The 72089-nt window shown below is 37.1% G+C and overlaps 4 protein-coding genes across 6 annotated transcripts in view; 1 reads left to right on the top strand and 3 right to left on the bottom strand.

Moving 5' to 3' along the window:
- Positions 1–3747, bottom strand: part of LOC110455754 (sodium- and chloride-dependent glycine transporter 2-like) — a 17699-nt gene extending 13952 nt beyond the window's left edge. The window contains exon 1 of the mRNA XM_021506110.1: positions 3537–3747. Coding sequence (XP_021361785.1) covers positions 3537–3666 — 130 coding nt within the window. The 5' untranslated portion in view covers positions 3667–3747. The remainder of the gene's footprint in view (positions 1–3536) is intronic.
- A 20705-nt stretch (positions 3748–24452) lies between these two features.
- Positions 24453–33908, bottom strand: LOC110455749 (tubulin delta chain-like). Its single transcript, XM_021506096.1, has 7 exons — positions 33821–33908; positions 31937–32109; positions 30501–30620; positions 29620–29933; positions 28556–28797; positions 26830–26994; positions 24453–26067 (listed from the first exon to the last, which is right to left on the bottom strand). The coding sequence occupies exons 2-7, from the start codon at positions 32039–32041 to the stop codon at positions 25664–25666; spliced, it is 1350 nt and encodes a 449-aa protein (XP_021361771.1). The 5' UTR covers positions 32042–32109; positions 33821–33908; the 3' UTR covers positions 24453–25663.
- A 14-nt stretch (positions 33909–33922) lies between these two features.
- On the top strand, positions 33923–42023 carry LOC110455742 (39S ribosomal protein L50, mitochondrial-like). The gene is made up of 4 exons (XM_021506082.1): positions 33923–34030; positions 36046–36206; positions 38098–38233; positions 39880–42023. The coding sequence occupies exons 1-4, from the start codon at positions 33950–33952 to the stop codon at positions 40174–40176; spliced, it is 675 nt and encodes a 224-aa protein (XP_021361757.1). The 5' UTR covers positions 33923–33949; the 3' UTR covers positions 40177–42023.
- Positions 42024–53071: 11048 nt separating this feature from the next.
- LOC110455727 (potassium voltage-gated channel protein egl-36-like) lies at positions 53072–71465 on the bottom strand. Of its 3 annotated transcripts, XM_021506062.1 has the most exons (5): positions 71399–71465; positions 70734–71073; positions 70108–70136; positions 57086–57601; positions 53072–54587 (listed from the first exon to the last, which is right to left on the bottom strand). In XM_021506062.1, the coding sequence occupies exons 4-5, from the start codon at positions 57542–57544 to the stop codon at positions 53754–53756; spliced, it is 1293 nt and encodes a 430-aa protein (XP_021361737.1). In that variant the 5' UTR covers positions 57545–57601; positions 70108–70136; positions 70734–71073; positions 71399–71465; the 3' UTR covers positions 53072–53753. The 3 variants fall into 3 exon arrangements, with proteins under 3 accessions (XP_021361737.1, XP_021361729.1, XP_021361746.1); XM_021506054.1 differs by lacking the exon at positions 70108–70136; XM_021506071.1 differs by lacking the exons at positions 70108–70136; positions 70734–71073; positions 71399–71465 and adding an exon at positions 66211–66532.
- Positions 71466–72089: the final 624 nt, after the last annotated feature.

The raw sequence follows: 72089 nt of genomic DNA, 5'->3' as shown, positions 1-72089 counted from the left end.
GGTGGCGATGAGACTGGTTTTGATGATACTTTTAATCACGATGCAGATGAAGAATTCGACAGTCCTAAAGTTATTGATGAAAATAACAAAGCTATTCGTAATTCGAATCGTGGCAAATCAATGGAATCGATGGAATTTTAGACGAATGGTTTTAAGCTGGTAAAAATTTATTGTTGCCTACCTTGTGAATACTATTTAATGAAATTTTGTACTCCGGGAGCTTCCCCTCGGAGTGGTCCGTGGCCGTCATAACTCCAGTCTATAAAATGGTGAAAAATGTGATCCTTATAATTTCAGAGCAATCAGTCTATCAGTTGTCTTGGGAAATTGTTCACGTCTATTTTAAATTCTATGTTAATAAATTGGTCCGAATCATACGATGTTATCACAGATGCATAGTTTGGATTTCGCACTGGACTTAGTATTGTTGATGCGATTTTGCTCTACATTCAATTATAACTAAATCTTTTAGCTTGGTTGATGTCTGCAAAGCGTTTGACTATGTATACAGAGGTAATTATTGGTATAAGCTATCAAAGTAAGGAGTCAGAGGCAAGCTTCTGCACATCATTAAATCAATATATAAACATGTTAGAACTTGTGTAAAAGTTAAAGGTTGTTTATCTGATTTCTTTGCCAATAATATCGGTTTAATGCAAGGCGAAATGTTGTCGCCGATACTTTTTGCTATGTACGTTAACGACTTTGAGTTCTGTTTATCTCAAATTGTAACCAACCATACGATTTTGAAGAATTAAGCCTATCCTTATGTCATATGCTGACGATTTAGTCTTGCTCTGAAAACTGTTGAAGGCTTGCAGGAATTACTGGATAATCTTCCCATTTATTGCGAGTAATAGAAATTAACTGTCAATAGTGAAATCACGAAAGTTGTGGTATTCCGTAAAGGCGGGAAAATCGAAATAATGAAACATGGACTTACCATGGAAAAAAGCTTGATCGTGTTTACCAATTTTCTTACCTCGGCGTAAGCTTAAGATACAATAACAAATTCAATAACATACCGAAACAATTGTCAGATCAAGGAAGTAAAGACACGTTTGCTTTATTTATTTTCTGTTTTCAAATATGAGTCTTTATTATAAAATCATGCTGTGTTGTTTGATACCTACGTTAGTAGCATACTGTGTGCGGTTCGACCAAAGGGCTTTACCTATAGTTAAACAGTTTACAAAAAATGTAATGGTATACTAGGAACTTGGTCGTTTCCCTTTAGAATATACACGAAGGTTTAGAATAATTAAATATTTGTTTAAACTGCTCGACACGAAAAATTGTATTTTGAATACTGCCTATGATTTTTTATCAAAGAAAAACACCGGTGGTTGATTCAATTGGGAACACTATGTAAAATAATTGCTATGTACTCTTGGCTTCTGTGAAGTATGGCTTAGCCAATCACCATCGAACGCTAAATCCATTTTTCCTTATACACGTCAAAGAATTTGACCACGCTCCACAATATTTTAGAGGTTTATTAGAGAATTCGGCGAAATGTTTTTTATATAAGCATATTGTAAACCATTTTTCCATCCAGTTTTATTTAACTCAGTAAATGCCTAAGAAACATAGAATATGTTATACAAAACCTCGTATGTTTGCACATTCTTTGGCAATTGAAACTGGTCGTTATAGAAATATCGAGCGGAATAGGAGATATTGTGCAATTTGTAAGTCGACTACTGAAGTAGAAGACGAATATCATCTTGTATTAATATGTAATATGTACAACGACTTAAGAAGTAAATATATCAAAAAATACTATTGGCAAAAACCTTCAATGTTTGAGTGTCAATAACAACAAGGACTGAAGCCGTCTTCGCAAGTTTATTTTTGAAGCAAATAAGATAAGAGCTGTATTTCTTTTACTCGTACTCCACTTTTGTCTTGCTGTTTCACATCCTTTTTATGTATTGTATACAATATATAATATGTACTCATGGGCCGTATGGCCTACAGTCAATACATTGAATTGAATTGAAAAATAACGAACGAGTAGTAAGTGGTCAATAGTTTTCGATGTTAATTACCTTAGAATATTAAAGGGAGCATATTGATAATTCGAATCTACAACTGTCACTGGTAATGCATGCTACACAGTTGTACAATATATTGATATACAGCATCAATAAATAAACATGATTCGCTACATTTCACATTTTCATAAAATTGTTGAGATAAAAAAAATAGTTTTTCTTAAAAGAATTAAGGGTCCTTGCCCCTTTGCAAAGTTTGGCCTATGCACAGTAATTTTCCTTTAACTTCAGTTGGGCTATAACTGTAGAACGATTGGGCCGGGACACGTGCGTTGATTAGGTAAGCAGTGGCTTGGAACGATAGTTTAGCAGTCAGCAGTATATAAGGGTTCGAATCTAGTCCGCGGTGTCTTTGTTACACTCAAACACTGTTGTTATTCATATTTCTTTTAAGTTATCCTTATATTTCTCGTAAAAGTCCTGCAAAGTATGTTTATCTTTTTAGAAATCATTTATCAAGGATATCATCATGACGGATAAAATAGAATCAAATACTTTGTTTTAGATTTTGGCAGTGGTGCGGTGGTCCTTAATGAAACAGGTTATTTAATTGGTTCCAAACTACATAGAAATACAATTTAAAAAGCTGTAAACCCATCATTGTTAGGTGGTAAACAAATGACTCTTGATTAGCAAATTAGATGGAAACAATATTCAATGTGATAAACTTACAAATGTAAAAGATATAAATGTTTAATTATAACTCTAAACTTTACATGAGTAATATTTTTATTCTGCATTTCGTAACATTCGTTTAGATATTACTTTGCTATCAAATTGTTGCACCTGCCTTTGCAAAAATTACAAAATTTTACACAACGTTCCTTGAAGAACTATTATACATGGTATTATACATGTCGTTTACATAGGCAGGGGAGGGAAATATGTGTCAAGGTCTCTTGCTGTCACGTTTATCAGGATGTTGTGTCCATAAACTTGCGTCATATCGCGACAGGTAAAATAGAGCTAAACTATTATTTACAGGTGAGATAATAGAAGATTTAAAAAGTTAACAATATTCTTGAAATATTAAAACAATAGAATTTTAGAATTTTAGCAACTGTATGTGTTAAAATACAACAATGTGTTTTATTTCATCATTTATAATANGGTGTTATAAAATCAGTAACTGTCGCGTATACAGCCTCTGTTTTTGTTTTCCAAATGACGTCTTATATTGATTTTACAATTTAAAACTCAAAATTATATATCTAAGACAAAAAATGGATTTCTGGAGACAAATGATTGGGCGATGGGGGTATGTGAAATAAATAAAGATTATCTGTCAATATGTCAATCTGTCTGACCGTCTGTTCGTCTACCTGTCTGAAAGGATATGTGTTATTTTGTTATCTATTGTAAAAAGTTCTACTCTTTAATAAAAGGAAGGCTATTAAGAAACGACAGAGGTTGAGCGAACCATGACAATTAATCGACATCTAACATTTTTGTACAATCAGATACATATATTACATTTACCTCCTCCGTTCCTGTAGGTAAGATATGGTACCCTCCAGAATTCCGGCATACCAATCGAATATCCAAGTAACGCTACAATGAACTCGACTCGGGAAGTCCATTTCACGTTTACAGCACTGGTGTTCGCCATTTGTAAATAATTAGAATATCCCCGAATTCCAACGGTTTCAAATTCAACTGACTTATAACTGATATACGTGTATGGAATCAACGTTGGCTGTTCTGGTCTACGTGTCGCCGTTAGATGAAGTATGCGAGGTTTAATGAGTACTAGTATACGCCGGTAACATGTGTACGAAAACTGACATTTTTATTACAGTTTTGTGTCATGCTTGGTTGACTTTTCTGTAAAGATGTTTCTTCAATGTTTAATGTGTTTTTACTTTTTAATAATGCATGACTATAATATGTTTCTGCCTCATTGAACTGTTTATGTTTGTTCATACAACGTATAGTGATCGTTTTAGATTTTACAGAAGCTTCACTATGCAAAGTTATAAGACATTCATAACTGCATATAGTTGGCATGTGATATCCGTGTATATATCGTAAATTTTAAGACGTCTGTGATAGAGGAGTTAAAACATTCACATTTCCGTCTCTTCTGACAATGCATATATGTAATTTGCTCAATTTACAAAACGTCACCAGTTATTTTGTTATAAATTGTTGCATGTTGATTTTCACAGTAATACTCATTATCATCCGTTGCACAAATTGAACACTTGCATCTTCATGGCTTTGAAATATTTATGTTAATTTCCCAGTAAAAAAGCAATATCTGTTCATCTGACATTTCAGATTGCACTTGAACATTGCACGAATATAATACATTGACATCTTAAAATCCAGTCCGATCCAACCAGTCCAGTCCAATACATCACAGTACATATGCAAGACCACACACTTGTGCAAGAAATATCAAAGTTTATAAATCTTTGATATTTTATGCAAATACCGGGAACTTTTCAGTTCGCCATGACGAGGTGATTCCCATAAAAAGTAGTTTCGACTAGTAGGTAAATACAACATTCCGTATTGCACATGGGCAATACAGAACGTTGTATTTCATGGTCTGGAAATTGCTTGTATTACTATAACAAGATTCAACAGGTATGTGATAACAGAAAATCTCACACCGGTAAAAGTGCGGATACACCTGTCCAGGGTACGAGAAAAAGGTGTCTCCAAGGTCGTGGTAGTTTATTATCATATTTATCTAGCACTCGTTAGTTAATTTTTAAACTGTAAAAGACACTAAGTAAACCCTTAGTCTTCGTGCAATTTGAAATTTAACTAAATCGTGCCCTAATTTAGATTGATCCAACAGATGGAGCTTTACTCTTTTGTAAATAGGGAACTGCAAGGTTTAATGTTTAACAAATGTTATTCATATATCTCAGAGAAGACATTTCCCTAACGGGTTTGTGTTTGAGAATGTGACGGCCAAGGCCATGGTCATCATAACTATCTGTAGAATGTAGTTTCCATTACTTTAAATGTTTGGTTTACTCAGCGAATTAGTCCAGTATGAAATTACCCTGAAATAGCTTGTGATGAAAGTTTCCAAAAACAAGGTCTCTTAAGCTATCTTTGAAAACATCTCTGTAGCTCTTACGACTAGTAATCTGAATGCTATTTACATGTACATAAGAGAATGAAATTCTAGGTTATTTCGTATTGCTGAATTAAGTTCTCTTGATGTGAATGCGAGGGGAGTGGTATTGTTATTGAGGTCTTGGTATCTAGTTTTCTTAAATATTAAATTTTTTCAAAGATGAAATGTTTCAAACATATTGAAGTGTATTGTAAACGATTGTTGTTCAGCTTCCTTTCTATATGCAATTGACTTTGTGTAACAATAGTTTTATTCAAATGATCTTAAAAAAAATAAAAAAAAATAATTACTCGACATTATACCATAGAAAAATGTCTAGAAGATGTGTTAGATTGTTCTGTATATGCGTGATGATTTTATGAAATATTTATCAATGTGTTGCTATAATGTTTGCCAAATTGCTATATGACATTGTTAAATATATGAGTGATATATGCATTTGTGATTAAAAGCAAATAAAATATCCTTATCTTTTTTTGTTCTTGTAATAATGACTGTAAACTGTGTTAACATTAATATATGTATAACAGTCGGACAAATTTGATGAATGATATCAACAAGAACATATACAAACTTGTAATGAAAGTGTTGCTACCAGCAAATATACTGAACGATGTTTTTAATATTAATGCCTATAGTATATGTTGATTAGTAATGTAACCCATTTGAAATCATACAAAAGCAGCAGTTTGTAAAATTCCGTTTAATAACTAATTTCAGTCTGCATATATAACTATATAACTAAAAGATATGGAATTCACAAATATATATGGCAATTAAATATCGCAAATATCAGTGCAAATAGCATTCCTTGGACAGCCGGAAATTTAAGACGCGTTTCTTCCAAGGATTTCAAGCACTATGGATATTCGGCATTCAACGCTTATTCTGTAGCAAATTCATATCAATTTAGTTGATTGGCAACACGGATATACAATTCCATAACCTGCAAATATACAATGAAAACCCACCTGAAAAGCCAGCACACAAGTTCACTTGCCTCCAGAGCTACACATGCATTATCTATAAATCAGGCAGCTTGATTAGCGAGGAAAATGGTGAATCCTCAATCGGTCAATATATTCTTTATAACTGTACTCTTAAATCTGTGAACATAATGTTTCGTCGGTTTGAAATTTCCATACAGCAGTTGAATTGATAGCACTGTAAGATAGATATCGTTCTATATCATCTCTGCACGCATTTACAAATTGTTTTTTCCAAGCCATAAAGGACTTCTGAATACATTTTCTTCCATCCAAGTTCAGATAATACATGAAGGAGAGTGTCGTCGACCTTTTGTACCTGGTGTGTAATGTACAAGACAATGTTTTCCACACAGCTGTCCAAACATGTCTTTAGATGTGCATTTATGTGATCTGAAATTATTTTCTTATTGTTAATATCTCCGAAAACATCCAGATAAATCACAGTACCGGCTTCGGATTGAACAGAGGTAACTGCGGAAATGGGTGAATACTTTGCATGAAGGGTAATCTGTTTGACATCGGCAGTTGCAATCATTTCAACACCTGAAAGCATGTGTTCTATATTCTGTGATAAAAGCATGTACGGTACACATTTAACAACGATCCTGTTTTCTGGAAACAGATGCCTTGTTGCGGATTGGTTGACAAATACCTCATTTAGATATTGAGCATCGACTTTTCCAAGAGAGTTAGAAACGTTTCTTGATGCAAGTGAAGACTGGAGAAACGTCTTAGTAGCTGTAAATACCAAGGCTTGCTGCAAAAAAGAGCAACAAACATAACATGAAATAATAAAACGATTATAAGAGTTAATCTTACGTAATAGAATTTTGTTTAACTTTTTTTTTATTTATCAGGGTTTAATTCTATTTTTTATTTTATTTTTAATGAAAGATAAAATATAACAGCATAGTATGACCTATACTATCTAATGATATGATTAATTAATAACAGTTTATTTCTAGTTTCAACAAACAGACAAAAATTAATAACTTGTAATATGGAAATAAATTACACTGTTTTTTTCAAGTGATAACAAACATATGGTCTGTTTTTTAAATATTACGAAAACCATATTTTCATATTTCTCAGCACGTTATGTATCGCAGATGTTTGATATCGAATTCATCAACGCATAATCATTGGAACATTCATACCCGCTTGACAATCAGTTTTGCAGATCTCTCTAGAAGTTTCCTGTATGCAGAGTTTGTGTGTACGACAAAGACACTTTTGTTGGGAGCAAGGCGGAGATTTTTCATACAAAACTCCCTCAATTGTGAATAAAATCCCTGACCTTCATATTCTTTCCGAACACGAATTGATTGTATGAAAACACTGTTGCCACCATTGATGACGGCTGCAAACATGAAACATACCTGCAAAAAGAATAATGGCTTTATTGACTATCTTTACGACCGATTGATTAACATGCCAAGAAATACACGTCATGAAAATAACTTCTGCTTCCTGAAATGTATAGCTAAAACTGATGAACAACATTCATATTTTGCCATGTGTCGTTGATGGAATTGTTATATTAATAATATTTAACAGTGTCTTCAGTAATACCAAATATGTTTCACTCGTGTGGCCAATATATAAGACTGTTTATCACTCCGTATGTTTGTTTATGATATGACTACTTTCCTAAAACATCATATACTGGTCCCGCTTTCTTTGAACTCTTTCTATAAATGTCGTCTTTTATACAGAAGAGATACATAAACATATTTCGTTTAACCATTATTAAAGACTTACTAAGATATTAAATACAACTTCCCATTACGCCATAATAAGAACTCACGCCTACAAGTTCACAGGTTAACGTAACATTCTAGTACTCATGCACTGATGGAAGATGGTAATGATACTTAACCTTAAGCAAGCAGGGCTTTACAAATGTTATATTACGTTCAAGAAACCGATGTATTTCAACAAAAGTCAATTTTCCAACTGAGTGTCAAACGTGCGATGGAATTGTTGATATATCCAGCAAATCCTGTGTTGTTTTCCAAAAGTTTGAGGTATCGACTGGGAATATAGTCCAAACCATCATACGAGTGCTTTCGTATCGATACCACGTCGTCATAATCATCAGCTGTTGTTTTTCGGAAGTGTAAGTCCGTCATATCTTTGTACTCTTTATAAGTGTCGGTAGCTTTGTGCAAAGTAGAAGGAAATGTTTGGTATGTGTATGTTTTATGTCGTAGACACTGACTCTATGACTTCTATTTATATTTAATCGACGCCCGCCTTTCCAGACATCAAAAATGTAAATACATGGTTTTACGTAATAGACCCAGTCTTAATCGTTGAATGTGCATGTTATTATCAATATTATATTAATTCCGTTTACACTAACTTAAACTAGAAATGTTTAACATCGAAAGTAAAGATTAAAGCGGGAATATAAATCATACAGCAAAAATGTTAAAGATATCATCTCATCCAGGAGAGATGGAATTCTTCAGAAATTGTACATAAAAATACTTATGCTAAATGTTTATTTGCGAAGAGATAATCGATAATTAATAAGTGTATAATTAAACTTAGCATTTAAGAAACTTAAAGAGGAAAATACAAAATAAAACGAAGGTCTTCGACTACAAAATGATAGTCAAAATACTTTCCAGGCGACTCAAATCAACCTTTTTTGAAACTAATCCATAAAAACAAGAAACGTTTTGTGCCTTGACACAATATTATGAATACATGATAAAACAAACAATCGCTTCGTTGACTTTTACCCTAACCATAGACCTAACATCCTGACATATCACATCTAGATTAGAGGCATGCTTTTGTAAGCTTGAAATATATAACGCGATATATCGTACTGACATGTTATACTCTGTCTATGAAAATAGTTCTTAAGTTTTCGTAAAGCTTACATTGATAATTGAAACTTGTATCACGATTTGTATCAGGCTTAAGCATACAGTAGTCCGTCTTCATGTGCCTCGTGTTCCTTTACCTTTTAAACCGCTGAATATCACACTGGTTGTAACGTAATTCAATTTTAATCTACTTCGATCTGTTGTATAAATTAGATCGTGCTTTGGCACATTTGAATTCAAAAATCAACACTGAACGACTTCTTCTAACAGTAGGGATTTTTTCAAGTTTAGTCATTGCCATATAGGGACGAATTCGACTGCAGTTCTCATGGTCAGATAGTATAGTAAGAGAAAACTTAAAAAGATATATTACCTGTAACTGAGCAACTTCGGGTTATCTCAGTCGAGGGCGTAGATTATGTAACATAATCCCAACCGAGGTGAAAGCCGATTTTGGGATGTTACAGAATCTGAGCCAGCGACTAAAAACGGATCTCGCTCAGTAACAGGTAATGTGTTTTTTTCTCGCACCTATTAGTTAAAGCAATATATTCACCTTTGCTACAGACTATAGGGGTCCCGTACAAGGGCATCAACTAAACACTTTTTAGTATTTACATTTAAATGCTTTTGCGTAAATCAATAAAGACCATCCTACCAAAGCAGAATACTATAATGCAGATTGTCAATTTCGAGCTGTTAACACGCGAGTAAACACGTCGTTGTGTAACAATTCCGCGACATGTCACATAAAGGTACCAAACAGACAGGACAATATATCTATCTAGAGGTACAGGAAAAAGTCCGATCACAAACAGTGATCAAAATTCATTATGACTGTAAGCACTCATATAAGGGGGATAAGGCTAGAAGACTTGCGTTCAAACCGAAAACTAAATATTGTACATTGTATATGGTTCTGATTTTGTACTTTCGGAGTATCCTTATTTTTTATAAAGAGCTTATATAAAACTGCTAATAACTATTATTTAAGGGAATAGTTTTGTCATATCCTTATGAATCGTTAACGCTATGTATCAAAATTTTCAAATATTTACAAACATAGATTTTTTGTCTTGAGTTGAATAATTGAAATCTAATAAGAAATCACTTCAATTAATAAGTTTGTTTTAAAACATGTAATACGTAAGATATGCTTGTTTCTATTGTTCAGCTACTAGGGATTGAAAAGCCGAATCATTGAAGTTCTTCAAGTTAACATTCGATTTTGTACGAGTAGGGACTGTATCATGTCTGAAGCTATACCCGGTCAGATGTATGCAATTTGATTTGCTATATTTGTGAGCCGTAAAGGAAGCTTATCACATTGTTATTCATTTTATATGCAGGTTACTTATTGAAAAGTATTGTATAAAAACATCGCGGTAACTGTATGCTTCCTTTTACTTGTTGATATTAACAAGTATTTTGTTGGCGGCCTCCAGCAACAATTTAGACTTAAGTTCGTTTTCACTGTTAAACGATAGCATAAACAACTGTTCATATAATTTGTCCATGAAGTTCTAATAATAAATATCGCTGTAGATCAAAATAATTTCTGTCTATAACAATAACTATGATTACATCAACTTAACAACCATGACATGCGAACGACAGTGGGGAAAAGTTTTATATAATTCACAAATTTTAATATCTTTGTTAACTTCACATTAAATTCAGACACTGCCTCGCGCACGGTTTACCCGAAATAAAACTCTGATTACGAATAATGTACCGCTTAGATTGTTGAGCATGCGACCTGTAATTGTTACATACCATGATTTATTTAAATGAAATATTCATATTGCATACATGGCATATTTTATGTAAAATGTATTACGTCACAACTAAACTTTAGATTGTTGATAGTTCTAACGATTAAATCAACGGCATTTACTCTACAGATGAATATCGCTGTGAGGAACGTTCCACAGTAATATTAGAAATATCCCTACTATCTAAATATGTACTCACTCAGCGTTTGTCTGCAAGACAGAATGCAGCTTCTTAAAAGTTGACTTACTTCATTTTTTATTGTAAACAATACTCACCAGAACATAGTAATTGTTATTCTTATCCACCAAAGCGTCGAAAGCGTGATATCCTCGGTCAGCCTTGGCCCAGTCCACAATCTGCGTTACGTCAGATGGTTAATCGACGGGTTGTTCCATTCCTAAATTTCAGGTCTGATTTAGGTCTCGTTGTTTACCCCGTTCACGCACCAAAACGTCAGGTGGTGCACCTACACCCACAGCATACTAATATAGCCCGTATATTGTGTATAAAAAGCACATATAAACCTGTTGTAATTATTATGTAACATTGCGGATAGTATGCAGTATAACCATATTCTGTTTACAATCTGGATTTATGGAAAAAGTGGAATTTCATTAAGAAGCAGCGGTTTTGCAGCAAGAATTGTCCAGGTTTTTGTTTTGTTTTGTTATTAATTATTAAATATTATATGTACTACTTTTGTTGACAACATTTGTAACAATATTATAAAACGTCACTATAAGCCCATTTTTGAAAAAGTATGTTTTGCTGTGTCAGGACTATGTACACAGGATTGGAACGGTTTCGCTAAAAAAAAGTGTGTCTAACATAACTCTTTCGTCTTTGTCATATACTGATGCCTTCATTTCTGTCTTTTCAGGACTTGATATACAATAATGATTGGTCAACACGTCCAAGATTGTGATTTCCCTCATATGCCTGGTGGTCTGCATGAGGGATGTTGTGTGATTTGCGTGATGCTTTGGGGATGACAAACAAAAGGTTCACAAGAAAGGACTTGATACTCTCATTCGTGTCAGTAGTCTGCAAGGGGACAATGATTTGCATGAATATCTTCACCTATCGGAAATGTGTTTGTGCTAACCTCAAACGATGCAGAACTAATTATATACTAGGGAACCCGAGGGTGACATGAGAAGGGCTAACAGCACAGATAGTGAGGATGCCAGCTCAACAGCTAAACGTTCTTGGACGTGCTGACCATCCATGTATATCAAGTCCTGATAACATCCGGGTCAACAAGAGTGATTAATATAAGTTGAAATAACCTGTTTCATAATTGTTGTTAAATGATTAAAGTTGTTTTTTTTTCTGTATTTTCATATGTTCTTGTTTATTCTCCTGAAAAATAACAACAGAAAAAAAAAAGTAGAAAAATTATATGCTATTTTCGACTTAGTTTTAAATTGACAGTTTTCATGGATTTTTTTCCATGCAACACAAACAAAATATTTAAATATGGGGGGGGGGCATAATCATTTTTTGCTATTCTTATATTCTTAGAAGACTGTTCTAGGGATCATTTAAGGGAGTGACTTTTCAGATTTCTATACTACTGCGATTAACTCTAGCTTGCACCGAGTCTTTTTTTTCAGTATAAACCATATTTTTTTTTTAAATCTTTTCTGAAAAAAAAAACCAGTAGGGTGAAGATTAGCCAAGAGAAGTTTATCAGTTGTACATGTAATGAAAATCGGGGAGATGTTACTGTAGGTAAGGAGCACTAAATGATAGTTCTCTAGCATTTTGTCGCAAGCAGCGGACAGGAATCCTTAATACAGATGAAATGAAAAATAATTTTGAGATGTTCCCTGATTTTACTACTTTCAGTGTCCGTCTCTGGCTACGTGGTAGGTCTGCCTCAAAATGAAAAATGTCTATTACTCTCAATAGTAATAAGGATGGGCAATCCAAATTTATTACAGTGATCTCTAGTAATATAACTAGAAATATGTTGATGAGCGGGGTAATGTACGGAGCAAATGTCAAATTGAAAACGAAAATGCAATAAAGGAAGACATCACAATGAAAAGGAAAGATATCATGAATTCATAAATTCAAACATACCGTATACGTAGCAGACCCCCCACATGACACACATTCACCTCAGAATGTCTTAAACTTATTTCAATATTTTGAAATATACTAGTTAAGCTACCATAACATATCAATTGGTATACTTTTAGTTTCGAATATTACTGTAAGCCGACATTCCAAATTAGTTTGCAACTTGGAAATTGTATATTACAAAACTCTTACAATAAAAATTCAGCAGAGTTTTAAGCATAGGAAATACTATTTATGCCACTTTGCAACTTATCAGTATACATACCTTGTTATTGATATTCAACACTTTACTCTGTAATATGTAAATCTTGGAGCCCACCGTTTGTGTTTCAAAAGCGATGAATTACTCCAAACTGTGAGTTAAGCCTACTTAAACCTGTGCGTTCTGTCAGCGTATTTATCCATGTAGGTCACGCTACTTTTATCACCTCGAGCAAAAATGGCAATAAACCATTGGTTTAGAGTTGTCACTTGGTTACCATTTGATATTCTACATAGAAGCAGTAGCTCATTATAATGCAACATGACAATAACCGGGTGCATTACAGATAGTAAAATAGCGTTAGTGTGTTGTAATTTGCATATTCATCCTCTTTACATATTATAGAAAAAATACACCCAGGCAACATAATCTAGCTCCCTTGCCATTTTGCGTTTTAGATACCCGGCTCTTTCAGTCATGGGTTCGTTCGCTTGGTAATTTACAGTCAATTTTTGGGTTTCTATTACAGTTTTGAGGGCATCCTGAATTGTGTAAATTCAGCATTTATAAACAACCAGAACAATATGATACAGTTTAATAAATGCTATTTATTAACTGTAGAGGTATGCAATGTTATCATGGCCAACATTGTTGTATATGTCTTATAAATCAGCATACACATGTTTATACATATAACAGAAGAAATAAACAATACACAAATATATACATTTCATGATGATCTACATTTAGGTTCGGCCTTGGGGGCTATATCATACTACACATATATAAGCTTTGGAAATCTCACGGATTACTGACGTTATCCTACCAGGAGTGAACTGTCACCCCTTGTCCCAGGATTACTGCCAACACATCCCCCCAGGAGCGAAACGGTCGCCCCTGGTTTCAACGGCTGGATGAGATTTCCCATTATCAAAAAACGGACCCCAATGAGAGGATATTTCTGACAATCCTGGCATGATGAGTAGCTGATCATATACCTGGATCCCATGAGAGGATATCGGATCAGGAAATTCCTGGGTCCGCATGATATCTAGATCTAATTTTCTGGATATAGATCCCATGAGAGGATAATTCCTGAATCCTGGATCGGACACATGGACCCCGTTAGCCCATGTTGTACCAATCCCATGAGAGGATTCATCATTGTTGGAAAATCCTGGATCTATAGGATACCTATAATTATAACTTATAGGCACCTTGTTATTAATTTCTGGATATAGATCCCATGAGAGGATATTTCCTGAATCCTGGATCGGACACATGGGACGGACACATGGGCCCCATTAGCCCATGTTGTACCAATCCCATGAGAGGATTCATCATTGTTGGAAAATCCTGGATCTATAGGATACCTAATTATAACTTATAGGCACCTTATTATGTAGGTATAACTGTATATTAACATGGGGCTGAATACAACAACATATGTGTTGTGTACCTCCCAAATTGAAGCTGTATACCTCTCGTAATGCGATATGTGTGCCGCTGAAAAGCCCCCAAGTTGTATATATATAAATGTTTCTTATAAAAAATATATAGTACATGGTATATCTTGTTGCATTTACTATTATGTCATAAATTGTTATACTATCTTATATAGTAACTGTATATATGTTAAACACATGGTAATGCATATTTTAGAACTTCCACAAGATGACCATATATTTATCCAATGTCCAGACGTGTATACGAAATAGATATCCACTTATGTTACATATAAAGTCACAATTAGTACATTTCCTTATTTATGTCTTCCACAATCTAGAGTGACTTGGTTTTAAATATATCCATGTCCACAGTTCCAATTGTATTTAGGTATACACACACTTGGTGTCCAAGTCACTGTTTATGTCTACATGTATGTCGTTCCACAGTTAAGGTGACCCTATATATAATATAAATCAAATGTCCACATGCATTCAAGCATGTTATACAGTAATTACACACAATTGGCGTTATAACAAAAAGTCATAGTTCATGTATTTGTCATGCTTATCTGAGCCTCCTTGATTGTGTTATGAGATGGCCTCATGTATCTTTGGTAACAGTCTGAAGACCACCTACCTAATGTTTTGATAAGGTGGTCTTCCACTTCAGCTCCAGCTGCAGCGGTTGCAGCCCCAATACGAAAGGAATGTCTGCTGTATTGGGAAGTATCTAGTCCAATATTCTCCAAGTTAGTTTTAAGAATTAACTAAAAACATTCTTTGATAACGCTGTGCCCTCCCTGGTTACGAATAGGGGTACCGGTGATGTAGGGGGCACATGATACATGTTCTTTCAGATAGTAAGATATTGCACATAGCTTGATGTGGGCACACTGATGACCCGTTGGCAAAAATAGGAATGTGTACAACTTTCCAACCGGGATCCGTTTTGGATGATTTAAGACACAGCTTGAGTAGTTCATCTGACTGGATTTGTATATCACATATATACACAAATTAACACTAGGACCAAAGATGTTTTGGTTAATGGTGAACTCTCCACACCTCAGAAATCCATAAAATGCTACACAACACACTGCACGATACATCAGTATATCGTGATAGCTGTACTGTACATCAGCAAGTGCCTCGTTCAATTGTTGCAAAATCTTGAATGTGATAGGTAAACGTTCTCTTGTTCCAAGTTTTTGACTTTTCTTTACCCCATTGAGAACAAATTGAGTCGAGGAAAACTGTTCCCTTCCTTATTCTCAAGAGGGTTTGTACCCTCATGAGTAAGGAAATGATATCTTATACCACATAGATACATTTTGATGGTTGACAACTGAAGACTGAGAGAATGGACACAATATGCCCCAAAGAAGATTAAATATCCTCAGATATAGTTGTTTGGTCGTAATCCATGTCATACCATACATCACAAGGAATCTACAAAATGTTTGATACCCTGTAGGATATGTTTTCTTAGTGCGTTCCCCCACAGTCCTGGTCCATATCTTAATTAACCCTGACCTGCCTAGTGATAACTTCAGCCAATCAGCATCATCCCTAATCTAATTATTACCATATTATCACGTGTAAGAAGAGTGTAGGAGACTGTTGAGCTATGCTCTTTGTTCTGTATCTATAAATATAACCTGACAGCATTACGTATACCTAAATTTTGGTACACATGCTGGTATTAAGATAATATATATTTTATCCACATGTATCTCTAACACACCTTAATAGTTCAAAATCAACAATGTTGCACATGACATATAAACAAATGGCTGTTTACAAACAAAGTTTATTATAAATAATAAACTACAATTGACAGGGCTGATTAAATTATCGTCTCAAACGATAAAAATATCAACAAATAGAAATCTCAGTGATAGTCAGTCCTCACTATAGAGGGAATTATAAAAAAAGAGCTGTTCACACATCAGGGGAATTTATTGTGGTTGGTCGATGATAAAGACATCTAACTTGTTAGCTCACCTGGCCCGAAAAATCCGTACGGCGTCAAGAGTTTACTTTTAACAACTTATTCTTAATAACCAAAACGCCTATGGTGATGATATGTAGCCAGAAGCATTCTTGGATGCGGGCTAAATGAAAATGTTCATCCATCCCAGGTCGTATAGACCCTATGGGCGTCTTGTAATTAATATATTTCAGCGAAATCCGTTTGTCTTTTCCTTATGAGATACACGTGATATAGTAATGCAAGTGAGACTATATAAAGTTTTAAGTCGATACCGCATAAAAAGACAGCTAGCTCAGTCTATAAAAAGCTTCATTTAATAAAAAAAACACGTATCTACAAACAAGTACAAATAAAAAACAAAGCAAACGAAATCTAGAATCAGAAAATCAATCAAGTAACCAAACATGTTACAGGACAACAGTATCAAATGCGAAAATTACGCAGTAAAGAACCGTTTACATGAAGTAGTACACAATAATTTCTGAATACATCTCACCATTATGGAAGACCATTCAGTATTTTTCGTGCGTACAATTTATGTAAATGATATAACAAATATTTTTTAAGAAACTACATATACATTGATCATGTGAGAAAATGGTGCCTGTATTTGAACCACAATTTGTTCATTTATAATCCGAATTAGGTAAGCAATATTAAAAATTGAAAAGTTATCATATTTGAAAACAAAATATTATTTCATGCCACACTATAAAATACAAGTGATAAAATGCATATAAATATTACTAATGGTTAGGTTTTTTTAAAATACTTTGAAATGTTTTCATAAACCATTAAAGGAAACTGAGCTCCTCTCCATGCAATATTTGTCGTCCCACTGTTTCCAGTGGATGTGTCAGGAACTTCTCGAGGTGGGACTCCCGGTGGGTCGATATCTCCGGAAACGTTAAGTTCTATGATAGTACTATCGATATATCCTTGGCCGTTAGAGGAAAACTCTTGAGAATTCCTGCTCTCATCAATCTCGGAACTGTCCATATGTCGCAGACAATTAATTTGCATTTTACACGATGCTTGCTTGCAATTCTGATGAAATATTTTCCGCCACACCACAATCCAGAATATAACAACCTTTTGAACATATAGGAAAATATTTGCTGTAAATTATTATATATTTTACTTTTTCTATAATTTAAATAGTATGGGGGGTTTTTTGTACATATATTTTGTGCACTTTCATTATTACGGTGGAATGATATAAAGTCAAATGTACACTGTTAATGGATGTGAAACTTTTGATATCTGTAAAGTGTGCCAGGGCTTTCTTAGACGCCAAGAAAAAAAACTGTGTTCTTACCCCTATGATAGAATACCAGCCGGTTGTAACACAAAGGTAAAAGGAAAAGCCAAGAGAAGTGTTGGAATTTGCATGTCCAAGGACTAGGCCACACGCAATGACGTTGAGCACACCTTTAAATAGCAACAACCAATATATTAACGACGCTAGTATAGCATAGCTGACTCGTAGAAGCGACCAGAAATATGTATATTAAACATGTTGAAAGTTAAGAAATAACAAGAAATATTACTGATTACTTACTTCCTAAGAAATATGCGGATGTCAGTGTCGAAACCCCACAGCTCGTTAATATCTTCCTCGAATCAAAGTCTTCATTTAAACTTACGTAACAGGACAAAACATAGAGGAAAGCAAATCCAATCTTGCATACGAACGAAATGGCCTCCAGTATACGTATCGTAAACATACCTGTTGAAAAACAAAATAAAATTAATATTCTGCCAATATCAATACTTCATTTTACAAACTTGTAAGAAGGATTTGTGCCGTTACATAATGAAATAAATCTATAATTTGAATAATTTGATATTTACAGTACCACTATCATTGTTGATTTAAGTATATTTTTTGTATTAAGCGTTACACAACTGTTATGTTTGTACTTATGAAACCTGACTCATAATTATGTTTTTTTATTTCCTGTGTTTTTTAGGTCACAAGAAGATATAACGAGGGTCATATACCTATAAAATCCGAGATGCCCTTAGACCTAAACTGTCAAGTTTTAATACAATTGCTATTTGTGACATGTGGTCCAAACATCACCCTGCATATCGTGGATCAAGGAAAGACTACACCTGCTGTTACCCACTGCATGGTATCGTAAGAGGCAATCAATGTGGAACTATTTTCAGAATCGGGGATTTGCTTTTGTGCCCTCTACAGGGGGACACAAAACTGACAATAATAAATCTGCTGCATCCATTGTAACAATTGGTATCATGATAATTCTTTCTACTTCTAAATACCTTTTATATCCTAGTGCCTTTCTTGGCAATACCTCACTTTTAGCTTTACAAGTTGAACGTTCGCCCAAGTGAGGAATGCAGTGGGTTCTGTCCCCAGGCCGGGACATACTAATGTCCTGAAAACGGTATTATTCCCTGCATAACCTTCAGAATTTAAGGAAATGGAAACAACTTGTCCACCCGTTAGCAGTGCCCGGGCGGAATGCTGTGCTGGGTGCCTTTGGCATGGTATTTCAGTAAGATAGAACTTTAAAGTCGGCATCCGATGCGCGCGATCTCAAAGAGGCAAGTACGTACACAAACATACCCTGCCCCCTGCTCACATCCACACATGCACGCATACAAAACACACATGGAGTCACATCATTAAGTGACTTTAGCAGTTAATAGGGCGTAAACAAAACAAAACCAAAGTAATTTAACCATGACATTATTAATTGTGGATTCGCTGCCGATGCTTGTTTGTGAGCTGGAAACATGGTAAGATGATGTTCATGTCGCTTGTTGATAGCGCGGTTCTGATGCTGACCTTAGTATGCTACCTCACTGAAGTATTCCAACCGGTCACATAAATCTGATAACGGGTGAACCAGTTGTTGAACTTAACCTAAGTGCTGAACGTTAATTGAGCAGGTTACAACAACTACCACTTTTAACTACTTTGTTATGGCCTGACCTGGGGACAGAAACCATTGCCCACCACACTTGGGCGAACGTTCGACACTAGGGTCAAATGTGAGGTACTGCCAGCTAGTTAATAGGAACACAATGTGTTTAGGAAGTAGAGAGAAAACATATAAATCGAAAATGTTGCAATGCGGGCAGCAGATCAAATGTGGTTTCTTGTTTATCCCCTCATTAAAAGACACAGAGCCCCTGATTATGCATTAATCGTCTTGTAAGAAATGTAGTGGGTTACACACAGCAGGCCTATTTTCCCCGAAACTGCAGGGAAGAGTTATATGAAGATAATGTGTCATATTTTCAATTTAAGTATCCATATAATAAAATGGATTAATTCATCCGGATAATGTTGCAGACGTCGACTGTTAAAAGTAGATAAATACCCGGAGAGAAAATAAAACATAAAAGGACAAATATGACCTACACATTATCCTTCTGAATATTACTTACTGTTTCCGAGCTTTCTGCAGGCATCACACCGATCTGTTTTGCTGACAATTTCATTCAAACACGAGATGGCGATTGTTCTGTTACTGGCAACGTCGCTGTTGGTCCTATTGAAAATTATACCTTCTGTAGCGCCCACGGCGAAGTCACACTCACATGGGCTGTTATACAATCCAGTATAGTTACAAACATCAAGCTTTATCCATGCGCTAGTCCAAATCCCTGTAAATTGAAGTATTGAGCTCACCAACATCGTGTAACACCATATATTAAATCTATGACAAAGATTTTTTAATTTCATTATCGCAGCGGTTTTACTTCCATTCAGTTTTATTCTGCGTAAGAATTATCCGTGGTGAAAAACATATAGAGAGTCGTATTTATAAGGTAAGGGTTGTAAATCAAACGTCCTACTAACACAAATATTTGTACGTGCTGATAGCATGTGACATTGCAAAAGATGAGTTTCATAAAAGGTTGATATACACAAGTTATCGGAGATTGTTTGCCTACTCTTTAAATTTCGTAAGATCGATAGCGACTATGGCTATAATTCATTCACGTAACATTTGTATTTCAGTTCCGAGGGCCAACAAGTTAATGTCAAGGATATTGCTATACTGAAGATATTAACTTGTATTTTCTAGATTGTGTTTATGTTAACAGATGACAGAGGTAACATGTATATCCTTGGGTGAAGCCTATGCAAGGTCGCCCTCGAATGAATGTAATTTACATTGTATTGATACGCAGATCACACCGTTACTTAACACGCTTTGCGAAATGATCAAGTCATATTGTGGCTAATATTGGTTGTCTTAAACCTAGTAATTAGGACTCTACCCACATAATAATTATAATAATTAATAAAATATTAAAAACTCACCGGGTCGTTCTGAAACAATCAGCAAACACCATTTAGACAAAACAAAATGCCCCGATCTCCTAGCTTGAAACTGCTTTTATTATAGACAAAATATTAAACAAATTAATATGCATGAAACGATGAATGTCTTTGCTGAAGTTTATTGAACGGTTAATAGTTTAATACATCGTTGTTTAAACTTCGGGCCGTTGATGTTCTACACTATTTTGACAGTATGTTGGATAGACATAGATCATTTATTCATGGGGAAAATCAACTCAATAAATCTGATTACAAACGTCTCAATATAATGCATCGCATGTATTCGTATGTGTTATTGTTGTATTTGTGAACGAAACAGGGCATATCGTGTTCTGTATAACCAGGTAATCGTAATTTGGAGCGTATTTGGACAACAGCGTTATTGATAAGTAAAATGAAAACATATTCATTTCAAAATCCAATAAATGTGTCAACGTTACGATATCAAACAACATGTAGAGTGGATTATAGCATTCCAACCTTTGTTTATACCTTTCTCTTTTAATCAACATTGAAATATGACGGTAACACAGTCAGTGGTGTGCCTGTCTCTTATCAACGGGGGATATAAATATTTTGGTTGTTAACTGGACTGAACTATGCAGTGATTGAATTTTTGAGTTTCTATTGCAGTTTTTAGGGCATCCTGAATTGTGTAAATTCAGCATCGACAGAGCTGATTAAACTATAGTCTCCAACGATGAAAATATCAACAAAAAGAAATCTAAGTGATAGTCTGTCCTCACTATAGAGGGAATTATAAAACAACGGGCTATTCACACGTCAGGGGAATTTTAAGTGATTGGTGGATGATAAAGACATCTAACTTGTTAGCTCACCTGGCCCGAAGATTTCGTCCGGCGTCAAGAATTTTCTTTTAACAACTTATTCTTAAAAGGCCTAGGTTGATGATATTTGGCCAGAAGCAAACTGGGATGAATGGCTATTAAGTTTGTTGAAATAAATAACCTTCACTCGAATTCAAGGTCACAGGGGTCCAAATGTTACAATTTTTAAACAACTTCTTCTGAATAACCAAAATGCCAAGGATGATGATATTTGGCCAGTAGCATTCTGGGATGAAGGGCTACCATTTTTTTTCAAATGAATGACCTTCACTTATAATGAAGGTCACAGGAGTCAATTGTCTATAACAAAAACTTCAAATAACTTCTGAAGAACCAAAAGGGCTAGGATGTTGATATTTGGTCAAAAGCATGCTCGGACAAAGGGCTACGGGTATATTTGAGGTCACAAGGGTCAATTGTCTAGAAAAAAAGAAAAAAAATGAAAAAAAAAAAATCTTCTCAATAATCAAAAGGCCCAGGATATTCAAGGTCACGGGCCAAATATCTTTAAAAAAAATCTGATTAACCAAGAGGACCAGAGTGATGATATTTGGCCAGTAGCATGCTGAGATGAAGGGCTACAAAGTTTGTTTTCTTCAAATGGATGACCTCCACTGATATTCAAGGTCAATTCTCTAACAAACAAAAAAACTTTTACAACTTCTTCTGAATAATCAAAAGGCCTATGGTGATGATATATAGCAAAAAACATGCTGGCATAAAGGGCTACCAGATCTGTTCAAATCGATTACCTTGACCGATATTCGAAGTCACATGGGTCTTATATGTTAAAAATCTTTAAACTACTTCTTCTGAATAGTCATAAGGCCCAAAATATTGATATCTTGCCATTTAGCATTTTAGAATGAAGGGCCACAACGTTTGTTAAAATAATTTACCTTCACTCATATTCAAGGCCACAGGATGTCGTAATAAAAACTCTAAAAAATTCTTTTGAATATCCAAAGGACCAGGATGTTGCTATTTGGTCAGGAGCGTGCTTGGATAAAGGGGTACCAAGTTTGTTTTAAACTATTGACCTTCACTCATATTCAAGGTCACAGGGGTAAATTGTTTTAAAAAAAAACACTTTTAAACAACTTCTTCTGAATAACCAAAAGGACCAGGATTTCATTATTTGGTCATTAGTATGCTGAGATAAAGGCCTTCCAGGTTTGTTAAAATGCCTGACCTTCACTTATATTCAAGGTCACAGGGGTCAATTGTCTAAAAAGACTTTAAAACAACTCCTTATTCATAACCAAAGGTCTTAGGGTGATGATATTCAGCCAGTAGCACTCTAGGATGAAGGCCTAGCAAATATTTGCAAATTAATAACTTTCTCTATCATATTAAAGGTCACACGGGTGATTTGTCTAAAAAAAACTTTTAAACAGCTTCTTCTTAATAACGAAAAGGGCCAAGATGTTGATATTTCGTCAATAGAATGCTGGGCTGATTGGCTACGAAGTTTGTTCAAATGAATGACCCTCATTTATATTCAAGGTCACAGGGGTCAATTATCTAAAAACAAACTTTTAAACATCTTCTTCTTCATAAACAAAAGTCCTAGGGTGATGATGTTTAGCAAGTAGCATTCTGGGAGGAAGGGCTACCAAACTTTTGCAAATGAATAAACTTCAAAAATATTAAATGTCACAGTGGTGAATTGTCTAAAAAACACTTTTCAACAACTTCTAAAAAAACAAAAGGGCCAAGATCAGTGGCTTAAATTATATAATATGGCTTCATGTTTCATATTACAGAGTTTCCTGTCCCTAATCCTCGATATTCCATGGGTTACGCTCAATTTCGCTTTCTGCATCCCTGGAATATGTCATAGAAAGACAGCGGTTTGATTAATTTCAGGTATAAAATAATTTACCAATAGTCAGGATGATATCTGTCCTTTAAAGATTAGAGAGAACAGACCTCCGACTTCAAAGCCAGTCAATTTACATCAAATGATCGAAATCGTCTTCCCGTCTCATCCACAAGGTGGTGCACACTGAGACTTCTATTTGGCTATGACATATTCCAGGGGTAAGTAGAGCTTAAGTGAGCGTAACCCCTTGAGTATCAAAGATGCCTGTCCCTCAACGTTTGAAGAAATCAGTCTTCTTCATCAGAGTACAACTGACTCTTACACAAAAGAGGCTTCAAGCCCAAACTGGTTGAAATAAGTTAAATACGTTTGGAAGAGAAGATGTTTTCGAGGGCATTGGATCTCGACATAAGCTTATTTTTTGTAAACAAACAAAATAAATTAATCAACATAAACACATAATAACATATAAATTTAATAATTTATCAATACAATACATAAGTAAACATCATAATGAGATAAGTAAATGTTGGGCAACGTTCCAAATTGATACATATAACTAGAAAACGCATGTTTATAAAGTCCACAGTGATTATAGATTGTTCAATCAATACTATTATCTTATAGAACTATTACATAAGAAATGTGATTATTTTAATGAAGAGGAATAACAAGATGAAAGCCAAATGGAAAACTATTTTGCTTGTGTATAATTTTGCTGTGGCCTATATATAGCCTATGGTCAAAGTTTTGTCAAAATAGACTGTACATTTTCGGAGTCGTAAAAGTTATCTTTTTAATGAAAAAATATATTAACTCCATAAACTAGAACACGCCTTAAAACCGTCAATGCATTCCTTTGCTCTGTTGATGATATACCCTGAAATATCAGCTTGTCCTGAGAATTTCCATACTTGACAATTGTTAAAAACTTTTGTGAACATTTGCAAAGAAAAGACTGCTCTAAAGTCATGACAGGACAAGCAAACATCTAAAGACATTAATACCCCCTTGGCTCTGTTGATGACATATAAACAGCATCGGCATTTTTAGTGTTGACTTTGGAACTCTGAAATATAAACTCGTACGAGGTATTCTCATACTTTACCTTTGTATAAACTTTGTTAAGAAAGGAAGTCGCTACAGTCATGACAGGACGGATAATGGGAACTCTATATGCCTACCTCCCCGCCCCCCCTCCCTCCTCCCAGTAAATGGAAGAATAGAAGAGCCCTCCCTCCCCAATCAAATGGCACAATGGAAGCGTCCCACCCAAACCCCTCATCAAATGGAGTAATAGAAGTGAATTATAACTGCCATACAATGTAGCTTGTTGTAAATTATTTTACAACAATCATGAAACAATTTCATTCAACTTATATTAATCTGGCTCCGATGTAAGCGCAGGGAGGGTCTATATGTCTTTATGTGGGAGGAAATCAGAGTACCCAGAAAAATCCCAAGTGTTCGGGCTGGTAATCCCATACCATTTTAAGTCAAATCAGGGATTTTAACTCCCGCAGACTTGGTGAAAGGCAAATGCACTATCCACTGCGCCACCTGACCACCCACAGGCTATTAGTCGTTAAACTGACGTATTTTTTCCTATTCTACTTGCTTTAACTTGTTATATTACTCTATCATTGTTTGTTGTAACTTGGTGTAACTTGCAATGACTTGTATCCCTGTCATATATGTAGTTTCTGGTAACTTGGTGTAACTTGCAATGACTTGTAACTCTGTCATACATGTAGTTTCTTGTAACTTGATGTAACCTGCAATGATCTGTAATTCTGTCATACATGAAGTATGATGTAACTTGCAATGATCTGTAATTCTGTCATACATGTAGTTTGTTGTAACTTGATGTAACTTGCAATGACTTGTATCCCTGTCATATATGTAGTTTCTTGTAACTTGATGTAACTTGCAATGATCTGTAATTCTGTCATACATGTAGTTTGTTGTTATTTTATGTAGCTTGCAATGACTTGTAACTCTGTCATACATGTAGTTTGTTGTAACTTGATGTATCTTGCTTTGACTTGCTACCCTGTCCAAAAATATTTTAACTGGCTACTACTTATTTCTGACTGTTCCAAGATGTTGTAACTGGCTATGACTAGTTACTCTTCAAACATTGTCTTGTTAATGGCCATGAGTTGTAACTTCATCATAAGTTGTTATAACTGGCTATAACTTGTTCCAAAGTCACAAAACTATCTAAGAAGTCCTCCTCGGCCAGTCCGTGTTTCACATACTGATGTACATAGGCACGTGACGAGAACATGCTCCAAGCTTTGTCCACGATGCGGTCCAAAGTCTGTACAGGTGTCCGGCTGTTGGACACAAGAGAGGCACTCTTCTCGTAGTTGCTGAACAGACGCGGCTGAGCACCGGTGAGGAGACAGGCCCCTGATGGTACCCAGGGGGCATACAGGGTAGGGTCAGCAAACATCGAGGTGTCCACCGACCCTGCATCCTTACCACGCAAAACCAGAAAGTTTGCAAGGGACCGGTTGTGGCGACTACTGCCCCGAGGCGTTTCATCTCCTAACTTGACTTGCCAGTTAATGCCTGAAATATGATATTGTTTGTCTGATATTATATTTGAAAGGCATCTTTTTTTTTTGTAATTAACCAGCATTATTTAACATTTTTAAAAGCATCTTTATACCATCATTCTCAATGCAAGTCTTTATTCTGTCAAAAATTGGAAACCTGTATTTGCACTGCATAACCGAACATTCAAAATGTTTGAATATTTAAATTTTAAACTAATCTTAGAAAGACCACATATTCTATTAAAAACCAACTTTTAATAATATGTCATTCTAATGAATTTGATGTGTTTGAAAAGTCACACAACTTCAATGAGCTTCAATATTAGCAGGCATCAAAATGCATTTTGACTGCTGATGACCTGAATTTCATAGCTGAGAGAGACAGTGTACAGTATGGTGCTAACATTTCGCGGTTGTCCCGTTCAGAATAAGTTTGTGATGATAAGATTTTGTGCAACATGGCAAGGTAAACATATCACGTTCAGGAGGGAACATTTGTATTTGGGTGATGGGATTTATTTCAAACCTGTTTTTATCAAAACAACATAATAAATGAAATTAAATCTGTGTTTTATTATGATTGTTCAGCAGTAAAAGGTTGAAAAAGTCTTTTCTTTCATCCCTGTATATTTTTATTTTTTTTGATCCCTGTATATTTAATTTTGCACTGTCTTTGGTGAGTGTTAATAAAGCGAAATGAAATCCCCAGCAAAAAATAGCAACTATGCAATCTCATCATTCTCATTTGCTTCAATATAACAACACTGTTACTGACCCTCCTCCATGGCTGCATCAGCGATGAGCATCTGTCGCAGGTGTTTGAGCAGGCCGTGCCACTGATAGGAGGAGAAAGTCATGGCCGCCTCGGACATCTGAGGGATGTTCTTCACCGTCAACAGTTTGTAATCACTGTGGGGGACCAGGTGTTCCATTAGCTCTCCTGTAACCAAAGGGCAAAGGTCGTAACTAGGGCAAGACCAGTAATATCAGATCTTATTCTACAAAGGGCAAAGGTCATAACTAGGGCAAGACCAGTAATATTAGATCTTAAGTTACAAAGGGCAAAGGTGATAACTAGGGCAAGACCAGTACTATCAGATCTTAATCTACAAAGGGCAAAGGTCATAACTTATTATATCAGCTCTCCTGTAACCAAGGGCAACACCAGTAATATATTGGCCCGTATTCATGAAACCATTCTCATGCACAAGCAAGGCTTCTGTGCTCAAACCAACTTTCTTGTAACTCATTTAATTCAATGTCAAACGATCCAAAAGTCCAATGTAAACATTGAAAATAGTATTTGGCTTTAAGCCTCTTCAATTGTTTTCCAAATCACTGACAAATAAACATTTATAATGTATCTATAACCAGTTAGTTTCAGTGCTTGATAATGATCTGTAGATAGTTACAATAACTTTGATTTTGCCAGTAACTCCCTGAAAACTTTGATAAAAATCTGTTAAGAAATGACGTTGATAGAGTGATAGCATTGAATTGTTTGATGACTTTCTATATATAGACCCTGGCCTTGACATTGAATCACGACATGATGGGACACGACGGAACGGACACAGACACGAACAACGTTATATGCCCCCTATTTCATGGTGGGCCCATAACCAATGGCAACACTAGTAATATCAACTTTCATATTACAAAAGGCAAAGGTCATCATATGACTCATAACTAGTAACACCAGTTCCCATGCTACAAAGGTCAAAGTTCATCACTTATTATACATGTACCAACTTTCGTGTAACAAAGGTTAAGACCAGTAATATCAACTCTCATGTCACAAAGGGTCAGTCTTAAAAGGTTCTCTTAGGTTTATGAATGTCATAGGTTACATTTGCGTATCGTGGTTGAAGCAGTTCAGGTTGCACAGAAATATTCCATGACAAACAAACACATTTGTACCGTTCTATAGGTAGAACTAAAAAATGCAGTTTCAAAGAAACAAATAACAATATATCAAGAAAAACATGTCCTTCTTTGACAAGTCCACTAAATTATATAATGTATCTTAAAAACTACATGTGACTTGACCTTGTTTTTTAAAGAAATAATGCAAACTAACAATATTCAGCATTTTAGTTTCGGTCAGGCACATCTGGACCCCTCAATCTACACATGCCAAATATTTCTGAGGTCAGCCTCTGTTCAGATCTGCACCTGTCGTTTTTCTTTCAGGTTCAATCATTTCAACTGATTGAACCGGATATGCGAAAGGGACCTTATAATTCTGATTTTACTTTGAGTAATGACTTCTTAACCCTTTCACCACTGTAGACCAAAATGGACTCATCCAGATCAATGCATGGAAGAGTTAACTAAAGTTACATAGGGGTGAAAGGGTTAATGAAGAAACAGCTTTCAGAGTGGACACACTGTGTTAACTCATTCACCCCTGAAGACACATTTGAACCCTTCTAATTCAAAGGTTGGAACAGTTCATTATGAAACTTCAGGCGGGAATGAGTTAATGAGGACATACTTACCCAGAGTGTTCTGACAGGAGTAGCCGGGGTACTTGTCCACACAGACTGGCTGTAGTACGCTAGCCAGCTTGTGTGTTATCACATTGTTGATGTCGCGGAAGGAAATCTTCTTGAGGTCCAGCAGCTGTGAACAGATCTTCTGGATATGGTCGTTCTCCATGACGATGAGGGCATCAGCATTACGATACAAGTGTGACAGAGTCAGAACGGCATTATAGTTCTGTACGATCACCTCGCCCATACTGTCAACAGATAACACACAAAATGTTCTTCCTTGCTCATTGATCATATCATTTGACCATCTCCATATTCAACTCCATATCAGCCCAAAGGGTTGGAGGCTGATACGTAGCAGAATATGGAAATGGATATATATGATAACCTTTTTTATCCTATACTGCTCTATAACATTAAAATTATTAGCAATAATACATACAACACACAGAAAATTATATATCATGTGCTAGCTTAACAAAGTCACATTCTACCTTAAATAAAACACAATAAACTGAATAGCAAACACAGATGGATATGCTGTGTGTACACTACCAGTTTGAGGTGTGATTTTTCTGAAAAGTGTTGAACTGAATCTTTAAAGGATACGACACAAGCCAGGAAGATATTGAGCATGCTGGGTGGATTTGGCGCGTGACGGGTGGATATGGGTTGGCCTGGGATACGGCCTATCCACAGCTACCAGTCATTGCAAGAAGTTTGATGCATTAATAAATTTAAATCCACACAGTCCTATTGATGGAAACTTGACTGAATCTGTGCATGTGAAACAAGAGGCCCAGAGGGCCAGTATCTCTCACCTGGATATTTAAGCAATCATGGGTAAATGTTCTCAATAAAAGAAATTTTGCATACATTTTCATATATTGTGTCTCCTTGGCTTAAGAGTACTCCAGACTAAAGGAAATTTTATACTATATCCCAGCATGCTACTGGTCAAATATCATCATCTAATGCCTCGTGGAGGTGAACTAATCAAAATAAAATAAAGCATAGTTTGAGACACAATTAAGCCATTTTCATCTAAAGTTTTTTTCTACACTGTGTACCTGTACGGAAGCACCACCTGGTTGAGGAGGAAGGCGTGAGGAAACTCATCCTTAATACACTCCGTTATATACGCCCCTACCCCCGATCCTGTACCTCCAGCCACACTCATCAGCGACAAGAAACCTGAAAGGTTGTCACACTTCTCAGCCTCTCTTTGGACCATCTCCATGACCTTGACCTCCTGACCTTGACCGTGGATACAGTAACCATGTGCCCAGTTGTTTCCTGAACCTTTCTGCTGACAGAGCTGTTGTTTAGCTGGGTACACCCACTGGCCTGACTTCTTGGCATCACAACATATCTGGGCTATCACCTAAAACATTCAGAGAAATCAATGTGTCACTGTCAATACACGAAACATCCGGGGCTATCTTTGATATGATTTGTTTGTGTTTAACTTCCTATAAACAGCTATGGTCATTAAAGGACATATGTAGCGAAACTGGACTAGGTCGATCGTCGTGGACCAGGTAGCTCAATTGGTAGAGCGTCCGTCTAGAGTACGGAGTGTCCCGGGTTTGAACCCCAGTCTGGCCTTACATTTTTCTGCTGCTATTACATATACCAGGTTTTTGGTGGTGGAGGAAAACTAGAGTGTTCGGAGAATAACCACCGATCTGCTGTCAGTACCTGACGACTGCCCCACATAGGCCTCGAACCCATGACTGAGTGGTGGAGGGCTAGTGATCGTAGACAGCCAGACGCCTTAACCACTCGGCCACCGTGGCCCCATGTCAGGGCCATCATCTTGATGCATTTAAAATGTGCCATAGCTATATGGTATCAGAGCCACAGCAGGTCCCAGTAAGCGTAGTAATACTTGTACTGTTTAGCGCTAACTTGTGCACCAGTCCATTCCAATTTACCGTTGAAAGTTTACCTTCGGCTCCATGTCAACCATTACTGCCCTTGCTTCAGGAAGACCCTCTTTCATCTGATCCTTGTAGAAAAACCGAGACAGGACCTCGTCTTTGTAGGTCTCATTTTTATCAGGAGGTACCTTTAAAAAATACAAAATTGAATATGAGGTCAAATTTACAAAACTGTAGCTTCCAAATGACAACACACATACAGGAAATGACATCATAGAAACAGGAAATGACCTGTGTCAGTGAAGGTATCACCAGTGTAAGTAAGGATGTTTGTCCCAAGTGAAACGCTTCATTACAATATGAATTTAATAGTTGTTTGAAATTAGTGGAAACATACAGAAAAGTAGAACAAAAGAGAAAAAAAATGACTTATTAATTTTCATTAGTGAAATATCAGGAATTATCCATTTAATAAAAACTAGTGAAGATATATCAAATGTTACATTTTCACATGTGAAAAGTAGTTTCTATTCACTGTGTAGACTTTCAGTTTCAATTTCAGATGAAGTGATGGCATTACAAAAGATTGTTTGGAACACCTTCGCAACATACATTATATGCTATTTACATAACTACACAATTAATGACATTTTTTTTTTATTTAGAAATCTTACCAGATATTAGCAGCAAAAAAAAAACACAATTTTGTTGAGATATTCTGCCACTCTTGAGAAAAATATATGACATTTAATGGCATGGGATACCATTAAATATCCTCTTTTTATTTTATGACGTGGGTTGAATGAACTTAGGGCTACAAACTATCCACTGTCAATCCCAAAACTTTACCAATAATGCAATCCAGGAATTATAAATGCATGATGTCAAAATGAAAGAGGAATACCATGCCAAATGAAGTAGCATAAACTCTGAGCCAGAAAAAAATCATGATATTGCTTTATTGTCTATTTATGTAAATGTAACAGCTCAGGTCATTATTTTTCAATGCCTTCACTAGGAGTTGAACCCGGGACCTCCAGTTTACTGCAGTCTAACGCTCTACTAAATGAACTAAAGAGAAAGTATCTCCAGCCAAGTCGGTAAGAAGAGGCTCATATTTTGATTTCAGGAAAGAACTCGTCCCGAGATTTCCAGGGGTCAAAGCAATTCTTGTGAAAGTATCACTTCAATATTACCTGGGTCCCTATGTAGGCCCCAGTGTAACAGAGGTTATAATTTCTCTATGCCTCGGCCAGGAGTCGAACCTGGGACCTCTGGTTTACTAGTCCTACACTCTACCAAATAAGCTTAAGAAAGATTATCTCTAGCCAAGTTGGTAGGAAGCGGCTAGTATTATACCAGGGTGACATACACAAGTGATCATGAGAATTCCTTAAATAAAGAACAACTCTACAGTGGAACTCTTTTCTGCAATTATTACCTGTGCAGTGGTACCTTAATACACCTCATCATTTTGGGTTGGGTTTTGTTTTGGTACTTGTACCTGTGTTTGTGAGGGTTTGGTGAGGATATCATCCATGAAGGTCTGGAAGAGCTGACCTCCAATCTGATTCCCACACTGGCCAAGCTGCAATGTGATGACAGACATCCTGACAGTTATTTCCAAAAGGTCAAGGGTCAAGCAGCAAGGTCAAGTCCATCCCCATCACAGCACTTCTGTTAACCAATGAAGATAACAATATTACAATCATGTGGAAGTATAAACATTACAATATTATATGACATTAAATTTGCAGATTCTTCACACTCAGATTGTCTTTCGTTCATTTAAAAGTACACTGCTTATAATCATGTATCCCCTACAAGTGTCAATGACTTGCCATAAACACATACATGGATTGTCATTGATACAGAAATTTAAGTTTTGGTGTCCTGTATAGATTTCTTTAATTAATGGCTTGTAATATATCATCTGCAGTTTCGTCTGTGGCAGATTTTAATTGTACATAGAATTACGGTTGCCTTCTAGCTTCGCACTAGAGGGAATTTCCCTTCAGCTCAGTGGTAGAGTGTCCATCTAGAACCTAGGGATATCGGCTTTGATCCCAGGTGGACGCACATTACCTTCTTTCCTGTTACACATGGATGAAGAACTTGATTTTAAAAGCTTTTTCACCCATGTAACAGCAGCAGAGGAAACATGTATGGCCAAAGACCAGGATTCAAACCCTGGACCTCCAAACTCTAGATGAAGGCTCATACCAATTAAGCTATACCTGGTCACAAATGATTGACCCAGTCCAATGCTGCTACATTCCTCCCTTCTTTTTCTATGCTTTGTCTCCATAAACTACACCACTTACACCCAAAATTAGGAACCCGTTTGCCAGTTAGTGTACACACATTACTTAAAACATATGGGTTGGTCACAGGAACCAATGTAACAGCGGAGGAGAAATGCATGGCCAGACTGGGATTCGAACCTGGAACCTCTGAACTCTAGATATATAGACGCTCTAAATAATTGAGATACCTGGTCACGACTCGCTAACGATTGACCCAGTCAAGTTCTGCTTCATGTATGATAGATTTCAGTAGCTATAAACTATGTTGATATTTGATTTAAGTCAGCTCTCAAAGTACACCTTTGTTGTTAACCTCAACACGACATACACTGTAGCTCCTGACCATCTTGGAAATCAACAAGTTGACTGTAATTATTTGATATCTGCATTCTCTAATCTCACATTAGTGCATATTATTACAATTTTCAATTTAACAAAATGTCAAATTCTTAAATTCAAATTTTAAGTTTCAAATGAACTATTACTAGGTCGGGAAAAATTACACGGTGGTGTTGCATTGGTATTTACAGTAGAAATGATGCAGTCGATTTGATACAATGTGCATTTGTAGCGGAACTGGACTCTGCGTCGATCGTCGGCGACCACTGGTATAGCTCCATTGGTAGAGCGTCCATCTAGAGTTCGGAGAGTCCCTGGTTCAAACCCCAGTCTGACCGTGCATTTTTCCGCTCCTGTTACTGTGAGTGGTGCCTGTGACAAACCCTTGTTTCAAGCATTTGGTGTATGCTTGGCAAGGAGACACCCGAACCTGATTGTAAATATAGTTGTGTCCTCAGGGGTGAAGATTAGAAAAAGGAGGGAGGAATGTAGCGGAACTGAACCGGGTCGATCACCGGCGACCAGGTAGCTCAAAAGGTTGAGCGTCCGTCTAGAGTCCGGTCTGGCCCTGCATTTTCCGCTCACATCAACAGATTAGAGCAAAATCTGTTATCATATTGGTACATATTTTTGTCCTGTGATATACATAAACTCCCTTTGGAAACATGTTATTAGTCATATTAGGCGCTTAGAAATGATGAATATATGTGTGTATATTATACACTATATTTCTGTTCTAGTACCTGACAGCACCTGTTCCAATCAAACTGACTTCACCAATGAAAACAAGCACATATCATCGTCGTTCAGAAGCTTTGAACATCATCGCCGAGAAGAACAAACATTTGAAGGAGGCAGATTTTGAAAAGAAAATGGCAGCGTCCTTGCGAACAGTATCGTGCAGTCGAATATGCACGGGTTTGAGATGTTTACAACTAGGAAGTCGATCACAGGTACGTTTATTTCATACAAAAAAAAGCAAACTTTATTTTGAGAACATACAAAAGACACTCAATTGCTCATAAAATAATCACCATGACGGTCATGTTGTGAACTTGAGCTAACGTGATCAGGTTTTCGAACCTCGGGATACTTGTTTTTGTTGGCAATGTCCGTACGGATACTGTGAAATACAGGTAAGTAGGTGTAACCTGATCAGCTGACATTCATACAGAAAATGCTGTCTATTTTGTGAAAATGACAAATTATATCTCCTCCATTGCTTATAATGTATTGTAGAATAGCTATAAATAGCACACAGAAAAAAAATCATGCTTACCTGTCGCATTTGCACTTGCGTCCCATTCAATTTCCTACACACTGAGTGGTTTGTCCTTTTAACAAAATGCTAGACATTGTTTGTCTTTGTGCATAAATGTACTTCATTGAAAGAATGATGCCCTTTTTGCCCCATTAGTGTTTAAAAGAACTCTAGATGTGTGGTTTATATTCACTTGATATAAATATTCCCCATTTGAGTAATAAAATTGTTATCAAAATGGGTAAATGTTACCAAAATGCAGGATTATTACCCATTTGCAGTGATAAATCTACATGCGAGTCCTGAGTCCTGTACTCATAGAATTTTGATGGGAATCACAGAATTTCTGGAAATGGTTAAATTTAACATTGTGGGAATGATTGCTTTTAGCATTACAGTTGAAAAGGACTCATAAATATAAATTGTAGATGGATCACTGCATTTGTGCTGTTGAGCCCAGACGGTTTAAGCCCCAACAACATACACTTAAATTTTCGCCAACTTTCCATAGTCCAATTAGATGATGAATATTACTAAACAGATGGACTCTGGGTAATGTTTCGCCCGAAATCCCGTTCGCTCTAGGTTTAATTTGTTAGCACTAGATTGTTTCGCCCTAAAAAAAATGTAAGGACAAAACATTGTTTGGAATTTTCTTTCAATTTTAGTAGTTTTAAGTCACAAATTAAGTCTTCTTAGTCTTCCATTAAATTAAAATAAATTTTATGAAAAGAAATGTGTTTGTGTTGTTTTTAAGCGAGTGTGACAAACGGCAGCTGTGAAAAGCCGACCTCGCACTCGCACAGTTGCGTATTTGTCTCCATGAAATACATCAAACAATATAGAAAGTTATCAATAAGTTTAGTTGATATGTTTAAATATTAATTATTATATTAGTGTATAAATTTTTAAAAAAAAATTAGGGAGAAACAACCTAGGGCGAATAGGATTTACAGTGAAACAACCCTTAGCGTTAACAGGATTTAGGATGAAATAACCCGTTACCAGACAGATATACGTGTATATAGTACTAGTATGCCCAATTACAATAAGAGGCCGAACCCTACTGCATTTTGGGGACATATCGGGAAAGGTCCATACAGTGCAAACCTTTAAAATAAGACCATTTCCTCTGAAACTTTCAGGTGGATTTTGCATTCAGATGATATCTCTTCTGAAAGTTGCTGCATGATTAAGGTCAAAACTTTTGTGAAAATTCATTCGTTTTACACGCTGCCCAACATTGGAGGACCTCAACACTTGCCCCATTGGGGTTTTATTCATTTGAACGAAGATCTACTTATAATTAACACTGTGAATATCATTCATAACTTTACTGGGATGACTGTTTCTGCCAATGGTACTCTTGATTTCAACTCTTTTTTTGTGAAGGGGGGGGGGGGGGGGGGGGAGATGATCACTTGAATTGCATTAGAAATTATTTTCCATTAGAAATTAAAGGATCAATATATCATGAAAAATAATTTATAATTTAACATGTGTTACAGTGCTATATTTTGTGCACTATGATATATAATGTATTTAGATAGTATGCTTTTTTGAGTCTCATTAAATTAATTAATCATTAATTAACTTGTTGTTATTTAAACCTCCCTGAATTGGGAACTTCTTTCCTCCTGCAAGATTCACATCTTTCGGAGGTGTTAAATTGCATGGAAGTAAATTTGATAATGTTTACATTTTTAGTTCCCTGCAGTTCCGTGTCGTAATGCCACTATTCTAAAGAAGTTTTGGAAGGGCTCTCCAAAACCTAAACCAGTGGAAGAAGATGTTGATGACCTGTACGATTTTCCAGCAAGTAGTCACATAAGAAGTTTAGATGCAATGCAGTGCCTCAGAAAGAGAAGGTATTTTTTTAACAGAAAATTTTCAAACACATATTTCGCACAAAGGGGCATAACTCTACCAAAAAAGGTTGAAATCCCAAATTAAAATGCCAGTGCACATCTACATAAGATACTGATCATTCATGCAAAGTTCAATGCAATCCACCTTTTAGTTAAGGAGGAGTTCAGCAGACAAGTATTTCGCACAAAGGGGCATAACTCCATCAAAAAGGGTCTAAATCCCAAATTAAAATGCCATTGTGCAACTACATAAGATACTGATCATTCATGCAAAGTTTCAATGAAATCCACCTTTCAGTTAAGAAGGAGTTTACTGCGGACGACAGACAGGGTGATTACAGTATACCCCCCACTAACTTTGTTGCGGGGGTATAATAAAATACTTTTACATCCCTGATAAAATGAAGCATATCACAAATACATGTACCGGTAATACAAAACAAATTAAAAAACATAAAATATTCCAGTTGCACAACATATAGTTTTCCATTTGCCAAGGGGGCCGCGGTTGCCAAGTGATTAATTATTACAAGTAATTAAGGCATCTGTCGACATTCTACTTCCACTAGCCCTACACCACTGGGTCACTGGTTCGAGACCTACGTGGGGCAGTCGCCAGGTACTGGCCGTTGGTCGGTGGTTTTTCTCCGGCTTTCCTCAATCATCAAATCCTGGCATGTCCTTAAAATGACCATAACTGTTAATAGGAAGTAAAACACAAATAAACCAAACCAACTCAAACCTTTTGCCAAAATAGTAAATACACAAAACAAACTATTTATTGTTCATTAGTTCTCCCCTCTCTATAACATCTGATTTTAAAGCATCCTTTTCTTTCAATGTTTGGTGGTAACTTTTATTGCATTGTATGATTTTCTTCAATAAAATTTGCAATATAACGGCTGATTATCATTTATGCAAAAACAAAATTGTAAAAGTGATGCATGCTTTCATAAATATTGCCCCATTGTTTGTACTTATTTTTTCCTTCGGTAAAAATGTTAAAGACAAGGTCTAGCATAGATGTTTAAAGAAGCAACTTGTTTCAAATGTATTTGTTAAAAGTGCATGTTAAAATAGTTTTATCATAAGGACCATAACATAATGTGGTACTGTATACCAGGAAATGTTTCACTGCTGTTTAATTTTTCGCCTTTTTCACCCTCTGTGATGAGGACTTATAGAATCTTGCATGGGTCTGTTCCGTGGACAGGGATATCTCAACCCGAGTGTATGAGTTTGGCCGGTCAGCACGAAGCTTGCCGAGTGCTGACCAGCCAAACTCTTACACGAGGGTTGAGATATCCCTGTCTATGGAACAGACCCATGTTTGATTATTTTTCTCACATATATACAAATAAACAAATTCCAGTCGAAAATAAACATCCATCTTATTCTTCTGGCAAACCCCAAAGCCCTAGGGTTGGGACGGATGATTCCCCATTTACAACAATTGTATGACATCACAGAAACAATACAATGACGTCACATCGACAATCCATTATTATGACGTCATAGAGCGTGTCAGCTGTCTTTCCCTACCGCGTGTAAGATAGAGTTATCTTTTCCCTAGCAACAACGGGATCACCCTGTGAAGTATGTGAGAAATATTTATCATTACTGCGAATACATAATAAATATTACATAGTTATGAGATATGAAAAGCCAAATTATCACTGGGCCAAAATTTATTTCATGGGCGAATTTCACAGTATACTGTATATATACATGTGGAAAAATCAGATTTGAGAGAATGTATTACTTACCTATAAATGTTTTCCCTACCAACTTTTATTGGAACATGAACAGGAAATACAAAGTTAATTTTGTTCAGCCTGAAGTAAGGTAATGATGAAAATGTATGTTGACAATGAACCTGTTTGGTTTGCAGTGGTGTAAGCACAAAGAGAGGCTACTCTCCACCACACGATGTAGAGGAAAGGATACAGAGGATCGCCGAAGACATATTTGGAGAGAAAGAAGACTGGAAGGAAACACAGTTGACCGACCGCCAAAACAAGTATCAGGTGTGATGTGTAGTCAAATTTGGTTTTGGAAAATTATTAACCCCTCCTCTCCTTCCAAGTACAGTAGATTTCGCTTATTATCACTTCTGATTTGTCAGATGAAAATGTGATATCAACCGGAACATGGCTTTAAGAGAAAACATTTTGTTCTGACCATTTCAGGTGTCAAAACCTGGAAATTATCGTATTTAAATGTCCAAGTGTCCAAGTGATATGGTATTACAAAGAAGATGTTCAATAAAAAAAAAATGTGACTAACGTGTCTTTCTTTATTATCATCTGAATCGACCTGAATTCCAGCTCACATATGCACTACTTAACACAACAAATGATAAATAGACCAGTAAAAAGATCTGTAACTCTTTCCATTAAAGCTTCTTGGTCGCCCACCAGTTCATTCCTCCCTCCTTTTTCTAAGTCTTCACCCCCAAAGACAATGCTATTTACACAACCCAAGTTCAGGTGTCCTCTTGCCAATCATTCACCCAGTGCTTGAAACAAGATTTGGTAATAATATATTAAGCTTGCCAATTTTGTAATGGAGAAGACAAATGCACGGCCAGACCGGGGTTCGAAACCCGGGACTCTCCAAACTCTAGACATACTCTCTACCAAGTGAGCTACCTGATCACTGACGATTCACCCAGTCCAGTTCTGTTACACAAATTAAATAACTCACTTGTTGTCCTAAGCAAAATCAGTGTTGTTGTTATGCTGGTATAGTGGACTCTGGGTAAGCTGGACTCGGCCTAATCCTTAGATCTTTGTCTACATTCGGTAATGAGGTTGAAGCAGACTTCCTTCAATTCAGAACTCTCTACAAATCAGCCAAATAATATTGTACACTGCGAAACTTACCAGGGATCAATCTAGACTTGATTCACTACCGTTTATGGGTAGTTTCCCTACAGAAGTAAATTCACCTGTTTTTGGAAATTCCCCATGTGTGCTTCAAAATCCCTCCATTTCAACAAGAAAATAGCTGTTTTTTCTTCAAAAATATTCCCCATATATATGTTTTCTTTAAACTTCAACTGTTAAAATGCATAATACTGCATATATACATTTTCTGCACATAATTTAAACAAAAGTGCTACCATTTCTAGCTTAAAATTGTTTATAAATTGAAATATACTGCACACGTGTACATGTTAGACAAAACATTTATCCTTTACTTTTATGACGCTGGAGCCTTGTATCAACATTTCAATTTCCCCCAAATCTGAAAAAGGGTAATTTCCCCTAAAACCTAGATTGATCCCTGCTTACGACCAGTCAAATGTACCTTCCCTGGTAAAATCTGTACTCGTCAGTTCTTAATTGTTAATTGTTCACATTTGATAACTGTATTGTTATTATGCTGTTAATTACTTATGTTCCCTCTAGTAGTAAGTTTGCTATCATTACGGAGGACGGAAATGGCAAAAGGTAAACACTGACAAAAAATTCCTTGTATACAGTATGCATATTTATAAGAGGAGGACCTTTGGATTCTGAAGAGAGGAAAACTATTTTCTGAAACTATTACCTTTATTATATCGTTTATAATATGATACATTTGCACTTTTTGATGATCCTGTGACTTCTACTTTTATAAAGCATTCATAAAACTTTATTTTTTTTTTTTTTTTTTTTTTTTTTTACAGTTCCTGACTCGGACAATCAAGGAGTTTGATCACAACATACCTAACATGGTCCTGACGAAGCTGGATAAAGTCGACAACGTGGTCGGTCACTTCAGCACCGAAGTCCGGGAAACAAGTGCTCTAGAGGACATTTCTAAACTTGACCTCCCCAAAAACTTACACATGAACTTAGACTATATCCGATTTCACGACGAGAAAGAAAAATTATTCAGCGGTAAAACAGCCTTTCCTACACGGCCTACCATCGTTCACAGTATCAAGCACAAAAGACAATACAAGGGATCAAAACCGGAATGAAAGGATTATCTGCCCTTTGCTGCCATCATTTTGGAAACTTGTTGTTTGTCTTAAAGGTTCCCTGTACCACTACAGGCAATTGTAACAATGTATTGGAAACTATTTAAAAAAAAGACAATTCTGATTATTCATAGCTGTCAACCCTCCCTCATTAGGAAGGAGGCTCCCTCATTTTGACCAAAATTTACCAATCTCCCTCAAAATTTCCTTGTTCAAGTCCAAACTCCCACAAACTCAAAATATGCATCCTGTAGTCAAATGATCTCCTAATTAATGCAGGGTGTGTGTAATGATCATAACAGGTGTATCTGAATCAAATTAAGCTATTTTGATGCATAAAACCAACATGACTGTAGCTTTAACTTTTGAAAAGAAAAAGGCAATTCATAGCTGTCAACCCTCCCTCATTAGGAGGGAAACTCCCTCATCTTGACCAAAATTTACCAATCTCCCTCAAAACTTCCTTGTTCAAGTCCAAACTCCCACAAACTCAAAATATACATCCTGTAGTCAAATGATCTCCTAATTAATGCAGGGTGTGTGTAATGATCGTAACAGGTGTAACTGAATCAAATTAAGCTATTTTGATGCATAAAAACAAGATAGATAAATTAAGCATAGCAATCTCGGTCATATTTCACACACTTTCTCCCGCATTATGAATGTGGAGTGAGAGAGATCTCCCTTATTGGAGGTTTCAGAGGGTGACACCTACGAGACATACGTTTTGTAGCTGAATTGTGAAAAGAGATATTAACAGTGTTCTGAATGAAAAAATGCAATGTTCGTACTCTGGCCAAGTTACACATCAGATACTGTATTTATCTTGCAATAAAACTTAGGGGGACAACTAGGGCTGTCACAATATATCGGAAAACAGGTATGTATAATCACAATACACGGGTATATTGTATCGTACCACAATACAGAGATGAAATATTGCTGTATTGCAATATTTTTCAGAAGCTTATTTTTATGTATGAAGCATAAAGCAGGCTTTCAATAGTTCAAATTTTGTAATCGATGGTTGGTTCGACAAAAATCTTAAATCTGTGTAATCCATATTACACATGATTAAGTTTGATAACATTCTGACAACAATTAATTATGAAATTGAGCACATCTTTCCTATGACAATATATCGGGATACGTATCGCAATATATTCATTCTGTATTGCAATATATCATGATACACTCTTGGTGCATTGTGACACCCCTAGGGACAACACATAATTTCTTACTCAAAGAAGGAAATGGGCTTATTACAAATAAATAATAACAGCAATTGTTGAAATTTCTACTGAAATGCATTAGGTATGGGTGGGCTTAATACCAGATATTGTCTTATTGTAAGATAAATACAGTATATCCAAAAAACAAAAAGACAGGGAGGTTACTCTGTATGGAAAAAATAGAACTCTCTATAGTGTTTCGTCTACAGTGGGACAGGCATCCTTAAAAGACAAATTCTAGATAAGAACCATCACTTGAAACCATAAAGCAAGTTTTCTGTTTTACTATTGGAGACTGTGTGGTATTGTATAATATTTAGAAACTTTGTTGATATAAAGCAAGTATGAGAATTTGTATAAATTTTGTTCTGGAGTCATGATAATGATGACAACACTTAAATGGTATTGTCTGTCTAATGAAGAGTGTTTTATAAGAAAAACTATATAAGTACTGAAGTAAACACACATTAGTATTACAGGAATGGTATAGCTCTGTTTCATGTAACAGGGAAAATAGATTGTTTGTATTATCATTAGAGACGGGTCAAACACTTATATTTCAGGGCTGGAAATTGAATGACAGATAAATAAATGGAAAATAGTGTCTGATGAAAACAGCGTGTTTGTTAATTGCAGTGTTTTTACTCGCAGACGGCCGGGGTCGGATCCCCGAAGTCGTTTTTGCATGGATATTCAGAGAAAGTGTTTTTCTCCTGCCCACACAACTCCCAACAACCCAGGTGGAGTATAAAATGGTCTGGGGTGGATATTGCAGTATCTTTGCTGTAGCATATACGTGAGGTGGCACTATGAATGATGCTGTTGGAAGCACAGTCCCACTACAAACAGAAGGCATTACATCTCACAGGCGTACACACATAGGGAGATATTAGCCAAGTGGCATAGGACTAGTAGTTAGCGCCTGGGAATTCCTCAAAATTGTATTGATTAATGTATATACTAATTGTATTAATTGTATATCTATGTACTATAAAGTGCTTTAGAGTGGCTTATGTTAGCTAGAAAGGGCACTTCATCAAATGTTGTATATTATTAGTAGTATTTCTAGATCAGTTTAAATACAAGGGTCTTGCAAATTATACAATTGTATTAATTGTTCTATCTAACTAGAATTAGCTCATCATCACAGTACCATGTGCTGGCCTCTGCTGACCCTAAGCCACATGGCTAAAACCTCAGCATATGGTGATGTCTCCATGTCTGTCAGATATATATTTGTACATCATTCTGTTATTTGGTCATTTTGTGCTTCCAACATCTTTTTTTTTTTTTTTTTGTTGGGCCACCTCTGTTACAACTTATATTAGACACTGCAGTACACACCCCAAACCTTTGTATACTTTACCTGCGTTATTTGACTTGTGAGCACAAGAGAAAAACACTTTCTCTAAAAAGTCTGTACGTTATCAACTTTCGAGATTTAAACCCGACCGTGTGTATGAAAGGCTCGTGTTTCCCACTCAGCTAAAAAGCCCAAATAAACCCAAATTTAGTATACAGCTGCAAGAGTAAAATCGGCTAAATATTTTATTGAGCAAAAAAACAAGGAGATGTATCTACCTGATATATTTGATATCTTCCAATGCCTTGAAGTTATATCAAGAAAACGCAAAATTCAAATGTGATATGAAGGACTACTTTGTTTGTTAGAATTATCTCCCTTGTAAAGCAGTGTGAACCGCCTTGTTGACGAAACGAGAAGACTAGTTTGATACTTTGATGTACATCAAAAGAATCATGCGGTCGCGTAAAGGTGAAACGTATTGACTTTGAAGTCTGGCATCGCTCCTCTGTAATCTTCAAAGGACAAGTATCAGCCTAGTGATTGGTCAGTTTCTTTTACCTGACACCAATCAAATAGCTAGCCTCGTGCCTTCAATTTTGCTATGACATATTCCAGTGGTGCAGAGAGCGGAAGTGAGCGTAACCCCTAGATTATCTAGGATGAAGTAAGCTTAACTCCTGGATATCGAGGATGCAACGTCATGGTCTGACACAATCGGTACCTATCAGCAAAACACTTTTGATGTAGATGAAGGAGACTGAAGGAGACTTTGTACATATATGATTGGAATGTGACACAAATTAACGTCTATTGTTGACTTTTTGTAGACTTGATGTTAACATAGTCAACAGACTAAAGCAACAAGATAATACCAAAGTATTACCAGAAACGCAATTCGAATTCATAATCAGCAAACCTACCGCAAAATATGAACGAAGGAAATATTCATATAGTGATCGCTGAAAAAAGTACAAGGAGAACAAGACCAGGTGTTCCAGCGGGGCAAGAGTCTTCTACTTCATCGACAACGTCTGCCCATTAATATCCATTAAATCCAAGTAAAGATGTATCGAAATTGATCTCGAGGTCATAGACTTGAATCTCGCAGACTGCAGTATTTAGCTGTGTCCTTAAAAAAATATGTATTGGTTGCTACGTCACTGCACCCGCATCCTCGATATCCAGGGGTTACGCTCACTTCATCCTCGATATCCAGGGGTTACACTCACTTTCGCTCTCTACACCCCTGGAATATGTTATAGCAAAATTGAAGGCACGCGGCTAGCTATTTGATGCGTCTAAGGTAAAAAGAAATAAAAGACCAATCGCCAGGCAGATACATGTACCTGTCCTTTGAAGATAACAAAGGAGTGACAACCGCGAGATTCTTTCGATGTACACCAAAGGATCAAGCTTGTCTTCTCGTCTCATCAACAAGGTGGTGCACACCTAGCGTTTTATTTTGCCACGATATATTCCAGAGGTGCAGAGATCGGCGTTAGTGAGCGTAATCCCTGGATATCGAGGATGACCTTCATGTAAGGCAAAGAAATAATATGTTTCCTAAAGGCCTAGGCATTATGATGGCGACCATAAAACCTGCCTGAAGTCTTCACCAACTTGCAAGATACTTTACTCCGCTTGTTCCAGTCTACTCAGCTGTAAATGACTACTTGTTTGGGCAATGCTAGAATTGTTGAATGCTAGCTGTGAGCGCCGAAATAGCAACATCGGCTGTATGCTCCCCGAGGTGTTGAGAAATATATTGGCTGGTTGTAAAGGCCCAATTTAACCACGGATGATAATTTGTGTTTCGCTTTGAGACGACCTACAAACAAGGTTGTGATACAGCTGTATATAAGAACCTCGAATTATTATTATCGAATTAATATAAATTCGTCAAAGCCAGAACAAAAACGGGTACTGTAGCATAAACAATATGATTACCTAGGTTTATCTGGGCCCGATCTTAATGCTTGGAATGGCAACTCCACAGCATAAACCTGCAATGTAAACTTTATTTCCTGCTCTGACGTGTTTCGTGAAATCATATACTGCATGGAAATAGCTACCAACAAAAGCATGGCAAAGTTGCGTTCTTAAATATTGTAATTTCCAAAACAACATGCACCGCCTGACACAGCTCTGAAATTATTTGTTTTCCTCATTTTACGGCACGTGTCTTTTTCACAGATCTAGTCCATAATATTTGTGATTTACAAATATGGTTCGCTATGAATTTTTTAAGCAACATTTATTCGGAAAGTTTTGGGTTTCTATTAATCTAACATGATACTTACTGTATACCGGGAAATTTTCGCTGCAGTTTAATTTTCTGCTTTTTCTGCCCTCTGACAGATTTACCATTACATCGAACATTCGTCAAAAATATCATTTATATATAGAAGTTAGATGTGAAAGGCGAAATTAGCACTTGGCGAAAGGTATGTTTTTCTTTTAATAAATTATATTTACCAAAGTCGGAGATCCAATTTCCAACACTTAGTTACTTTTTTGTTCGTAGTGTATGGTACGGTGATCCATAAGGTGCAAGATTGCAGTTCTCGTGCGTGTCAAGTGTATATAAACCCATATGTAAAGTGGAACTGGAGGGAGTTTACTCAAAAAATGAAGATTGTCTCATCAATGTGTAGTGTGTGCTAAGTACTTTATTACGACGCATAATGTTCGCAATATGTGACAGTATATAACGGCGGGTGGTGGGTTGTGCGTGTTTAAATATATTCAAGTTAACTTTTTTAATCGCACTTAGTCCATCCTATTTCTTCAGTATCTGCTGTTTTTACCTAACAGAACCCCAGGAAATAACTATGGCTTCGAAAGTGAGAGATTTGCGGTACATTTTTTTCCCAACTGTGGCGTGTGCAGTAATCTTTTATGTGAATGGCTGTTTTGATAGATTACTGTCAAAGACGTGTCCAATCTGTACGTAATCGCTGATGCTGCCGAGTGTCAGTGAGGCGGTTTTTAATCTCTCCTTGTGTCCCAGGCTTGCTACGGGAGCAATATTAATGGTGCCGGGTGCCCTGATAGTACCGTGTATTTATCTACAGTGACGTGCCATAAATTTTTTCCATGTTACGTCATTTTCCCATTGGATTCTTTGTTGATTTACTTTTTTGTTCAAACATTTTCGTGATTTCGTTTGACATCCAATGTTACAAAACTTGACATCCTGTTAGAGAGTTATAAATCCAATATTTCCTCTGGTAATATTTGTATTATTATCCGTGGCTCAGTTGTTGAGATAACACGTTTCATCCCAGCATAAAGATTATTATACTTTTACATAATTCACATAAGACACAATGCTAAATTTTGCCGTAAAAAATGGTTTTGCCAAATAAGCCATCATGGTCAGTTATCCTTGCAACTGATAATCATATTATATTAATATTACCAAGAAAAGCGGTAGATATAATTCTCTACTTTTGAGCAGAATCTAACCAATATTTGACTTAAAGCGAATCAAGGAAAACTAATTTCCCAAAATAAATTAACACTGTATACGGTTCATATGCGTTTAATGCAGCTCCGTGCGATTTTGATAGCGAGGTCCGCGAGACCAGTGGCATTCTTAACGTCCCTGATACCCGTGAAGTCTTGAGAAAATCTGTAGCGTCCCTGATACCCGTAAAATCTTGAGAAATCTGTAGCGTCCCTGATACCCGTGGAATCTTGCGAAATCTGTAGCGTCCCTGTTACCCGTGGAATCTTGCGAAATCTGTAGCGTCCCTGTTACCCGTGGAATCTTGCGAAATCTGTAGCGTCCCTGTTACCCGTGGAATCTTGCGAAATCTGTAGCGTCCCCGATACCCGTGGAATCTTGAGAAATCTGAAGCGTCCCAGCTTATACCCGTGGAACCTTGAGAAATCTGTAGCGTCCCAGATACCCGTGGAAGCTCGAGAAATCTGTAGCGTCCCAGATACCCGTGGAATCTTGCGAAATCTGTAGCGTCCCAGATACCCGTGGAAGCTCGAGAAATCTGTAGCGTCCCAGATACCCGTGGAAGCTCGAGAAATCTGTAGCGTCCCAGATACCCGTGGAATCTTGAGAAATCTGAAGCGTCCCTGATACCCGTGGAATCTTGAGCAATCTGTAGCGTCCCTGATACCCGTGAAATCTTGAGAAATCTGTAGCGTTCCTGATACCCGTGGAATCTTGAGAAATCTGAAGCGTCCCTGATACCCGTGGAATCTTGAGAAGTCTGTAGCGTCCCAGCTGATACCCGTGGACCCTTGAGAAATCTGTAGCGTCCCAGCTGATACCCGTAGAATCTTGAGAGATCTGTAGCGTCCCTGATACCCGTGGACTCTTGAGAAATCTGTAGCGTCCCAGATTCCCGTGGAATCTTGAGAAACCTGTAGCGTCCCTGATACCCATGAAGTCTTGAGAAAACTGTAGCGTCCCTGATACCCATGAAGTCTGGAGAAAACTGTAGCGTCCCTGATACCCATGAAGTCTGGAGAAAACTGTAGCGTCCCTGATACCCGTGGAATCTTGAGCAATCTGTAGCGTCCCTGATACCCGTGAAAAATCTGTAGCGTCCCTGATACCCATGAAGTCTGGAGAAAACTGTAGCGTCCCTGATACCCATGAAGTCTTGAGAAAACTGTAGCGTCCCTGATACCCGTGGTACCTTGAGAAATCTGTAGCGTCCCTGATACGCGTGGAATCTTGCGAAGTCGGTAGCGTCCCTGATACCCGTGGAATCTTGCGAAATCTGTAGCGTCCCTGTTACCCGTGGAATCTTGCGAAATCTGTAGCGTCCCTGTTACCCGTGGAATCTTGCGAAATCTGTAGCGTCCCAGATACCCGTGGAAGCTCGAGAAATCTGTAGCGTCCCAGATACCCGTGGAAGCTCGAGAAATCTGTAGCGTCCCAGATACCCGTGGAATCTTGAGAAATCTGAAGCGTCCCTGATACCCGTGGAATCTTGAGAAGTCTGTAGCGTCCCAGCTGATACCCGTGGAATCTTGCGAAATCTGTAGCGTCCCTGTTACCCGTGGAATCTTGCGAAATCTGTAGCGTCCCAGATACCCGTGGAATCTTGCGAAATCTGTAGCGTCCCTGTTACCCGTGGAATCTTGCGAAATCTGTAGCGTCCCTGATGCCCGTGGAACCTTGAGAAATCTGTAGCGTCCCTGATACGCGTGGAATCTTGCGAAGTCGGTAGCGTCCCTGATACCCGTGGAATCTTGCGAAGTCGGTAGCGTCCCTGATACCCGTGGAATCTTGAGAAGGCTGTAGCGTCCTTGATACCCGTGGAACCTTGAGAAATCTGCAGCGTCCCAGCTGATACCCGTAGAATCTTGAGAGATCTGTAGCGTCCCTGATACCCGTGGAATCTTAAGAAATCTGTAGCGTCCCTGATACCCATGAAGTCTTGAGAAAACTGTAGCGTCCCTGATACCCGTGGTGCCTTGAGAAATCTGTAGCGTCCCTGATGCCCGTGGAATCTTGAGAAATCTGTAGCGGCCCTGATACCCGTGGAATCTTGAGAAATCTGAAGCGTCCCTGATACCCGTGGAATCTTGAGGAATCTGTAGCGTCCCAGATACCCATGAAGTCTTGAGAAATCTGTAGCGTCCCAGATTCCCGTGGAATCTTGAGAAATCTGTAGCGGCCCTGATACCCGTGGAATCTTGAGAAACCTGTAGCGTCCCTGATACCCATGAAGTCTGGAGAAAACTGTAGCGTCCCTGATACCCATGAAGTCTGGAGAAAACTGTAGCGTCCCTGATACCCGTGGTACCTTGAGAAATCTGTAGCGTCCCTGAAATCTGTAGCGTCCCTGATACCCGTAGAATCTTGAGAAATCTGTAGCGTCCCAGCTGATACCCGTGGAATCTTGCGAAATCTGTAGCGTCCCAGATACCCGTGGAATCTTGCGAAATCTGTAGCGTCCCTGTTACCCGTGGAATCTTGCGAAATCTGTAGCGTCCCTGATGCCCGTGGAATCTTGAGAAATCTGTAGCGTCCCTGATACGCGTGGAATCTTGCGAAGTCGGTAGCGTCCCTGATACCCGTGGAATCTTGAGCAATCTGTAGCGTCCCTGATACCCGTGAAAAATCTGTAGCGTCCCTGATACCCATGAAGTCTTGAGAAAACTGTAGCGTCCCTGATACCCATGAAGTCTTGAGAAAACTGTAGCGTCCCTGATACCCATGAAGTCTGGAGAAAACTGTAGCGTCCCTGATACCCATGAAGTCTGGAGAAAACTGTAGCGTCCCTGATACCCATGAAGTCTTGAGAAAACTGTAGCGTCCCTGATACCCGTGGAATCTTGCGAAATCTGTAGCGTCCCTGTTACCCGTGGAATCTTGCGAAATCTGTAGCGTCCCCGATACCCGTGGAATCTTGAGAAATCTGAAGCGTCCCTGATACCCGTGGAATCTTGAGAAGTCTGTAGCGTCCCAGCTGATACCCGTGGAATCTTGCGAAATCTGTAGCGTCCCTGTTACCCGTGGAATCTTGCGAAATCTGTAGCGTCCCAGATACCCGTGGAATCTTGCGAAATCTGTAGCGTCCCTGATACCCGTTGAATCTTGAGAAATCTGTAGCGTCCCAGCTGATACCCGTGGAACCTTGAGAAATCTGTAGCGTCCCAGCTGATACCCGTAGAATCTTGAGAAATCTGTAGCGTCCCTGATACCCGTGGAACCTTGAGAAATCTGTAGCGTCCCTGATACCCGTGAAATCTTGAGAAACCTGTAGCGTCCCTGATACCCGTGGAATCTTGAGAAGTCTGTAGCGTCCCTGATACCCGTTGAATCTTGAGAAATCTTTAGCGTCCCAGCTGATACCCGTGGACCCTTGAGAAATCTGTAGCGCCCCAGATACCCGTGGAATCTTGAGAAATCTGTAGCGTCCCTGATACCCGTAAGATGCCTAAAAGCCAACTATTATAAAATATCAGCCTAAAACGATAAATCCGCAATCTACGGCACGTCAGCATGTACAGTGACGTGCCGTAAGTCATTCACGTTTCGTCATTTCCCATTGAATTCTATGTTTATTAAATTTTGAGAAATTATATATAATTATTAAGACAACGTACGAGGTAAATAGCGACTTTTTGTCTTCAGTAAGATTCATCAGTTTGGAAATACGTTTTGTCAAAGTTTTGCTTTATACACCAACAATGTACGTATTAAACGTGTCGCAACGTTTTAAGACCGACTGGTCCCTTTGTCAAGCTATGACTGAGTGAGAGATTTGTATTGTTTACCTGTACAACGATGTGACGAAATTATGTATTTCATCTGTGAGTTTAATCCATTTTTGTCTGTTATAAATTAGATAGACTTAAAATTCGATTTTAATTAGCGTAGCGTGTTTAGAGCATTCATTGAAAAATAGAAAAATAACATTAGATATTATTGAATGATCGTCGAGAAGACGGTGTCACTCCGTTTTATCGCAGCATATTGAGAGAGAAATAAAGAATATTTAATAAAGGTTACAGACAGTGGCGAACTGATAGTATTATCTGGGGGGTTTTTTGTGATACCCACAGCACTTCAATTCTTCGGCGAAATCTGTACATGTGCAGCACTCGAGACTAGGAGAGAAATCTTCTGGCACGCATTTGAATTATATATGACATTCTACGGAATACTATCGAATTTCACGTTTATCACTATTCCCGAACGCCAGGCGGTTTGCAAAGAACGCGTCGAAGATACATCCGTTGCTTAAGGATATTTTATTACCCAAAATAAAGACTTCACATCCTTTTATTGTGACGTCACAACCAGTGAATTATGACCTCTCGCAAAGATGTGACGTTTTTTGACATCGTCATTTTTTTGCAGGAGAGTTATTGTAATTAATAACTATATACATATAATATAACAATGTTTTTAAATGGTGTTTAAGTTGTTGTTTTGAGTGAACTTATAGCTTCAAATCATGGATCTTGATCAACAACAATAGGTCTGGTCTCGTGCGCAACTGTATACGTTGTTCATCATTTTTAACATTAACAAGATTGCCCGTATCACAACCCCTTTACAATATTGCCTACGTTTATCAAACTAAATACTTCTGCATCTTGATATACAAATGTACCGAATGGTTCCGTCTGAAAACAACAACATGCTGACTTACATACCTCGGCTACGAATTGCTACATATATATGTCTAGTCACCACCAGACATCTAGTTTCCCCTGGCCCTTACACCAGACTTTGGCATTCGTCCTCTGGCCCTGACACCAGACTTTGGCATTTTGTCCTCTGGCCCTGACACCAGACCTTGACATTTTGTCCTCTGTCCCTGATACCAGACTTTGCCATTTTATCCTCTGTCCCTGACACCAGACTTTGCCATTTTATCCTCTGGCCCTGACACCAGACTTTGCCATTTTATCCTCTGGCCCTGATACCAGACTTTGACATTTTGTCCTCTGGCCCTGACACCAGATTTTGACATTTTATCCTCTGTCCCTGATACCAGACTTTGACATTTTATCCTCTGGCCCTGACACCAGATTTTGACATTTTGTCCTCTGTCCCTGACACCAGACCTTGACATTTTGTCCTCTGGCCCTGATACCAGACTGACATTTTATCATCTGGCCCTGACACCAGATTTTGACATTTTATCCTCTGGCCCCGATACCAGACTTTGACATTTTATCCTCTGGCCCCGATTCCAGACTTTGACATTTTGTCCTCTGTCCCTGACACCAGACTTTAACTTTTTTGTCCGCTTGCCCTGACACCAGGGCTAGAGGTTGATTGATTGATTGATTGATTGTTTGATAGGTTTTACGTCCACTTCACTACCGAGTAGTTCGGTTATCCAGCAGACGAAGAAAAGACAGGAAAATGAGTAGAAGGGATTAAGTATGGTGTGAAGGAAGGAGCCTTCTTTCCTATATGTATTTAATGTATAAATCCTTTTTTTTGTAAGGCGGCTCCTAGGCCTAATGTACATTACGGCTAGAGGAAACTCGGGCCAGTTATAAGACGTGCGTTTGGACGCTCAAGTTACTTCAACAAAGCCCATTGTAATGTTATAGATGTAAAAAGCTGGGTCCATTTTGAGTACATCGTATTGATCATTGACACATAAAATCGGTAGGTTTGGTCTTAGGCAGATCATTTTTCCCGGAGCTATATTCCTCCTCGGTACGGATCTCTATAGTATTTCTTGTAATGAAACAAACACACGAATTGCAAATATAATAAGTTTATCTATACATAAGTAATTGCAAATTATATGTTGTACAGTAATAACAGTTTTAACAATATAAGCTTATATATATATATATGTGTAATAGCGTATCTATATAAGGGCACATGAGTCAGTTGTATCACAGAGAGCAACAGTGGATTAAACTTACATTATATATATATATATATATCACGGAACACTGCTAACACCAATACATTCGTAAGCTCCTTTTTTAACCTACAATATGTTATTCCTCAATACTGCATCAAAACACTCCTAGAATCCATTTTAACGATTCCGTATTACATGAGAATGTATTATTATAAAACCATTTCTGACGGATTTTCTAGGAACTATCAATAATTTAATTTTGCCTATCTCCCCCATAATATAGTTTTTGGTATAGATCGTTTATACCTAAAAAGGAAAAACAATTGATGACGGAACTACTTTTTACACTTTAGAATGCAAAATTACAACGCAGCTAATGCAAAATTACAACGCAGCTTTTTTTTAGCGCAATTGTTTAGTTAACGTTAAAATTAAATAAATCTTTAACTGTGCATTTACAACGTGTTTGTCTACTTTTTTGAATTAAATTATAAACATACGGTATATACCGGGGAAAAAATGTGCACTTTTTTGCATAAACCGCTTCGCGGATTTATGCAAAGTGCACTTTTTTTTCGGTATATACCGTATATACCAAAACAAAATCTTGGTCATTCCTTAATTAGCCATTAAAGGGTGTATGTACAGGCCTGTACACCCGACAAAATGCCCCATCCGACCCCCATCCTCGATACTCCAGGCTAGTTTTTTTATATTTGTTTCAGGTTAAAAAAACACTCCCCAATCGCTATAATACATGTGATACCTGTCTTTTGAAGATTACAAAGGAGTGACACCCGACTTCAAAGCCAGTCAATTTTACCGTTACGCAGCTCCGATATTCTTTTGATGTACATCAAAGGATCAAACGAGTCTTCTCGTCTCACCCACAAAGTGGCGCACACTTAGCCTTCGATTTTGTCATGACATATTCCAGGGATGCAGAAAGCGTAAGTGAGCGTAACACCTGGAGTATCGAGGATGCTCCTCCCCCAATACATGTTAACAGTCTTGAATCGATATTTCTAACATAGTTCATCTTCTCTCTGTAAAACCTAAGCCTTAAGGGGCGACACATCATAAAAAATGCCCCTGCAAGTTTTAAAGACTCTTATGAACACTGACATATGGTAGAGCCTCCCACCCGTCGTATATTTCTCGATTCGTTCCGAAATGCTCAATCTAGGAACGTATTTCTGAACAGTTCGTCTACATAGTAAACACTGGTAACACTGTAAACGCCTTCTACATTCCAGCTGTACCGACTAAAAATCAATTTATTTACGTTTTGTATTTTTGTGTTATGCAATGGTTTATCTTTTTTGTCTTGACAAGAGGTGAACGCCTCGAAAATGTATCAACTTACATTTTCCGGTCTGTCACTATTAAAGCATTGCTTTTACATTGGTATATCGATTTACGTTGTACAACTCAACAGGCATTTCTTTATACACTCGTTATCACAAGACACATAATACAATTCGTGATATAAAACACTAAAACGTGTGATAATTCTGCCAACACATCAGGAAATATCTCAAAATACATACTGTGTCTCAATTCTCAAGTCCCTGTGTATTTCCTTTTCTTTATGGGGTCCTATCGATCTAAAATTATGAAACTTGTAACAGCAATAAGCGTACCTATTTCTATGAAATAAAGCCATAGAGCACATCATATCTGTTAAGAGCTTTAAAAGATGGAGTATTTTTATAGATTGATTCAGGACATCACACGTGCGTCACCGTTTGGCAGGGAAGTAAATTTGATTGTTTTCTTAAATTTCCGCTTTTCTTTGCAATGGTGTTCTCTGTGAAGTAACCTGGTGTATAAATATGTGAAGTTCTTAGATATAATACCTATCGGCATGGCAAGCAGAAATAGTCCTGTCATGGCGCATAAACTGGCAACAATCCGGCCCACTGTACTCGTCGGGTAGACATCACCATAACCAACGGTTGTCATGGTGATTATCGCCCAATAAAACGCCCGGAATACGTGGATGAGCTCGGGGTTATCATCTAGACAATACACAATTCCTCCGAAAATACACGAATTGATTATCATAATGGCAAATAGTAAGAAAATGGTCTTTTTGCTTTTATCCAAGGCAAGAAGCACCAACTTAAGTCCTCGGTTAACCGTCGCGAGACGATATAATCTAATATATCTCAAGGTCATCAAAAGGTTACCCGCCATGAGAGCATCTTTTTCACTTCCGGGAACAAGGAGGGGAGAGATAAGTGCCGTAAAAACGAGAATCCAGAAGCCTAAAAGCGCCAACATATCCAGGATGTTGATGAAACTCTTCAGGAAGTAAACTTTGGAGGAGGAAACTGCTAACCGTATGACCACGTCAACGGTAAACACGGCATTCGTCAAAACCTCTATCACAAGACCCGCGCATGGGATGGTCGACAGGGAGGGCATCAAGTGGTCGGAACCGGAACCGGAAATGTTTGCATTTTGTTGTGGTGCAAAATAGTCTTGCGATCTCACCAGAGCGTCACAAATGACAGAAAATACAACCATAGTCAGGTAAAACACTGCATACGCCTGTAAAAATATGGAAAATAATTTCCTTATAATTAGGTTACAATTTTACAAATGCAGATTATCTTAACAGCAACTACTTACTAAAATATGCAGGGAAAATACTGGAATTTGAGAGCAGTGGGCCATTTCAGCAGTTTTTAGTCAATATAAAAATTAAGAGGGGCCATTCTATGTAAAATTAAAAGAAATTTGTAACATGGAGGGATCAATTTCAGTTTTGAAGGGTCAATGGCCCCATGTCCCCTCCAGGATTATCACTGAATATGCCTAAAAGGGACTACATTATTTCCCTTTTCTGTCCTACCGTTTTCATATCTTTTCCCGTATTCATGAAACCGTTCTCATGCTCAAACACAAACTCTGTGCTCAAGCCCAATTTTTATTCGGGTGATTAATAATAATAAAAAATAACATTTTGCCACCAATTTTGAAAGAATTCGGGAAAGACTTCAAACTGCATTTCATTTTAAATGTTAACACTTGACTATCTGACCATGTCGCATGATTTAAGCAAGTTACCAGAAGCTTGTTTGAGCGCGAAATCCATGCTTGATCATTTTTTCATGAATACGGACCCAGAACTCGCCTCTCTGGCAGCCGAATTCATTTCCATTTTACCGTGTAAAGCCCTAAACGTACCCTGTTACATCGATATTTGTTAAACCACAAAGGAAATAACTATCAAATGCAAGACAACAGTACGTATCGTCCCATTCATTACCCGGTAACCAAGTCAGTCTAAAAGATGTTTATAAACTGGGTTCATTATTTGGGAGCACAGACAGGTGTTCGCACGGTCAACAATATAAGTTAGATTTTCAAAACAAGTGACTGTTGTTTTACTCGAGATAATGTTTTCTTTTAAAGAAACGCAGCTTTCTCTTTCTCGATTTTTTCTTTTGAAAATTTACCAACGTGATAGATATTCATGATAAACACGGTATCGTTTTGAGGAACTTTTTCCTACCATTATTGTTATGGCATTGTCCAGTGAACGACATTGCCGTTTTAAAACAAACAAAATACGCGTATGAAATAGTTTAAGGGGGTAAGTTTGCTAATTGACATGCAAACAATAAATCGCTTTGTTAACAGCTCTCTATATATTTTTTTATGTCTTCGAATATTTAATATTGATAAATTCACAAATTTATCATAGTTGTAAGTAACGCTACGTTTTTATGTTCAATCAACACTGTGTGTTAACGGCACCGGATATTGCTACCAGGCTAGCGGTGAGTCCGTAATGGGTGACGGCGAACTCGATGGATACCGGAATCAGCCGAAGTTAACTGATTGACTCAAAGGGTTTATTGGGAACAATCGGTATTTTCCGTAAACTCAATCATCGATCGTTTACGGAAATTGCCGACGGTTCCCGATTTCTCGCGTTACCTTTGATCACGTTTCATGAAAATGACGAAAGATATTTTAGTCAGCCGTTTAAAATGTTAACCAATACCTATAACGGTTTCTATATTTGTAGATGGCCAGGGAGTTGAGAAATAGGGACAAGTGTAGCAGGAATATGTACTCGACTGAAATTGTTCAAGAATTCGCATGTTACTGGTCTTCAGACGGGGACACATTATATACGAACACAGGAGATAGCACCTTTAAAACCTGCTATATAGATACAGTATGACAAACGTTAATTACACTGCGTCAAGTCTGACTACCGCAGAGTTTATTACGAAATTAAATAACTATAAAAATATTTCATATTAAAAGTTTCAGTTAAATACCAGTTAAATAATAATAAATCGAGGTTCTCATGAACCCACTCTTCTATCACAACCTAGTTAGTAGGACGTCTCAAAGCGATTCACAAATTATTATCCGTGGGGAGCATACAGCCGTTGCTGCCATTTCGGCGCTCACAGATAGCATTCAACAATTCTAGCACTGCCCAACCACGTACTCATTTGATTACAATAATTAATAATTCGAGGTTCTTATATACCGCTTTATCACAACCCAGTTCGTAGGTCGTCTCAATGCGGTTCACAAATTATTATCCGTGGTTATAGGGCCTTTGCAACCAGCCAATATCTTTCTCAACTCCCTGGGGAGCATACAGCCGGTGCTGCCATTTCGGCGCTCGCAGATAGCATTCAACAATTCTAGCACTGCCCAACCACGTACTCATTTACAGCTGAGGAGACTGGAACAGGCTGAGTAAAGTATCTTGCTCAAAGATACAACACAGTGCCGTGCCGTGCCGTGCCGTGCCGTGACGTGCCGTGCCGTGATTCGAACCCGCAACCCTTAGGTCACGAGCCCGGCGTCCTACCACTACACTATAGTACCGCTTCCAAACGGAGATTTTCAAACTAACAATCCTTCAAGAAGGGTCCATGCATTCTATTCTTGACAAAATGTTCAACATACATGTATATTATTTTTTAAGAGCCAATAAACTTATCCAATTTTTATCTGTACGTGTCAGTAAGATAACGATCCTTAAGCAAGTGAGATTATGTTAATTACAACTTTACCTTTGCCAGCATGGACGATGTTGGGTATTCCATTAAATCCCTTATCAATGACGTCAAACCTTCCGTTTTCTGAATAAATTTCTTCCCAGTGGTAAAGACTGGAATTTCTCTGTCTAGCATTTTTAGTGTTTTTTCGAGACCATCGTCACCATACAGACTCTTCCAGCAACAACTTGACACCGCATGGGGAGAAATATCCCAGAATTCCAACTCAAGACGGATCTGACTCGGACAGACACTGACAGGAAGGTGTAAATCGCCAGTTCGATGATAGTCGAGTATGCATCCGAAAACTGCAGGATTTCTGTCAAAAAAGTACTCTACTTTTCCTGTAGATTTTGTCTGTTGTTCGTGAACTTCATACAACTTTTCCAGTCTCGAACCAGGGATCTTTTGTAGTGTGTCCCACGTAGTGGTGAACCGAGTGCCCCCCACGTCAAAATACACCTTTCCTGCCATGTCGTCTGCTACGATGTCGGCGTCATGACTTCTCGTTCTAACAAAAATCTTTAAAACCTGAAAGAGAAATGGATAGAATCGATAAACTTGCTATACATGTGATCAAAATAAGCATTCCGTGTTTTCCATCAGAACTTCAGACAACACACTTCCCGCTCCGCCCTCAGATATACACCCGTGGAATCGTCTGATCTAAACACGTCGATCGCCATTTTGAAGAAAAAAAATCCAGACCACAGGCTTACTTAAACAAACAAATTAAATGGACGTCATGCCAACATTTGTATAAATAAATAAATCAAGACTATGGTACAGTATACGAGCAATGATCGGCAACCAAAATACCTGTTGATAGACAGCAATCTCTAACGTTACTTTTCACATGATGGCAATAAAACAATGGAAATGTTAAACGTTGTTATACGGGTTTGAAAATAAAGTTCTTGGGAGGTGGAATGAGGTTTAAATAAAACTTTCTCCGGGTCGATGGGCGATTTCTGGAATATATCAAAAAAATATCCGAGGCTTTTGTTATCACTGCCAACAAAACATATATTATCGTGAAATACATTTACCATCTTTTCAGCAATTGTATGTACCAAGGCTAGGGTGCCTTCCCGAGTGATACCTGTAATTTGCTGTAATCGTCCTTTGAGAATGGTTAACTCGACCAGGTTAACTAATTAATTAAACTGTCCTTTGAGACCAAAGAGGTAAGCCCAGCAAATCTCGTTATGCAATCGATTCTGCTAAGATTATTGTACACGATGGGCATGAAAGCAATATTAATTTAGTTCACCAGAGATTTACGTTATTGGCACTACAACGGAATTAATAAAAATGTTATATTTTATTCAAGTGTCACATATTGATCTACATATAAAACAAGTAAAAGGTATTTCAGTCCGTGACATTTCACAAAAAAACAACTCAGGCGTATTAAAATGTCACTCAATGAAATAAAAAGGCAGAAGTTTGTATTCGAATTCCGAAAATTATCAATTTAATGAAAGATAACATTATCGTTTGCCGATTTTTACTTTCTATGCAACACCTCCTAGAGTCCTCTAGCAAGTTAATACAGAACCTTATTATTTCATATTATTTGAATATTATTTTTTGGAAGATTGTGACATGGAGGACGACGAAGGGACAAAATGTATCAGTTATTATACCAAGGTTAAGATATATGTAATCATTTACAACAGCTCGTGTGAGTAAATATTAAAAATAAAATCAAGACTTCGTATTTCATTTTGTTTATAAATCGACGTTATAAGATCATTATACATGTATGTTTTGTGTGTAAACAAATGTTGAAAAACATTTTGGATAATTTGTTTTCACTAAAGATTAAATTATATAACAATGTGTATTTACGTAAGTAGAAACTTTTCTAGCAAATAAAATCTCAATGTTTAAAAATATATATATATATATCATATTACGTTGGTGCAAAATTGTAATAAAAATCTATTATGTAGCCATTACAACTATTGACAAATACTGGAAAGCATTCGACAAGTCATATTTCTATCTAACCAATGTGGAACAACGTTTTTACAGCACCAATTTTTGAAAACATTTATTGTTACATATTTTGAAGTTAGTTATTGTAATACATATTATAGTAAATAAACTGTAAAGGGTTCCCGTAACCAGTGCGCAAAACTGTAACCATACGTTGGAAACTGTTTCCCCTGCATGTCTACAGCTTTGATAAATCCGTCATTTCTGAAAAGAAAGCTATAAATTAACACACCATAAACCGGGACTTTTATGAAGAAGAATAATTAAGATGGAATCAACGAAACATAATCAACAATATTGTTCTGAGTGTGAAAAATTTCAAAGGGACTGGACCGGAATTAGAACCGGACTTTCGACTGAACCATATAGTCAGCGGAAGTTGTATGGCCCCTACTGTGTTATACAGTCAAACCTGTATTCAGAGGCCACCCAAGGGACCGGCAGAAATTGGCCGCTTAAGACAGGTGGCTGCTAAAACCAGGCTCATCCGAAAATCACAACCAAGTTTTCATACATCCACGGGTTATAATGACATTTTCCCGGTAATATAGGCTGCTATGTTATTTTGAATTTTTCTCCCTTCATCAACAAGAGTACGATTTCATGCTTGAATATAAATGCATTATCAATAAAATACAAAGGCGTTTTGGTGATTAATTTCTTGAAATGATGAATTTATTTTTGTTTGGCTACACACGTGTTCCACATACGTTTTGCGCTAGCAGACCACCACCAGTACTGAAATCTACATGTAGATCTACTTTTAATGAAAATCTGCATTGCGATGTATTCCGATTGATGTGGTTCAAATAATTTTCTAATGAAATGATATATCAGTATTTAGTTAATTCATCACTTGTAAATAAGTCACTCAATAAATCTAGAACTTTGCAAGAATCTTTGAGGTAACGGTTTATTCACAGCACGCATGCGCCGTATGGAAAGGTTAACACTAATGTCATGATCTCGCACAGCTATTACAAACCAAATAAAGTTATTATAGAAATAAATCACGACATAGTAATGGGGGAAAATCTGATTCAGCGTCTGCGCTGTGAAATTTATCCTTTTGACATGATGTGTGCTTCGTTGATATAGAAATAGTGACTGGCAGACAGGAAGCAGATTTGTTTTCCGCATTTTTGATCACCTAACATATTAAGCCTGAGAAGCTTTGGACACAGTATGTACAGATACCACAAAAGATCATACTTGTTTTGAAAATCACTAGCTGATTCAGTACACAAGGTGGGATTAATTGTTTTGTTTGTAAAACATTGTTGATGGGTCGGTAGGACCAGCCCCAATTCGCAAGCTGAAAGTCGCTGTGTAAACAACTTGTCAATTCAACGTGTCAAACCTTACCTCTGGTTTATAATTACACATTGTAATTAGCTTTGCTCTATTGAGATGTGTTCTTGTTAATACATTGTGATCTTCTTGGTGTCAATTTCCGAACAAAATGACCGCTGAATACAGGTGGAGATAACGTATCGGGCCAGAGTGTTGTGACCACTGGCCGCATTAGACAGATGGCTGCTTATTCAAGATTCATTATATAGTTACATCCAAGACGAAGTTAAGGGCAGCTTGTTGTATATACGAAAAACAACAGTGCAATGGGACAGGGAGCCTTAAATATAGTGTTTATAGAACGATTGTCTCTGTCCAGTACTTCGCAATACATGATAATACATGTTGTGACATATTCGATTGTTGTTACAAATTGGCACGTGACAGTACGTATACATTCCTATATACAGCTAGCTCATTATGTGTTGCTCCCGACCTTGTGTCAAATCCATCATTTATACCGACCCTTTTAGTTTAATTAACCATCTCGGTTCAAACCGACCATGCTTTTGGTCACTGCATACTAAAACACACTTGTTTTATGTACATTTTACGTCGAAGCATTATATAGATTGTTTTTGCCGTAGGAATTGCGTAGACGTCAAAGATTCTTTGCTCAGATAGTAGCTAATTCCGAAAATTGATTTTGTTGGAATAGTAGTTACGTACAACAACGTCGCCATACATCAGTAGGTTGTGGCGTCAGTAGAGACAAGGGAACAAAGCGGTATCCCTTTCATCGGTCAATATTGATACTGGTTGGGTCTAGAAATGACACGATTGCTCTTTGAAGCGTCTCCGAGTACTTACAATATTGTAAATAAAACAACTGAAGCGAATATGGTGCCGTCAAAAAGAACACGCCGTCAACATCAACAAAATCGCAATTCGAACTCAACATCGATAAAACTATGATAAAATATAAACAAAGGCTACATTTTGCATGCAGATCATTGGGGAAAAAGTACAACGATAATAATACTAGGGCCGTTGTCATGCTCAAACTCATACTCTGTACTCAAGCCTAAATGCAAGTTCCGATGATCAATCAACGAAAAAGCACATTTTAATTTGTTTCATTTAGAGGAATTATTTCGACTATAAGCCAGACACCGTTTTTAAATGCTTACATTTTACTTTTTGACTATGTAAAATGATTTATACGAGAGACAATGAAGTTGTTCTGAGCATAGATTCCATGTTTGAGCATTAGAACAGTTTCGTCAATACGGGCCATGATGTTCCGGCAGGGTTTGAGTCTTCCGTTTCAGCGATAACGTCCGCCATGTACATCGCGGTCAAATCGAGGATAATGTCACGTCCTCCTAGCGAGAACCGCAGTAGTGACAACAAAAACAACAAGGTACACGCATGAACATAATCAAAAATATAGACCTTCATATTACACAAACAAAAACCTTCATAATCATACATGGTACTTGATAGGCCATTGGTATTTTTTTCCCATAACAATAGCAACTTGCATAACGACACATCTATATATGAGTTATTCTGCTGTCCATGCAGCAACATCCAGTAGCAAATGGAAAATATATATGTTTAAATTGGCATAATAAACGTACTTTATATTTACATCCAATAACAGTACGAACGTGGAACGGTGAAAAAGAGCCTCGTGTTGGTAGACAATTCAGTTAGGTGTGACAACCTGTGTGTAATGTAATATAGACACTTCAGTTACGTGTGACAACCTGTGTGTAATGTATTATAGACACTTCAGTTACGTGTGACAACCTGTGTGTAGTGTTTTATAGACAATTCAGTTACGTGTGACAACCTGTGTGTAATGTATTATAGACACTTCAGTTACGTGTGACAACCTGTGTGTAGTGTTTTATAGACAATTCAGTTACGTGTGACAACCTGTGTGTAATGTATTATAGACACTTCAGTTACGTGTGACAACCTGTGTGTAATGTTTTATAGACAATTCAGTTACGTGTGACAACCTGTGTGTAATGTATTATAGACACTTCAGTTACGTGTGACAACCTGTGTGTAATGTTTTATAGACAATTCAGTTACGTGTGACAACCTGTGTGTAATGTATTATAGACACTTCAGTTACGTGTGACAACCTGTGTGTAGTGTTTTATAGACAATTCAGTTACGTGTGACAACCTGTGTGTAATGTATTATAGACACTTCAGTTACGTGTGACAACCTGTGTGTAATGTTTTATAGACAATTCAGTTACGTGTGACAACCTGTGTGTAATGTATTATAGACACTTCAGTTACGTGTGACAACCTGTGTGTAATGTTTTATAGACAATTCAGTTACGTGTGACAACCTGTGTGTAATGTATTATAGACACTTCAGTTACGTGTGACAACCTGTGTGTAATGTTTTATAGACAATTCAGTTACGTGTGACAACCTGTGTGTAATGTATTATAGACACTTCAGTTACGTGTGACAACCTGTGTGTAATGTTTTATAGACAATTCAGTTACGTGTGACAACCTGTGTGTAATGTATTATAGACACTTCAGTTACGTGTGACAACCTGTGTGTAATGTTTTATAGACAATTCAGTTACGTGTGACAACCTGTGTGTAATGTATTATAGACACTTCAGTTACGTGTGACAACCTGTGTGTAATGTTTTATAGACAATTCAGTTACGTGTGACAACCTGTGTGTAATGTATTATAGACACTTCAGTTACGTGTGACAACCTGTGTGTAGTGTTTTATAGACAATTCAGTTACGTGTGACAACCTGTGTGTAATGTATTATAGACACTTCAGTTACGTGTGACAACCTGTGTGTAGTGTTTTATAGACAATTCAGTTACGTGTGACAACCTGTGTGTAATGTATTATAGACACTTCAGTTACGTGTGACAACCTGTGTGTAGTGTTTTATAGACAATTCAGTTACGTGTGACAACCTGTGTGTAATGTATTATAGACACTTCAGTTACGTGTGACAACCTGTGTGTAATGTTTTATAGACAATTCAGTTACGTGTGACAACCTGTGTGTAATGTATTATAGACACTTCAGTTACGTGTGACAACCTGTGTGTAATGTTTTATAGACAATTCAGTTACGTGTGACAACCTGTGTGTAGTGTATTATAGACAATTCAGTTACGTGTAACAACCTTTGTGTAATGTATTATAGACACTTCAGTTACGTGTGACAACCTGTGTGTAATATTTTATAGACAATTCAGTTACGTGTGACAACCTGTGTGTAATATTTTATAGACAATTCAGTTACGTGTGACAACTGTGTGTAATGCGTTATAGACAATTCAGTTACCTGTTACAACCTGTGTGTAGTATATTATAGAAAACAAAGCTACGTGTTACATCCTGTGTGTAATGTATCATAAACAATTCAGTTACGTCAGACAACCTGTGTGTCGGGTATTATAGATACTTCAGTTACGTGTGACATTCTGTGTGTCGTGTATTATAGACAATTTAGTTACTGATGGCGACCTGTATCTTTAGTTTATTTAGGCGAAAAATAGATTTTAGTCTGCATTAAATTTCTGCAGTAGTTGTGAATTGCCATAACATGCTGCGTAAGTTAAGATAAGCTATACATGTACATCAGAAATATCAGATACCACGAGGACAGGAAAGTAACAAGCACTTTATTCCGGCTGTGCCACACTGCAGTGGCAAAACCTACCAGGGGATTTAGTCAGTTAATTCCGGACTAGATAAACCCAGAACATTTTTTATGAAATGCATACGGCGTACACGTCCCTGTTTATAAAAAGGAGTTATGCTTTGAAATAATATTACGAAGCAATGATTTAATCTTTAGCTGAACCTTTAAATTATTTTATGATAGGTCTTAAGATAAAAAAATAATGGAACAATGACTACGATTTTCAATGCTAATTTAAATAACAATTGACTGTTGGGGAAATTTAGGTTGAAATTGGTTAAAAAGCGAGTCGATTTTCAACGGGAAAGTGGTCCCGTTACGGAACCTTCTTAATAAATGTCGCTAGTTCACTGACATTTCGTAACAAACATTGCATACAGCGTTCTAAACCCCTGTGGAGATGTGCTATGGTAGCTCATGGGGAAAATTATGAAGCAATTACTAAGTGCAACCTTTCAAATTACTTGTTAATGAGTCTTTAGATCAAACTATGAAACAGCCTGACGTTATTCTTTTTTTGCTTATAATTTTCTATAATGAAAGTCTAATGTCAATGGGAAAAAATGAGTTCCTTCTAATTTCATGGGAAATGAGTTCCCCATTACGACATCCTATTCCGTCTTTACGTATTGCAGAGTTATCTTCTCTTGAGAGCAGGTATTGATTGTTACGTCATTGGTTTGTGTGAGTAAATTACGTCGTTTTCTTAAAAATTGATGACGTTTCTCTCAAAAACAAATGACGTAACAATCAATCCCTGCCCCCAAGAGAAGATACCTCTGCAATACGCAAAGACGGAATAAACACTTGGCTATATCCCCGACAACTCACAAGTACAATATTGCACACAATGTACGTTAATGATGATAATAGTGATTACGCCCCGAAAGAAAGTAATGAAACACTAACCTTGTGTAGGATAGTTTGTTTCGTTGATGGGAAGCCCTGTAGTTTCCTCTGGCCCTGACACAAGACTCAGACATTTTGACCAGATATTTATCTGTCGAAATGTCTAAGTCTGGTGTCAGGGCCAGAGGAAACTCGGGCTAGTTGGTGGGAGGTAATGAAAATGGCAGGAGTTTTTCACTGATTTTCATGAATAACCTTTCAACGATTGGAGAAACGTAGGCTGAAACACTGTTCAAAAATAGTGTTGAATATCAACGGAAAACGGTGTCTCTTTACGTACGGAGCCATATAAACACAACGCTAAATCTGTCACTGATTATGAAAAGAGTGACGCGACGAAAGAAGAAAAATGAAAAATAAATGACCCTGTGTGGAATCTTTAGGTAATAATAAAAAAAAAAGACTTGGGTTTTCACGAATATTTATCAATACAAATTGACAAGTTGTGGAAATTTGGGTTTAAATTGGTTATAATGAGTAGAGGGTCAAATTTCATTAGGAAAGGGGTCCTTTACGGAACCCTTTGCACACATTGCTAAATTCTTGATAATCTACAAGCTTTGCAGAAGAGTTATAAATACTACAAAAGAAGATATTTAAACAAAAAACGCCTGGTTAAAGGTACTGTGTTATTATGTATACGAGATATAGGCATACTGTTACTGAAACTGTATGCAAACAGAGGTATGCTAGTATATATACACAGATTGAACTACTTGACCCCATTACTGGAATTCTTCCTGCAGTCTGAACTGTGTCATCTTACACATGAATGACTTTCTACAATTCTAATTCACCTTTATGTAACCTTCATTACAGGTATCGGAAATGATTGATAAGATGTTTTCGTGAAATATAGTTTCACAAATATAAATTTCAGAAATCAGACACTACGGGTGTTATACGCGAAAACAAATATATAGGTTTCGTCCAGTATCATTTGCTGCCGAGTGTCAGGATGGGGGAACGCGCCAATAGATAACATTAAGGATGTTACCTGTCAGTCGGGCTTGTGGTTGCATACTTATACCAGACGGTGTCAGTGCTGTTTTTAAACCGTAGTAGCCAGACATATAACAGCAGACACAGTAAATAATGTGTATTTTTAAGTTCTTTGCCTACACACACAGTACCACAATTAAACTCTCTGTGCCGCATTTCTGTAGACAATTATATCAATCTGAAGCGTACCTTACATATACTGTGTATGCATTATACCTACCTTGGTACCGTTTATATCCCATTGATAATGCTAGCACTTATCTACACATCCTAACTGTTGTACTGCCGTCAGCCTCCCCGGAGCCACTGTGTATGTTCTGACAACAGAAGCAGTGCCACATGCGGTATATAATCCCATCCCCTGGGTAGTCATTAGACTAGCTATATAGCGCCATTATATACACTTATCCACTGTATCCAAACGACATCCGCGTGTATGTATGTACACTGTCGGCCGACAATAGCCCAGACTGGCACAACACGTACGTACACACAATTGATCAATCCGACTAAGCACTACCGAAATAGAAAGTCAGATATATACAGTACAGAACGTGATTACATATCTTGCGATGTGCCATGTAAGACAAAACACTCACATTAAGGATCACAGAGTGCAAAAATGTCAGTCTGCGCTACATAAATATTTTCACGCAGGCCATCCTCGATATTACAAATTCGTATATTGCAATTTTGCTTGAACAGATTTAATTTCTACGATGGAATGCCCGTAGGCTTGCCCATCTTTCAGCCTAGTATTTGTCCCAGTCCCTTGCCAATAACTTGATTTAATATTCTTCGCTCGAGACAGCAGAAGTTGCTGGTGCATTACCAATATCGAATTATTTCGATCGACCAAAGCTACTGGAATTGTAAATTATATTGGAGACTTTTGACCGACCACGGTCATTTTCCTCATCGAACAATGTTCTGATACTTTGTCTATGGTATATAGGTCAAGATATTTGTCTGTGGTATTGGCCAAGATATTTGTCTGTGGTATTGGCCAAGATATTTTGTCTATGGTGTTAACAAGGATATTATGTCTGTGGTATTGGCCAATATATATTGTGTCTGTGGTATTGACCAATATATTGTGACCGTGGTATTAGCTAAGATATTATGTCTGTGGTATTGGCCAAGATATTGTGTCTGTGGTATTGGCCAATATATTGTGTCCGTGGTATTGACCAATATATTATGTCTGTGGTATTGACCAAGATATTATATCTGTGGTATTGACCAATATATTGTGTCCGTGGTATTGGCCAAGCTATTATGTCTGTGGTATTGGCCAGGATAATTTGTCTGTGGTATTGACCAGGATATTTTGTCTATTGTATTGGTCAAGATATTTTGCCTGTGTTATATGCCAAGATATTTCGTCTGTGTTATAGGACAGGATATTTTGTCTGTGGTATAGGCCATGATATTTTGTCTGTGGTATAGGCCATGATTTTTTGTCTGTGGTATTGGCCATGATATTCTGTCTTTGGTATAGGCCAAGATATTTTTTCTGCGGTATTGGCAAGGATATTTTGTCTATGGTATTGACCAGGATAATTTGTCTATTGTATTGGCCAAGTTATTTTGACAGTGTTTTATGCCAAGATATTTCGTCTGTGTTATAGGCCAGGATGTTTTGTCTGCGGTATTGGCCAATATATTTTGTCTGTGTTATAGGCTAGGATATGTTGTCTGTGGTATTGGCCAGGATATGTTGTCTGTGGTATTAGCAAGGATATTTTGTCTGTGGTATTGGCCAAGATATTTTGTCTGTGGTGTTAAAAGGATATTTTGTCTGTGAAATTGGCCAAGGTATTTTGTCTGTGGTATTGGCATTGATTATTTTGTCTGAGGTATTTGCCAGGATGTTTTGTCTGTGGTATTGGCAAGGATATTTTGTCTGTGATATTGGCCAGGATATTTTGTCTTTGGTATTGGCCAAGATATTTTGTCTGTGGTATTGGCCAGAGTGTTTTGTCTGTGGTATTGGCAGGATTATTTTATCTCTGGTTTTTGCCAATGGTATTCTGTCTGCGGTATTGACAAGGATAGTTTGTCTGTGGTAGGATGGATATTTTGTCAGTTGTATTTGCCAGGATATTTTGTCTGTGAATTTGGCCGGACTATTTTGTCTGTGGTATTGGCCAGGATATTTTGTCTTTGATATTGGCCAGGATTATTTTTTCTGTGATGTTAACAAGGATTTTGTGTCAGTGGTATTGACCAGGATATTTTGTCTGTGGTATTGGCCAGGATATTTTGTCTGTGGTATTGGCAGGATTATTTTTTCTGTGGTGTTAACAAGGATTTTGTGTCAGTGGTATTGACCAAGATATTTTGTCTGTGGTATTGGCCAGGATATTTTGTCTGTGGTAGGAAGGATATTTTGTCTGTGGTAGGAAGGATATTTTGTCTGTGGTATTGTCCAGGATATTTTGTCTGTTGTTTTGGCCAGGATTATTTTTTCTGTGGTGTTAACAAGGATTATGTGTCAGTGGTATTGGCCAGGATATTTTGTCTGTGGTATTGGCATGGATTATTTTGTCTGTGGTATAGGCCATGATATTTTGTCTGTGATATTGGCCAAGATATTTGTTTTCTGTGGTGTTATAAGGATATTGTGTCTGTGGTATTGGCCAGTATATTATGTCTGTGGTATTGACAAGGATATTCTGTCTGGTTTTGACAAGGATAGTTCGTCTGTGGTAGGAAGAATATTCTGTCTGTGGTATTGACCAGGATATTTTGTCTGTGATATTGGCCAGGATAGTTTGTCTGTGTTATAGGCCAGGATATGTTGTCTGTGGGATTGGTCAGGATATGTTGTCTGTGGTATTAGCAAGGATATTTTGTCTGTGGTATAGGCCATGCTATTTTGNTAGTTGTGGTATGGACAAGGATATACTATAGTTGTGGTATGGACAAGGATATATTATAGTTGTGTGGTACGGACAAGGTATATATTTTAGTTGTGGTATGGACAAGTATATATTATAGTTTTGTGGTACGGACAAGGATATATTATAGTTGTGTGGTACGGACAAGGTATATATTTTAGTTGTGATATGGACAAGGATATATTATAGTTGTGGTATGGACAAGGATATGTTTTAATTGTGGTATAGACAGGGATATGTTTTAATTGTGGTATAGACAAGGATATAATATAGTTGTGATATGGACAAGGATATAATATAGTTGTGATATGGACAAGGATATATTTTAGTTGTGTGATATGGACAAGGATATACTTTAGCTGTGGTATGGACACGGATATATATATGTTTTAGCTGTGGTATTTATTAAAAACATATTTTGTATGTGGTATTGGTAAGGATATATTTTCTCTTCGGTGAAGACGGATGTATTTTAGCGGTTAAGATCGTATCATTAAACTTCAGTCGTAATCTCAAAAATCAAGATTATGTATTAAATTCGGACTGCGTCACCAATCAATATTTATTTCTTCAGTTTACATTCCATATCTCGACAGGCTGAAGACTATATACGTATTTATCACATACCTGTTGAATCTTGTTATATTAATACTAGCAATTTTCAGACCATGAAATACAACGTTCTGTATTGCACATGTGCAATACGGAATGTTGTATTTACCTACTAGCCGGAACTACTTTTTATGAGAATCCCCTTGTCATGGCGAACTGAAAAGTTCCCGGTATTTGCAAAAAATATCAAAGTTTATAAAATCTTTGTATCGATCTCTACCAAATACGGAAGGTATGTGATAAAAGCAAGACCACACACTTGTGGTTTTCTAACGAATCAGAAAGTACTCATTTATTGCGCGGAAGTATATCTTCACTCGTGCGCTCCGCGCACTCGTGAATATACTATTCGTCCTCGCAATAAACTCGTGCTTTCTGATTCGTTAGAAAAACACAAGTGTGTGGTCTTCCATATATATTGTTAGAATATTGCATGTGATAAAAGAAAGGAATTGATAATTGAATAAAAATTACAAAACCATGAACGAATAAAGAATGAGCGGAAGAACAAACAAACAAGAGAAGCACTGATGAAGTGATGAGAAAAGACAAAGAAAAAAGCATACGGATGGAAGGAGAACGATGACTAAAAATCCGCTTACGTATGAGAGGTTGATCTGAGGACCCAGCCCTGAAATAGTATGACTGTCTCTGGTAAATCAAATTACGTAGAAAAGGAGATGACGGGCGGAACTTGGGCGTACAGCGTTGCATTCATATTTCACACAAATAGTAACTAGTCTAGTGTATAAACGTAGGTTATGATGATCAACCATGCATCAAATTATATAGCAGTTTATGTAAAATCTCGTAAAATACTCTCATAAATAATCTACTCTATAAAGCTCGTACGTTAATTCATATTAATTTTGATATATAAACAGCAACATAATATTCGATAAAGATTATTTATCATCCGTGGTTGAGTTTTCCTTATAAAGTTGAAGTTTGTGTATTTGAGATATATACAATCACACAAGTAGTCCAGTGTATGAGATGTAGCTTATTACGATCAACCATGCATGAAATAACAGATTCATGTAAAATCTCGCAAAAGTATCCTTATAAATAATCTACTCCATAAAGCTTGTATATTTTTGTACGTTTTCTTATATTTTGATAAGAAAAAAAAACAACATTATATTGGAAACACAAAAAGCATCAACAGTGTTTGAGTGTAAATTCCTTGTATAATTAAAGTTTGTGTATTTATCAGAGTCATACTGACCTTTCTAGAACACTCAAGGCTAGTTTGGTCCCAGCTGTGCAACACTGATTCCAAACTCTCCCTTCACGGTAGTGTATTTAGATGGAGATCGCTGTTATTGTACACTTATGTGACCATCCAATGTTTTGTATAAGCGATGTTAGTCGTCCGATGATAATACAGTATTTAACATTGATATGACGACGCACTGTTGTAATATAAGCCGTTGATGTTATATAAAAATGTACCATATGAGTGCCCACTTACAGATCCACGTGGTAATCGGTCAATTTCCTGATGCTATGCGTAAGATAGGTTTTTCCGGCGAATAGGGTCGTTAGCTCAGGAAAACCACCCTTTCCTATCCCGGAAGAAAAATTATGACAACATATATATATCAAGTTGAGCAATAAAATTTTACAGAAAATTTAGTTTGGATCACAAAAATAAGGACCGATTTCTACTCATTATACCATTTACAATGTTCTGTTACCTTAATCTAAAGATAAGGGAGCGTGTTGAAGTGTTGTAGACTGATAAGAAAAACATATGTAAATTACATTATCTTCTTAAGATTAAACTTCACCATCTGTTTTAAGTCTACCGAGATTAACGCTAAAACCTCTCCTTTTTTACATATATATACTGTAAGCATCACTTGTCTTAGATAGATTTAAGCTACATACATAACATCATGATTACGAGACTAGAATCCACGTCGATTTCAGAAATCGACTCCTTACACGCCCCCATATATAGGCAATTGTATGGTCGTCAAATATTTATTCCTGAATTGTGATCTCATGCAAGCACTTGAAAGGTTGTCCCATACATCAAGTTATATAATATGACTATGAAATACCAGCATTTATACGTTTTGTATATAAAGGATCGGGTGCCTTTAAGGGCATTTAATTGGCCCTCGAATTCCAATTTTTTTCTAAACCGGTTAACAAAATTCTTTCTGAGGCTCCAAACGGGGTTAAGTGCTAACATCATCAAATAGAATACATATCCTTTTAGACCTCAATATAAATAATGTGAAAATCAGAGCTCCTCAACCTCAGCTCAACAAAATACGATATTTTAGACGCCTTATACACATAAGACTGTACCGCTCTATATAGAAACCCGTATGCTTGTTCTATACAAACACATCAAAGTAAAAAACAAATGTATTACTGCCTCATACAGACAATTGTATGGTTATGTCATGCATGCATGTCTATTTACAGTAATATGACTATCAAAAATCAGCATTTATACTTTTTGTTTTGTATAAGAAGGATGGATGCCTTTAAGGGCGTTTAATCGGCCCCCAATTTAACTCCGACTTATTCTAAACCGGTGCAAGGATGTTATTGCCTGATAACACAA

The sequence above is a fragment of the Mizuhopecten yessoensis genome, unplaced genomic scaffold, assembly GCF_002113885.1.
Source record: "Mizuhopecten yessoensis strain PY_sf001 unplaced genomic scaffold, ASM211388v2 scaffold943, whole genome shotgun sequence".
NCBI lineage: Eukaryota > Metazoa > Mollusca > Bivalvia > Pectinida > Pectinidae > Mizuhopecten > Mizuhopecten yessoensis.
The sequence above is the reverse complement of the archived record's forward strand: the minus strand, read 5'-3'. Positions and strand labels throughout refer to the sequence as shown.

Bases quoted from the DNA above. Each gene is read 5' to 3' on its own strand.
- LOC110455742 (XM_021506082.1), top strand. From the start codon at position 33,950: ATGGCAGCGTCCTTGCGAACAGTATCGTGCAGTCGAATATGCACGGGT. The intron at 34,031-36,045 runs GTACGTTTATTT...TTACATTTTTAG, and splicing joins AACTAGGAAGTCGATCACAG to TTCCCTGCAGTTCCGTGTCG. The intron at 38,234-39,879 runs GTGTGATGTGTA...TTTTTTTTACAG, and splicing joins ACCGCCAAAACAAGTATCAG to TTCCTGACTCGGACAATCAA.
- LOC110455749 (XM_021506096.1), bottom strand. From the start codon at position 32,041: ATGTCTGTCATCACATTGCAGCTTGGCCAGTGTGGGAATCAGATTGGA. The intron at 29,934-30,500 runs GTAAACTTTCAA...TGAATGTTTTAG, and splicing joins TGGTTGACATGGAGCCGAAG to GTGATAGCCCAGATATGTTG. The intron at 26,068-26,829 runs GTCAGTAACAGT...ATCATATTTCAG, and splicing joins TGATGCAGCCATGGAGGAGG to GCATTAACTGGCAAGTCAAG.
- LOC110455727 (XM_021506062.1), bottom strand. From the start codon at position 57,544: ATGGCAGGAAAGGTGTATTTTGACGTGGGGGGCACTCGGTTCACCACT. The intron at 54,588-57,085 runs GTAAAGTTGTAA...ATATTTTTACAG, and splicing joins CATCGTCCATGCTGGCAAAG to GCGTATGCAGTGTTTTACCT.